The 69,770-nt window shown below is 51.8% G+C and overlaps 2 protein-coding genes and 1 pseudogene across 3 annotated transcripts; 1 reads left to right on the top strand and 2 right to left on the bottom strand.

Moving 5' to 3' along the window:
* Positions 1–16,219: 16,219 nt before the first annotated feature.
* On the top strand, positions 16,220–35,703 carry LPIN3 (lipin 3). 2 transcript variants are annotated; one of them, XM_032142670.2, is made up of 20 exons: positions 16,220–16,398; positions 21,093–21,292; positions 22,845–22,940; positions 23,912–24,180; positions 24,385–24,465; positions 25,077–25,197; positions 25,365–25,707; positions 27,134–27,233; positions 27,373–27,533; positions 27,921–28,014; positions 28,113–28,182; positions 29,957–30,049; positions 30,132–30,175; positions 31,216–31,378; positions 32,702–32,850; positions 33,023–33,109; positions 33,549–33,701; positions 33,904–34,018; positions 34,106–34,209; positions 34,386–35,703. In XM_032142670.2, the coding sequence occupies exons 2-20, from the start codon at positions 21,101–21,103 to the stop codon at positions 34,528–34,530; spliced, it is 2,580 nt and encodes an 859-aa protein (XP_031998561.1). In that variant the 5' UTR covers positions 16,220–16,398; positions 21,093–21,100; the 3' UTR covers positions 34,531–35,703. The 2 variants fall into 2 exon arrangements, with proteins under 2 accessions (XP_031998561.1, XP_031998560.1); XM_032142669.2 differs by having other exon boundaries at positions 24,382–24,465.
* On the bottom strand, positions 35,619–42,482 carry EMILIN3 (elastin microfibril interfacer 3). The gene is made up of 4 exons (XM_032142671.2): positions 42,131–42,482; positions 40,700–40,822; positions 39,293–39,516; positions 35,619–38,709 (listed from the first exon to the last, which is right to left on the bottom strand). The coding sequence occupies exons 1-4, from the start codon at positions 42,295–42,297 to the stop codon at positions 36,923–36,925; spliced, it is 2,301 nt and encodes a 766-aa protein (XP_031998562.1). The 5' UTR covers positions 42,298–42,482; the 3' UTR covers positions 35,619–36,922.
* Positions 42,483–45,383: 2,901 nt separating this feature from the next.
* Positions 45,384–45,491, bottom strand: LOC116461584 (small nucleolar RNA U3; annotated as a pseudogene).
* Positions 45,492–69,770: the final 24,279 nt, after the last annotated feature.

The following is a 69,770-nucleotide window of genomic DNA, read 5'->3' as shown; positions in this document are numbered from 1 at the left end:
AAAAAAAAAAAAAAAAAGTTAATATGTAGATTTATGTAGATTTTACTGCAGTTTAAAAAATAAAATTCAAATTGGCCAGGCGGCTCACGCCTGTAATCCCAGAACTTTAGGAGGCCGAGGTGGGCAGATCATGGGGTCAGGAGATCAAGACCATCCTGGCCAAAATGGTGAAACCCCATCTCTACTAAAATACAAAAACTTAGCTGGGCATGGTGGCACGCACCTGTAGTCCCAGCTACTCGGGAGGCTGAGGCAGGGGAATCACTTCAACCTAGGAGGCGGAGGTTGCAGTGAGCTGAGATCGCACCACTGCACTCCAGCCTGGCGACAGAACAAGACTCCATCTCAGAAAGAAAGAAAAAAAATCAAATGGAGATAATAAAATGGAATAAAAAATACTTGGCTACTCCAGAAGAAGGACAAAAAAATTAAACAGGGACAAAGGCCAGGTAGGACAAATAGATTTTTTTAAATAGCCAGGTTATATACTTAAATGGTTTGAAATCATATCTGTAATTATATTAAATGGGAATGGACTAAATATTCTAGCAAAAGGGGAAAACTGACAAACTGAAATTAAAACAAACAAATAAGACTCAACTATTTGATGCTGGCCAGGTCTGGTAGCTCACTCCTGTAATCCCAGCACTTTGGGAGGCTAAGGCAGGTGGATTGCTTATGACATAAATACACAAAATAAAACTATAATCATGGCCTGACATACAAAAAGATACTCAATAAATACATCTTGAATGAATGGGTGCATATATGTGATATGGTGCTCCAACTTAACTTCACTTATTCAATGAACAGCCAAACCAATTTTTGTTGGATATGGACTTAAATATGAAAGGTAAAACAATAAAGCTTTAGAAGATAACATACAATAATATCTTCATAACCTCAAGGTAGAAAAAGTTTTCTTGGCTGGGCATGGTGGCTCAAGCCTGTAATCCCAGCACTTTGGGAGGCTGAGGTGGGCAGATCACGAGGTCAGGAGATTGAGACCATCCTGGCTAACATGGTGAAACCCCATCTCTACTAAAAATACAAAAAAAATTAGCCGGGCATGGTAGCGGGCGCCTGTAGTCCCAGCTACTTGGGAGGCTGAGGCAGGAGAATGGTGTGAACCCAGGAGGCGGAGCTTGCAGTGAACCGAGATCGTGCCACTGCACTCCAGCCTGGGCGAGAGCGAGACTCCGCCTCAAAAAAAAAAAAAAAGTTTTCTTAAACAGAACAGAAAAAGCACTAGCCATAGGAAAGATCGATAAATTGCACTTTTGTTTTTTTTTTACAGTTAAGAACTGTTCAACAAGAGACATCACTAAGAGAGTGAAGAAGCAAGCCACAGAAGATTTGCAATGTACATAACAAAAGTTTTATATCCAAAATATACAAAAAACTAGTATAAAGATAGACCAATTGAAAAATGGGCAAAAACAGGCTCTTCACACACACACACACACACAAATCCAAATAGCAAATAAACATGTAGCAAGTGCTTAGCCTCATTAATGAAGAAAATGAAATACAGTGAACAACTACTACAGATCCAGGTGGCTAAATATTCCAAGTCTGATAGTAACAACTGTTGGTGAGAACTGTTGGTGAATGTATAAGGGAAGCTCTTATACATTGCTGAAGGGAGTGCACTTGTATAAACATTTTGGAAAACACTTTGGTATTATTATTTTTTTTGAGACAGATTCTCGCTCTGTCACCCAGGCTGGAGTGCAGTGGTGCCATCTTGGCTCACTGCAGCCTCCGCCTCCCAGCTTCAAGCAATTCTCCTGCCTCAGCCTCCCAAATAGCTGGGACTACAGGTGTGGGCTGCCACGCCCTGCTAATTTTTTGTATTTTTAGTAGAGACAGGGTTTCACCCTGTTGGCCAGGATGGTCTTGATCTCCTGACCTCGTGATCCACCCACCTCAGTCTCCCAAAGTGCTGGGATTACAGGCGTAAGCCACCGCACCGAGTAGCATTATTTTAAGTTAAGCATAGGCATAGCTCATAACCCAGAAATTCTGCTCCAAAATACATACCCATGAGAAACACGTGCCCAGATACAGCAGTAGACATGTACAAGAATGTTCACAGCAGCATTATTTATAATAACCCCAAGTTGGAAACAACCCAAATGCCCATCAGTAGCAGACGGAATTAATTGTGATATATTCACTCAGCAGAACACTACAGACGACACTGAAAATGAGTGAAGTATAGCTGTGCACAGTACCATAGAAGAATCTGATAACGAATGTGAAGCCAGGGAAGTCAGACACACATCTTAAGACTGCCTTTCTATAAAACCCATAGCCACACAAAACCAAACATGTCCCTCCCCCACAATTCCCCACCACTCCTCTACTTATGAGACACAGAAAGAGCGGTAATAGAGACAGATTTCATGGTAACTAGTTAGGGAATCACCATTTTATACCCAGGCACAGAAAACCAACCCCCTACTGGAATATCTTCTGCGTGCAGGGATGAGGAGAGAAACTGGCCTTGGAGGTGAGGGAATTCAAGGAAGTGACTGACAGCTCTCTGTTGTGGGGATAGAGAATATTATTATGGTCAGGCCACCCTTCTGTTGGAATCCATTGTGATGTCTTCAGTGTTACTTTTTTTTTTTTTTTGAGACAGGGGCTGTCACCCAGGCTGGAGTACACTGTACTATCATGGCTCACTGCAGCCTCGACCTCCCGGGTTCAAGTGATCCCCCTGAGTAGCTGGGACTAATGCACCACCATGCCCAACTAATTTTTCTATTTTCTTTTGTAGAGACAGGGTTTCACTACGTTGCCCAGGCTGGTCTCAAACTCCTGGCCCAAGTGATCCACCTGCTTCAGCCTCCCAAAGTGGTATGATTACAAGTGTCAGCCACCGTACCCAGCTACAGGGTTATTTTAATAAAATCACTGAAAGTTAGGGGGTCATAATGACCCATTTATAGCATGCTAAACCTTCATCAGGCAGTGGAGGCCACGATATGGGACGACAAGCAATTCCTGAGGTGCACTGCACATTAGCAAAAGGCGGCCATGCAGCTCTGGAAAGATTCTCAACAATAAACATAATTACGTTTGTTGTATGTTCCTCCAGATTTTTTCAGGGTATCTAAACATTTTTTATTATAAATATGGTATTGTATTACATGTATTATTTACTTTTTTAATCTTAACAGTAGCTGCTAAACATCTGTTAAACATATTTTAATACATAGAGACCTACTTCATAATTTAGGGGGTGATGGAAACTTCATAATTTTGGGTGTGATGAATATATTTATTACCTTGTGATCATTTCACAGGTACACACATCAAAACTCAAGGTGTACACTTTAGATATGTGGTTTTTTTTGTTTTTTGAGATGGAGTCTCACTCTGTCACCCAGGCTGGAGTGCGGTGGCGCCATCTCAGCTCACCGCAAGCTCCGCCTCCCAGGTTCACGCCATTCTCCTGCCTCAGCCTCCCGAGTAGCTGGGACTACAGGCGCCCACCACCACGCCCAGCTAATTTTTTGTATTTTTTAGTAGAGACGGGGTTTCACCGTGTTAGCCAGAATGGTCTTGATCTCCTGACCTCGTGATCCGCCCACCTCGGCCTCCCAAAGTGCTGGGATTACAGGCGTGAGCCACTGCGCCTGGCCTAGATATGTGTTTTATTATACATCAATTATACCTCAGTAAAACTGAAAAAAGGTTGTGTTTTAAATCTCTCACTTTTTTTTTTTTTTTTTTTGCGTGACAGGGTCTCACTCCTCTGCCCAGACTGGAGCACAGTAGTGTGATCATAGCTCACTGCAGCTTCCAACTCTTGGGCTCAAGCAATCCTCTTGCCTCAGCCTCCAGAGTAGCTAGGACTACAGGCACACACCACCATACCCAGATAATTAAAATTTTTTTTTGTACAGACAACCTCTTGCTTTGTTTCCCAGGTTGATCTCAAAATCCCGGCTTCAAGCAGCCCCCACTCCTTGACCTCCCAAAGTGTTGGGATTACAGGCATGAGCCACCATGCTTGGCCTTGTGCTTTAAATCTTTTACTGTTTTCTTCCACTTAACACTATAAATTCCATCCATGCTGTTTTATGTCTATTTCCTGTAGAATTCCAAGGTATGTATCCACAACATTTTACTAACTCATCCCCTAGTTCCTTTGCCTCTAGTTCCTGTATGCCATTAACACTGTAACAAATAACCTCCTGCTTGTCTTCTTGTGGATCTGAGCAAACTTTCTTCAAAATGTATTTCCAGGCATGAGACTGCTACACTACTGAGCCCTATGCATACTTAATTTTACTCAGAACTACTGGCTTATTTTATAGAAGGGCTAAGCAAGTTTATATTCCCACTAGTCCAATCTCTTCACAATCCCTTCGTGTTGCAGTAACACTGAGAGGATGGATGTTGATTCCTGGTGCCCCGATTCAATTTGAAATTCACTTCATGGTCACTGACAAATTCTTCTTCAGGTTGTGGCAGGGCTGAGGCCATTTCCTAGTGACTTAACAGATGGAATTTCTTCTCTATTTTCACTTGTTTTTAAAATGTTTTCGGGGAGGGGTGCCTGTTAGAGACAGGAGCACTACAGACTATCTTCCCTAGGCACTCCCTGGCAGCCTTTTAAGTCCCCAACTACATGGAGAAACTGCCTTGGGTCAGTGTTTTAAGCTGCAAGGAATGTTGTGACTCAGCTAGTCGTTCAGGGACACCTCGATGAACAAGGCCACGGGAAGGAAGTCATTACACAGAGAGCTGGACTGTAAAAACCAAAAATACTCTACACACCAAACTCTAGAGCAGTGCAGCAGTACATCCCATGACTCAACGGGACAGCTTCTGCCACGTGGCACACAGCTCTGGATATGTGGTGCTCAGCCCTCACTCACGGCTCTGCTGCTGCTCTGAGCTGCTTGGAAAGTTGATTGGGTGGGGAAATCTGTGACTGTATTCTCTCTCCACCCCCTCCACTCTGACCATTGCTCCTCTCATCAGCTCCCCCTCTTCCTACTCCTTCTTTAACCCTCTTGCCCTACAAAAACAAAAACAGCTGGAATTTAGTATTTCACACATGCTGGCAATTTGGTGGGGACACATGAAGGTCAAAACACTGGCACCCTAGGAAGACCCTACTGATCAGGCAGACACTGGGCAATAGGTCATTTCACCTGGGGCAGGGTCAAGAGTACTGGGCAAAGAGGCAGCCCCAAGGAATGGAGACTTCAAGGTACAGGCAAAACCTTCAAAGATGTGGACATTCACTCACTAATCTTTATCAGAGGCCTACTATGTGCCAGATGCTTTTTGATGTTTTTTTTTTGAGACGGAGTCTCATTCACTGGAATGCAGTAGTGCCATCTCAGCACACTGCAACTTCCACCTCTGGTTCAAGCAGTTCTCCCACCTCAGCTTCCCCAGTAGCTGGGATTACATGCATGCACCACCACACCTGGCTAATTTTGTATTTTTGGTACAGACAGGGTTTCACCATCTTGGCCTGGCTGGCCTTGAACTCCTAGCCTCAAGTGATCCACCCGCGTCGGCCTCCCAAACTGTTGAGATTAGAGGCGTGAGCCACCATGCCTGGCCCCAGACTGTTCTTAGGAACTGTCGGTGAAGACAGATCAGATGTCTTATCCTCACGGGGCCTGCATTCTTTCGGAGGGAGACACACACATACCAGATATCCTCAAGAAGTAAATTAGCACTCAAGGAAGTTGTTAGGGCTGCTGGAAAAGATTAGAGCACGGAGAGGTGTCTGGGCATGGTCAGGGTAGACTACATGGACATTGGTGTGGTCTTGAGGGAGCCAGCCAGGTAGGCATCTAGGGAAAGAAACTTCTGGGCAGAGGAAGCAGCCAGTGTGCTTTTTTTTTTTTTTTTTTTAAAGAGATAGAGTCTTACACTGTCACTCAGGCTGGTGTGCAGTGGTGTAATCACAGCCCTGCAACCTTGAAATCCTGGGCTCAAGTGATCCTCCCTTCTCAGACTCCCAAAGTGTTGGGATTAAAGACATGAGCCACTGCATCTGACCAAGTATACTTTTAAGTGTACTCAATAATTGGTTTCCTTTTCCTCATCTATAACAACAGTTTCCACCTTTTGTGCAGCTCCTGAGAGCCTTGAGTTCTAACCACAACAGCCCCTCACTCCCAGTGGCAGCCCTTCCATGCAGCCTCCCCTCTCTAGCCCCACTCTGCCTGTTGGCATCTGCAGCCATGGTGCAGACCTAGTACATGGATGAGTTCCCAGACTGCTGGAGGCAGCCCCACCACCCCAAGCCCCTGGCCACCCAGTGGGCCAGAAACAGCCATGTTGGCTCAGGGTGCACTACTAAAGCTGGACACTGACAAGAGAATGATCCAGAGTTAGAAAAGACTCAAACAGAGAGAAGCTACTCCTGGATAGACATAAGAACCATAGGTAAAGATAAATTACCAAATTATGAAGAAAAGATTAAGGTGTTTTATGAGGAGCATTTACACTTGGATGATCAGATCTGTTACATCCCAGGTGGCAGTGGATACTTTTGATATGACAGATAAAGAGGACCAGTGAATCCACATCTTCATGGAGAAAGGAGACATAACTCTCCCCGCAGGAATTCATCACCACCTCATGCTGGATGAAAAGAAGTACGTGAAGGCCATATGGCAGTTCAGGGAGACCCAGTGTGGACAGCATACAATGGGCCAGCTGACCATTTCAACGTCCAGGGACAATACATGAAATTTCTGGCACAGACAGCATAGCAGGGCTCCCTGAGAACATGTGCTTTGTGAAGGTCCTAAACATAACAGAGCACAAAATCATTTTTCTCTTTGCTTTTATATGGTAAACTTGTCTTTCCTTTGCAAGATTATTTGATCAGAATGTTTATCTTATTTTTATTTTTTGAGACAGAGTCTCACTCTGCTGCCCAGGCTGGAGTGCAGTGGCGTGATTCCAGCTCGCTGCAGTCTCCACCTCCCAGGCTCAAGAGGTTCTCATGCCTCAGCCTCCTGAGTAGCTTGTATACAGGTGCACGTCATCATGCCCGGCTAATAGAGATAGGGTTTCAACATGTTGGCCAGGCTGGTCTCAAACACCTGGCCTCAAGTGAGCTGCCTGACTCGGCCTCTCAAAGTGTTGGGATTATAGGCATGAGCCACCGTGCCTGGCTCAGAATATTTTTTAATGAAAGGAGCTATAAAACTGATTTTTACATGGAAGCAACTGTGGAAATGAAGACAAGTCACCTTCGTTTTGTCTAATGCAATCAAGACTAGTGGTTCAGTAGCCCTGTGTTAGTACATGCACTCATCTTTAGTCCAAATGAGAGTTTCATCTCCCAAAATGTATCTCCTTAGATGTTCTATCTGGACATGATAACGTGCCTGCCTTGTAACAAGGTGCAATAGTAGATAACTAACCAGATAGAAGACACTTTTTTCTCCCAAAATTATACATTGAGGTGGGGAGTGGTAGAGGGAAGAGCTCTTATGTTAGGGGACACATTCTGAGTTGCTTATGCCACTTCCTTGTTCAAAATAAAGTCATTGCTGGGTGCGGTGGCTCACGCATGTAGTCCCAGCACTTTGGGAGGCCGACACAGGCAGATCACGAGGTCAGGAGATCGAGACCATCCTGGCTAACACGGTGAAACCCCATCTCTACTAAAAATACAAAAAATTAGCCGGGCTTGGTAGTGGGCACCTGTAGTCCCAGCTACTCAGGAGGCTGAGGCAGGAGAATGGCGTGAACCCGGGAGGTGGAGCTTGCGGTGAGCTGAGATCGCTCTACTGCACTCTGTCTAGCCTGGGCTACAGAGCGAGACTCCGTCTCAATAAATAAATAAATAAATAAATAAATAAATAAATAAATAAATAAAGTCACTGCCTTAATTTTATGCTCATGGCTTGGCATTATCTTATATTCAAGTATATATGGTATTTTGCCTAGCTTGTTAAAATCACCAGTTTAGATTCTTTGTGTGATTGTGTATGTATGTGATTAATGTGTATATTATCTGTGTTGGTATTTTTTTCAGTGCGAGATATCTAGGTTCTTTCACAATCAAGATTTTAACAGAATTAGTATTTTAAAATTTATCAAGAGAATTCGTATGTTATTTTTCTACTCAATTCTAAGACACAATTATGCCTACTTCATTATAGTCATAGAAAAACCCCAAATAAATTTCATGTTTTAGAAGGTCAGGTTGTTTTCTAAGTATTTTTCTAAAACTGGATGAAAATTTTTCATGTTAATATTAATTTTTCATTACTTTCACACTGGTCTTGGGGGTCTGTTTCTCACTGCACAGAGGAAAGTCGAGCCTTACATGTTATTATCATGGTGGCTGTGTACATTTTAATCCCGAAATTATTAATTTTAGGATTAAGGCCGGGTGCAGTGGCTATCTGTAATCCCAGCACTTTGGGAGGCTGAGGCGGGTGCATCACATGAGGCCAGGAGTTTGAGACCAGCCTGGCCAATATGGTGAAACCCTGTCTCCACTAAAAACACAAAAAATTAGCCAGGCATGTGGCACAAGCTTGTAAACCCAGTTTATCGGGAGGCTGAGGCAGGAGAATCACTTCAACCCAGGAGGCGAAGGTTACAGTGAGCTGAGATTGCACTACTGCACTCCAGTCTGGGCAACAGAGTCTCTATTTTTAAAAATAAATAAATAAAAATTTTTAAAAAGGATTAAAATGTAGTCAGGAACCATGATAATATAAATATCACAGGGCTTTCTTCTGTCAAATTTTACTCTGATAAAGTGCTGATCTGATTTTTTTTTTTATGGATTCATTTCTAAATGGTCATTATAAAATGCAACTTCCTTCTTTTTGGAGACAGGGTCTTGCTCAGTTGCCCAAGGCTGGAGTACAGTGGCATGACCACAGATTCACAGCTCACTGCAGCCTCAACCTCCTGCTCTCAAGCAATCCTCCCACCTCAGTCCCCCAAGTAGCTGAGACTACAGGCACATGCCACCACACTCAGCTTTTTTTTTTTTTATAGAGTCAGGGTCTCACTATGTTGCCCAGGCTGGTCTCAATCTCCTGGGCTCAAGCAATCCTCCTGCCTCAGCCTCCCAAAGTGCTAGGATTATAGGCTTGAGCCACCACACCTGGCCAAAGCAGACTATTATAAAATGTAACATAATCACAGGAGTGATATTCCATTACCTATTTAACCAATAGTGGTATTCTATTGGTTAAAAGAAAGTCACAGGTCCTACCCACACTTCATTGAAAGGGATGACACAAAGGCATGAACACCAGGAGGCAGAAATGCAGGGTCCACCTTAGAGTCTGCCACTGAAGACAGTAACAATGGATCTGGAATCTGAAAAATGAGTTGGCATCAACAATGTGGACAGAGGGAGGGAAGAACTGTCCAGGCAGAGAAGGGGCAGGATAGTGAAAGCAGATGGTGTGTACAACTTATACAAAGGGTCTAGTCTAGTGACTAGCAATATCGTATCACTCTCCTGCTCAATGATCATTGATGGCTCCCCAGTGCTCATGGTTTTGCCCCATATTCAAGGTTATGTCCTTGCATTAGTTTTGTCTTTAATACCCGTGCCTTCACTCACCACTTCACCCACTTAGACTGCCTATTGCCTCCTATATTTACCCCATCTATATATTGTTCAAGGCCCAGCATAAACTGATATTCTGTAAACAGTATTTCTGAATATCTAAGTGGAGGGCACTGTGCCAGATCCTCTTCAAGTTGCAAAGCTTAAGACATGGTCCACATGCCACATGGAGGGGGGGTGGGGGCAGAAGGTACACCCCAAGAAGACAAAGAATAGGAGGTCCCTTTGTTGAGGATCAAGCCCATGGGGCAGTCGGGAAATCTTGAAGGGATTTTTAGGCCACAGAAAGCTCCACTTCCTACATTGGTTAATGATCTTTCAGGATTCCTCTCCAGGCTAGAAATTACAAACAAATTCCAAAAAGGCTGCTAAACTGACGTCTTTCCGGGAGTCGGGAACTGCACAGCTGCAATCTAGCCAAGCCGGGTCACTCCTCATCTGGCACGAAAGGTACCTTTGGCAGGAGTTGGGGATGGCAACAGAAGTCTCCTGCCTTCCAGCCTGAGGTCCTTGATAACATCCAGGACCTGTTCCCATTGGCTGGGAGGAGAGGCCCCCAGTGGCTGTGCACAGTTCTGGCCACATCCTCAGGAGAAGGAAACAAGGAAGGCAAAAGCAACCCAGCCAGGGACACAAAGCAGGAACCTCTCCAGCTGGGGGCAGAGGGGGCTGCTCCCCTAGCTACATCTCTCACCTAGCCCAGGAAGGAGCTGCGCTTAGACCCGGCAGCCCCGACCTCGCAACCACGTACCTGCCCACTGCTCACTGACATGGCTGGGGGTTGAGCAGATGTCTTGAGAGCAAAAGCTCCTGGATTGAAGGAAGTGGGGAGGTCTGGCACCTCCTGGGTCTCTCTTCACACCCCAGTTTCCATCTTCCCCAGCGTTTACTCCACCTGGAAGGCAGAAGCTTTACCCTCAACATCTTCCTTCGCTCTGAGGGCAGGGATTTTACACCCCTCCCACCTCCCAACCTAAACGATCCCCAGGTGGCTCAGCCTGGCCTTTGAACAAATGAGTCCCTGCACCTGGAACGCTGTGCTCACCTGTCTTCACCTAATTCCAACTTACTTTTCTACTCTCTGGAAAGCATTCTCTGACCCTTCCGACCCCACTATAGGCTCCTGGGCTTGCCCCACCTCAGATTTCATCATCTTATATTGCAATTCCCTGGTTGCTGGTCTGTTCTTCCCCTCCCCTCCCCATCCTCTAAGACTATGGGGCTCCTGCAGCACCTCCAGTGCCTGGCCCGGGCATGGCGCTCAGGAAGAACACAATCACCCTGTTGTCCTCTGTTCCTCTGCCGGGATGGGAGAGTCTGGTAGTCACTTTATCTTTTACAGCAGCAGGTCTCAGACTAGAGTGAGCATCAGAATCCACTTGGTGGTGCAGGCAGGGAGGGACTTATTAAAATACAGATTCTGGGCCCTACCCCCAGAGCTTCTGATTCAATAGGTCTGGGGTAGGGCCTGAAAACTGGTATTTCTAACAAGTTCCCAAGTGCTGCTGCTGGTCCAGGGACCACAATTTAAGAATCACTGTTGGGGCCGGCCGCTGTGGCTCACGCCTGTGATCCCAGCACTTTGGGAAGCCGAGGTGGGTGGATCACTTGAGGTCAGGAGTTCGAGACCAGCTTGGCCAACATGGTGAAACTCCCTCTCTACTCAAAATACAAAAATTAGCCGGGCGTGGTGGCACGAACCTGTAAACCTGTAATCCCAGCTACTCAGGAGGCTGAGGCAGGAGAATCACTTGAACCTGGCAGGCAGAGGTTGCAGTGAGCCAAGATTGCGTCACTGCACTCCAGCCTGATTGAAAGAACGAGACTCCATCTCAAAAAAAAAAAAATAATAACCACTGTTAGCCTGGCACGGTGGCTCACGCCTGTAATCCCAGCACCTTTGGGAGGCCAAGGTCGGTGGATCACATGAGGTCAGGAGTTTGAGACCAGCCTGCCCAACACGGTGAAACCCCGTCTCTACTAAAAATACAAAAATTAGCCAGGTATGGTGGTGGGCGCCTGTAATCCCAGCTACTTGGGAGGCTGAGTCAGGAGAATTGCTTGAACCTGGGAGGCAGAGGTTGCAGTGAGCCAAGATCACACAAATCCCCATCTCAAGGTGTCAGTTTCTTCAGTGGTAAAATGGGATAACTACTGTCCCCACTGTCCTGGGTTTTGTGAAAATCCAATGAGATAATGCAAATAAAGAACTCATGCACCCAGTAGGTGCTCAATAAATGTTAGCGATCCCTCCTGGGAGTAGGCAGGATACATGGCAGGCAGGGAAAGCATGAACAGCAGCAGAGATGGGAAAGGGCCCAAGCAGGTCAGCTGGGCTGGCAGAAGAGCCAAGGCCCAGAGAAGCAGCCAGGGAGTGTCCTATAGAAGCAACTGGGAGCCACGCACAGTTCTGGAGCTGGGCAGTGACAGGTGGAAGCTGAATGTGGCAACATGGGGCAGGAGGCCATTGCCGGCAGCAAGTCCCACGTGCTGGAGACTTGGCTATTTGGCTAGACATAGGGTTGCCAGATTTAGCAAAGAAGATAAAGTATGCCCAGTTAAATTTGAATCTCAGATGAATAATGAATACTTTCTTTTAGTATAAGTATGTCCCAAATATTGCTTGGGTATACTTATACTAAAAAGCAGTTGCTGTGTATCTGAAATTCAGATTTACATAAGTGTCCTTTATTTTTATTTGCTAAATCTGGAAATCCCAGCCAGACACCAGTTGCCTGCCCCCCAGCCCTTAGTCCTGCATGCAGTTGGAGACCCAGCCCCAGGGTCCACTGCCTCCCTTCCCACCTCCAACAAAGCCACCAGGAGTGATTGATGAGCTGCTCCCAGAAGCCAGTCTTGTTGCTCTGAGTGATCACAGCTACAGGCCTGGGTAAGGGGGCCCTCTCATCTCATGCCAGGTTCACCCAGCAAGAAAGTAGAGGGGCACAGTCACTAACTACTGAGTCTGTGAATTAACAAAGCACATAGGGTGAATGCAATGACTCATGCCTGTAATCCCAGGACTTTCAGAGGCAGGGACAAGAGGATTGCTTGAACCCAGGAGTTCAGGACCAGCCTGGGTGACAGAGTGAGACACCCATCCCTACAAAAAATTTTTAAAAATTAGCTAGGTGTGGCTGGGCACCGTGGCTCATGCCTGTAATTCCAGCACTTTGGGAGGCCCAGGCGGGTGGATCACGAGGTCAAGAGTTCAAGACCAGCCTGGCTAAGATGGCAAAACTCCGTCTCTCCCAAAAATACAAAAATTAGCCGGGCATGGTGGCAGGCACCTGTAATCCCAGCTACTTGTGAGGCTGAGGCAAATAATCGCTTGAACCTGGGAGGCAGAGGTTGCAGTAAGCCGAGATTATGCCACTACACTCCAGCCTGGGCAACAGAGCGAGACTCTGTCTCTAAAAAAAAAAAAAAATTAGCCAGGTGTGATCATGCACACCTGTGGTCCCAGCTCCTCGAGAGGCTGAAGTAGGAGAATTGCTTGAGCCCAGGAGGTCAAGGATGCAGTGAGCCGTGACTGTGCCACTGCACTCCATCATGGGTGACAGAGCCAGACCCTGTCTAAAACAAAACAAAACAAAAAAACAATAAAACACATAAGCTACCAAATTCTGTAAAGAAGGAAGTACCACCTGCATTCTTGAATTAATGAAGAAACAAACAGCTGCCAGTGATATAGGCTCATCTGATGAGTATACCCAAGCAGAGGAAAAAATGGCCTCCACCTTCAACCCCAGAAATGGGCAAACACAAGTGTCCATGCTGCTTGCACCCTCGGAGAAAGCCCTGGAGATGGTGATGTTGACCACAAGCTAGAGTGGGACAGTCTCTGCCTTATTCAGTTCCATTCGGTGTTAGAACAAGTCATACTAGCAGAGGCTGCTCTATTCCCCTTTCTTCTCCTACCCTCATCACCAAATCCCAGATGATTCAGAGTTCCAGAAATGAGCATGTCAGAAATGCAATTTCTTTTCTTTTTTTTTTTTTTTTTGAGACAGAGTCTTGCTCTGTCACCCAGGGTGGACTACAGAGGTGCCATCTCAGCTCACTGCAACCTCCACCTCCTCGGTTCAAGCGATTATCCTGCCTCAGCCTCCTAAGTAGCTGACACTACAGGTGTGCACCACCACACCTGGCTAATTTTTTTTTTTTTTTTTGTATTTTTAATAGAGACGGGGGACCGAGTGCAGTGGCTCACGCCTGTAATCCCAACACTTTGGGAGGCCGAGGCGGGCAAATCACGAGGTCAGGAGATCGAGACCATCCTGGCTAACACAGTGAAACCCTGTCTCTGCTAAAAATATAAAAAATTAGCTGGGCATGGGGGTGGGCGCCTGTAGTCCTAGCTACTCAGGAGGCTGGGGCAGGAGAATGGCATGAACCCGGGAGGCGGAGCTTGCAGTGAGCCGAGATAGCGCCACTGCACTCCAGCCTGGGTGACAGAGCGAGACTTCGTTTCAAAACAAAAACAAAAACAAAAACAAAAAAACAGAGACGGGGTTTCACCATGTTGGCCAGGCTGGTCTCCAACTCCTGACCTCAGACGATCCGCCCACCTCTGCCTCCCAAAGTGCTGGGATTACAGGTGTAAGCCACCGCACCCCAGGCATAAGCCACCGCACCCCAGCCAGAAATGCAATTTCTGCAACAACCTTTTTTTCCTTTAACAATGAACAATGAAAACAATTTGTGCTCCATCTTTAAAAATGTGTGATACAAAAATTTTTTAAATAAAAATAAATATGTGATAAATATTCCTGAATGCCTAGTGTGTGCCCTGGCGCTGTGCTCTGCATTTAATTTGGCTCAGCAGTTCTCAGCCTTGTTTGTACATGACAACCAACTGGAGAGGTTTTTAAACTCCCAGTATCCGGGGCATCAGTATTCGTCTAGGGCATAGTGATTCTAACACACTGTCGAGGTTGAGAACCACTTATTTAATTCATCCTGTAAATCCTCACAATATAATCCTGCAAAGTAGCTTTTATCACCACCTTTGCAGATGAAATTGAGGCTCAAAGAGGTAAATTGATTTCAGCATCTGTAGCCCCAACCTGTGACCTCTCCTTCCTTCCTTCTCGGGCTCCCTTCAGGGATTTCCTGATGTTACAGAAAATGGTATGTATGACGCTGCCCTCCTGGCCACCTGGACATAGCTCTGCTCCCAAGAGGGCTCTTCTGAGATGGCAGCCAGGCACTACCTGGGATCAGGACTGATGCTAAATGACTTCTGCCAAAATGAGGACAACTGAGGCCAGTCACTTCCAAGAGGTTCTGTCACCCTGAGTCAGAATAATGGCAGCTACCTCTCCTCCTCGCCGCCCAGTCGTTTCTAAGCCTGGCTCGTCGCCGTTGCTGCTCCGCCAAGCCTTTCCTCGGTGCCCTCTCTCTTTTTTTTTTTTTTTTGAGACGGAGTCTCGCTCTGTCACCCAGGCTGGAGTGCAGTGGCGCGATCTCGGCTCACTGCAAGCACCACCTCCCGGGTTCACGCCATTCTCCTGCCTCAGCCTCTCTGAGTAGCTGGGACTACAGGCGCCCGCCACTACGCCCGGCTAATTTTTTTGTATTTTTAGTAGAGACGGGGTTTCACCATGGTCTCGATCTCCTGACCTCGTGATCCGCCCGCCTCGGCCTCCCAAAGTGCTGGGATTACAAGCGTGAGCCACCGCGCCCGGCCGCCCTCTCTCTTTTAGAACAAATTACTTCATCTCCAGGTCCTTCTCAGAACAGCTTCTTTGCGGGGGCCATAGGGTGTCGGAAAGGTCTTTGGTCCAGGAAAGCCGCGAGCCACAGATCCAAGAGGAAAAAGCCGTTCCTGGCCCGGGCCTTGCCCAGGGCACGAGAGTAAATGGACCTTCCGCGTGCCTCGGCGCACCTGGGCGCACCTGTCCCCTCCCGCGGTGCCTGCAGACAGGGAGGGAGCGCGGCTGGGCGAGAAGGCTGATCACCGCCTGCCCCCTGCTGGCCAGTGGCAGTATTGAGCCCACTACCGCTGGACGAGAATGTCCCAGGGATGGAATGAAGGAGCGGGCATTTATGGAGCGCCTGCTGTTTGTCAGGCGATGTACTGATAAGCGCTGGAGTGTAAGGATGTACATGACCGGCTCTCAGAGTTCAAATTTAAATGAAGAGATATACATTAATCAAGTAGTCATTCAAGCAAATATGAAATTACAACTGTTGGCTATGCGAACAGATGACGCGAGGGGCCTGTCCAGTCTGGGAGACACGGGTGGGTTCAGGAAAAGCTGCCCGCAGGAGGGGACGTTTGAGCGCCAGGAGCCGCGCAAAGTCATTTCATGTCATCTCTCAAATCCTGCAAGGCGGCTTTCCCCCCTTGACAAAACAGGAAATGGGATCAAATTGAGGAAGGAATTCATCCAAGATCACACAGCAAGCTGGAAGCAAATCTGGGAGGAACTAGGTCCGCCCCGTTCCGAAATCCACACTTTTCTGGAGGTGGGACAGGCGGTGGCACAGGGACTTGGGGCGGGGTCTTGTGGGCGGGGCATGAAGTCTGGCCCCGCCCCCGCCTTAGAGGCCAAAGGGCGCCTTGGGCGTGGTTCTGAGCGGGGGCGGGGTCTTTTCAGGGAGTGGAGCCTGGGCAGATTGGGGCCTGTGGAGGCTGCACTAGGATCGTAGGAGTGGAGCCGTGATCTCACCCTGTCTTAGCGGACCCGGAAGCGCCAAGTGAGTGAGGGCCGAAGACACTCACCTGTGGAGCCTGTGCACGCAGGTAGAGGCAGCAGCTCTGAGTCCAGGAGCTCCAGTGGGCAGCTCCCCAGGTAGGGCCCAACTCGGGGGAGGGGGAAGAGATGACCCTCTCCCCTCCCGCCCTGCCCATCTTTCCTGCCATCCTACATTCCTTCCTTCCTGTCCGCGGGCCTGGGTCCACCTCTAGCTATAACATGGGGATGCAGGGGTGGAGGGGCTGGCCTCATTTTGTCCCTCTCTCCCTGGCCCAGCGGCTGCAGGCCCACTGGACACCCAAAACGTAGAGTCTGGAGAGGAGACATCGAAACCTCCCAGGGGAGGCTGGCCCAGCTTTACCCCAGCCTGACTGTGTGACCTTGAGGAGGACAGCCACTTTCTCTGGTACCCAGTGTCCTCAGTTGCAAAACAGTGTCTGGCCCTTGCCCTGCTTGCCCTGAGACTGGGCAGGTCAGATGCTGTAGCTGCTGGGGGCTGGGGTGGCGCTTTCTCTCTACTGGGGCACTAGGAGTGCTTACTCTCCTGCTCCCTCTGGTCCTCAGTGGAGAGCCACACCCTTCATCCACCCAAGTCTGGGAGCCCCGAGGGCTGAGAGCCCAGTCCTAGGGCAGCTTGCTCTGGCTTCCCTGTGCTAGAGTTGTAGTCTAGCCTGGAAGGCCTGTGAACGTCCCCAAGGTGGGGTGTAAGGCCTACGTGGAGCACACATGCAAGTTTTGCAAATAGTGGCGCCACCATTGTGCACGGCCTTGAATGTCAAGTTAAGAAGTCCAAACTCCACTGGGCGCCGTGGCTCACGCCTGTAATCCCAGCACTTTGGAGGCTGAGGTGGGTGGATCATGAGGTCAGGAGATCGAGACCATCCTAACACAGTGAAACCCCATCTCCACTAAAAATAGAAAAAATTAGTCGGGCGTGGTGGCACACGCCTGTAGTCCCAGCTACTCGGGAGGCTGAAGCAGGAGAATTGCTTGAACCCGGGAGGTGGAGCTTGCAGTGAGCCAAAATCGCGCCACCGCACTCCAGCCTGGGCGACAGGGCGAGAATCCATCTCAAAAAAATAAATAAATAAAAGAAGTCCAAACTCTCAACTGCTGGCAGGGGCAGTTCATCAGAGTATGACCTGCAGTGCCCACAGGACCAGCCTGCATGAGTGGGGCTGTCATGATGCTGCTGCTGATAGGTGTCACATACAGACTTTTATTGCATTCCAGGGCTTTACACAAAGTCATTAGTTACACGCGCCTGATGTTATTCCCATTTTGGAGGCTGAGACTGAGGGTCAGAGAGATGAAGTCACTTGCCCACGGTCACAGCTAGCAAATGGCAGAGTGGGGATCAGCACCCAGATAATCTGGTGCCTTTTCTCCTAATGTCCTGTGGCCACCCGTGATCTGGGCATCTGGTTATAAAGTCTTAACCTAGGACAGCTGGAGAAAGGAGGGGCTGGATGAGCAGGAAATTGGGGGAGAAGATTCAGAGGGCTCGAGAGGGAGGGAGGGGTAGTGACTAGTCCTAAGGGGTATTCGGCTTCCTGGGAAGGTGTGAGGAGTGAAGTGGCTGATTTTAGACATGTTAGTTTATGGGTGGAGGGTGATAGAGGGGAGCCAAGCAGAGCTCTCCTCTGTCTGGAAAAGAACAAGGAAGTAGAGCTGGGTCCTGGGAAAAGGGGGTGCCTAAGGGATAGGTGAAGACAGAGGCGGGCTCACAGGAGGCCCCCAAAATGCTGAGCAGGCAGATGTGGGGGACATCCATTGGTGAAGTGGGGGGAACAGAGAGAGGAGAGAATTCTGGACTCCCATGACATTAGAGCTGAAATGGGTCTAAAAAGCTGAGGCCTTGGTTCACAGAAGGGGAAACTGAGGCTGGCCAGTTACTTGCCTGAAAATACTCCAGGGCTGGATCCGAGTAGGACCCTGGGTGCCATCTCTGCTATTCAGCCCTTTCTACTGGATCAGTGGTTCTCAGCTGGGGGCAATTTTGTCCCCCAGGAGACTTTTAAAAATGTCTGGAGACAATTTGGCTGTCACAACCTGGAGCTGCGGGGGATGAAGTGCTACTGGCATCTAATGGGCAGAGGCCAGGGATGCTGCTAAATATCCTACAGTGCACCCACCCATCCCCCAGCAAAGAATTATCTGGCCCCAAAGGGCAGTAATGCCGAAGCTGACAAACTGCACTTGGCCTTAATAGGGCAGAAAGCTCAGGCTTGGGCCTCCAGCTGGATGGACCTTTGCCCCAACCCTGGCTCTGCCCCTCCCCATGCTTGCTCCTTAATTCCTGGAAGCCTCTGGAGTCCTCTCTGCTTTTCCTGGGCACAGTGGTTTAGAGGTATGCCCACTAAGAGTCACCACTCTGTCTCCCCAGACCTATATTCAGAGTTTGGCATTAGGTAGGGAGAAACCAAAGTGGAAATGTCCCATTGAGCACATGGCAGGTGCCTTGCAGATAAACTTGATTTGAGTGACATGTTAGGGGTCCAAAGAGTTTCATTTTATCCCATTTTCACTTTGGCAATTCTAATTGTGTCTTATGTTTGTGATGCTCTGACATAGACTGAAAGAACCCACTGCTTCATCCGATGTCCCAGGATGGGCAGGATGTGGCATTATCTGAGAACTGCTGTAGAGGTGGGGGTCTTGTCGTTTAGGCTCTTCTAAGAGTAGGCTGTGGACTGGGAACACAAAAGCAGTTCCTTTCAAACGCATGAAAGGCTGCAGGAATCACCTGGGGATCCTGTTAAAATGCAGATGCTAGGCCAGGTGCAATGGCTCACGCCTGTAGTCCCAGCACTTTGGTAGGCCAAGGTGGGAGGATCACTTGAGTCCAGGAGTTTGAGACCAACGTGGGCAACGTAGCGAGACCCTGTCACTACAAAAGAAATTTAAAAATTAGCCAGGTATGGTGGTACATGCCTGTAGTCCTAGCTACTCAGGAGGCTGAGGCAGGAGGATCACTTGAGCCTGGGAGGTTGAGGCCGCAGTGAGTCATTTTGGTGCCACTGCACAACAGCCTGGGTGACAGAATGAGACCCTGTCTCAAAAAAAAAAAAAAAAAAAAAGGAAAAATATGCAGATGCTGATTCAGTAGGGCTGAGTTGGGCCTAAGTTTCTGTTTCTAACAAGCATCAGGTGATGCTGATGCTGATGCTTGTTGCTGGTGCATACCACATTTTGAGTGCAGGGTATTGCAGGGCTGTGCAGAAGTGGCCATGGGCCATGCAGCCAACTCTTGGGTGGTTTGGAAGCATGGAGTGGAAGGAGACCATGTTCTAGAGTCAGGAGGGCTGGATATGAGTCTTTACTCCCTCTCTCCCCTCCCTATACCCATGGCCTGTCGGCTTAGAAGGGCTTGAATAGTTTCCACACCTATAAAGTCACTTAACCTTGGGTAAGTCACTTAGCTTCTTTGCTAAGTGGTCTTGCATGGCAGGCTGTCCTCCAGGGGTTCTGACCCAGGGTCTGAGAGAAGAAAGTGCCCTGTAGAGGTGGGACAGTCTGGATCTTGGCAGGCAGAGGGGAAGCGGGCCACTGGCCTGGCCAGGAGGGCAGAGGTGATCACCTGAAGCTGCTGGGGCAGGCACTGTGCCAGCTTGGAGGAGGCTCTCATCATAGCCCTGTTTTTTCTCTGAGGCCACCTCAGCCTCCTGCTTCGGGCTTACCCAGCCCTGTCTGGTGTGGGAAAGCTGGAGAGACCGGTCTGACTGGGGGAGGGAGCAGCTTCAGTGGGCTGAGGCCAGCCGAAGGCTTGACTGTGGGTCTGAGCGCCTAGCCAGCTGAGCCCTGGTCTGAGGAGCTGGGGTTAGGGTTGAAATTGGAGTCTGAGAACTATAGCCTGGACACCGTTGGGGTCACACTGCACATGGACAGGCTTCCCACCAGGGAAACTGGGAAGGAATTTGTAGTTTGGGGCCTTAAGCCCCCAGCTATAGGGGATGCTCTGCCTTGAGCATCTGACCCCAGGAATGGGGCTGAACAGAGCCTTGAGTACCTGGGGTGCTCCCACCCTTGGTCCCCCATAAGTCAGCTACAATCGCCCAGCAAGACACCTTCCAACTCACAGGACCAGGAGATAGCAAGACAGCTGAGCCCATTTCTCAGATGGAAAAGTGGAGGCTCCTTCCTTCCCACTTCTTGGGAAAAGAAGAGCACTCATTAGCACAGTCACCCATTATCCAGCAGGGCCCTGAGCCTGCTATCTAATGATAATGAGGCTGCCCCCTCTTCCCACCCCCTCCTGTTTTCACAGTTGGACCATCCCAGTGGAACCACACAAACCTGGGTTCAGATCTCAGGTTCCCTCCTTCATAGTTATGAGGCTCTGGGCAGGTCACTCCACCTCTCTGAGCCTCTGCTGGCTCATCTGTAAACAGGAAATAATGACACCTGCTCAGCCAGCCCCACAGGGTTGTTGTGAAGATGAAATGAGCTGTACCCACGGAACACTGTGGTCATTATCATCAGTCATGGCATTTAGAGGCACGAGGCAACTGGATATTGTTTTACCTTGTGCCCTATTTTACAGTTGTGGAGATCGGCACTTGGAGAAGGAGGCGGCTGCCCAAGGGTCCCTTAGCAGGGCAGTGGGCAAGCTGGGGTTAGACCCACATCTACAGGTGTACCTCCCATCGCACGGCTGCTGCCATCTGTGCGAAGGCACTCCAAGGTGTGACACAAATGTAAACTTGGGGGTCTGGGTGGTCAGGCTGCAGGAGCTTCTTGTGGAGGAGCTGGAGCAGACCTCTGTGCAAGCCACTGCCTTTCTTTGCCAGCACCAGCCATGAACTACGTGGGGCAGCTGGCAGAGACGGTGTTTGGGACGGTGAAGGAGCTGTACCGGGGCCTGAACCCAGCCACGCTGAGCGGCGGCATTGACGTGCTGGTGGTGAAGCAGGTGGACGGCTCATTCCGGTGCTCACCCTTCCACGTGCGTTTTGGCAAGCTGGGCGTCCTGCGGTCACGGGAGAAGGTGGTGAGTGCTCAGGCTGGCTGAGGTGGCCACTGTAGAGTGGACTTTTTAAGCTGGGACAGCCACTACAGTCCCAGGACAGGACCTGGGGCCTCCCTTAGGTGGGGATCTGTCCTCTGGACAGGCTTCCCTTCGTTTGTACTTTCTTTGAAGGTTTTTGGGTTGATTTGGGGGTTTTGGTCTGGGAGGATTCACAGTTAGTTTCTCATGGAAACAGACCAGTAGGGCTCATCCCAGTGCTGGGGCCATCAGACCTAGCTCAGCTTACTAAGACCTTACCTGTGTGTTGTTGGTAAGTCACTTCATGCCTCTGAGCCCAGTTACTTCACCTGCACAAATGGATATGATTTTATCTGCCTAATGATGCTGGTGGGACAAGTCAATAGCAACTGATAATACTGTCCCAGGGCCAGCTATGTGGGAAACACTCAAATGTTACTTTCTCTCTCTTAATAAATCCACTTCAGGCTCGGCATGGTGGCTCACGCCTGTAATCCCAGCACTTTGGGAGGCCGACACCGGTGGATCACCTGAGGTCAGGAGTTTGAGACCAGCCTGGCCCACATGGTGAAACCCAGTCTCTACTAAAAATACAAAAGTTAGCCGGGTGTGGTGGTGGGCACCTGTAATCCCAGTCACTCCAGAGGCTGAGGCAGGAGAATCGCTTGAATCCAGGAGGCAGAGATTGCAGTGAGCCAAGATTGTGCCATTGCACTCTAGCCTGGGCGACAAGAGCGAAATTCCGTCTCAAAAAATAAATAAATAAAAATAAATAAATAAATAAATCCATTCCACCTTCACCGGGCTCAGGCAAGCACAGCAGAGATTTTTATTAGCAGCAAGGTCTAGGGTGTGAATCAAGATTCACACTGAGGCAACTGTGACGTTTCCAGGATCCTAATAGAAAAGGGTAGCCGATGAGAAACAGTATATCTGAGAGGCTAGTAGCTTGGGTTTTAGACTCAGCCTTTTTGGCTTCTTAGGCTCACTTGCTGTGAGGCTGCCTCCTAACCAATTACTCAAACCCCCAAAGCCTCAGTTTCCTCATCTATAAAGTGGAGGTAATGATAGGAGCTACTGCAAGGGGTTGCAAAGATTAAATGAGATAATCTATAGAAAACACTCCACAAAGGGCCAGTACACCGAAATTCCCACCACTGTTCATGCAGTCAATAACCTGGGGGCTGGGGACACAGCGATCAGAAGAGAGATCATGTCCCTATTCTTGTGGATGTGAGAGAGGGAAGAGCTGGGAAACCAGGCAATACACAGGAAGACCAAGACGGTGACAAGTGCAATGAGGCTCAGACAGTGGGGCAGTGTGAGTGAGGGAGAGATGGGTAGGGAGCTCAGCGAAGGCCTCTCTGAGGAAGGGGAGATGCAGCAGAGCCCCCCTTCATGGGGAGCAGCCAGGCATTTGAGGTCTGGAGGGAGGGAACTCCAGCAAGTACGGTGTTTGGGGTGGCAAGGAGCCACTGGAGGACCAGCCAGGAGGCCTGTGGTTGGAAGCATGCGCGTGAGGGCCCATGTCCCTGCCACCGCTCTCCATTTGCAGGTAGACATTGAGATCAATGGGGAGCCTGTGGACTTGCACATGAAGCTTGGAGACAGCGGGGAGGCCTTCTTTGTTCAGGAGCTGGAGAGCGATGAGGTGAGTGCTGCCCTCTTAACAGCACCTGCCCCGCCCACCCCTTTCCTGTGCCTCCTCTGAGCAGAGCCTTGGGATTTGTCACCATCCTCGCCCTTCCCTGGGAGCATCCTACCAGCAGAGGTCTGAGGCAGGGGTATCAGTTGGGGCTGGCCTCTGGCATACATGGTATGCTGTGGGGGCCCAGAGGAAGGGGCCAGGGTACCAGCTGACTCTACTTACTGAGAAGTTGGGGAAGGTTTCTCAGAAGACTGGACCCCTGAGCTGGGCCCCTGTGGGATGAAAAGGAGGCCTTCCCCAGGCAGCTTGGAGAGGAGGCGGGCGCTGAAGAAGGGGCTGGGAAGTATAACATCTGGCTTGTCCCGGGTCTGGTGCCAGCTCCGTGCGGCTGGAACCTAGAAGTGTGTAAGTGGTGGGTGTTCTCACAGGGGAGGCAGGGCCTGGCAGAAGCCAGCAGAGGAGTTGAAACAGAACTTGAAAAACTTTGAGTCCCTACTGTATGCCAGACACTGTGCAATAGACTCAGATGACAGGTGACCCCTGCCTTCAAAGAAAGTTCCAGACTGATCTGGGAGCTAGACACGTAAACAATGGATGATGAACTGTTTGGTCATTGCAGCGAGGGATGTTGGAATTGGGAGAGGGATAGCCAAGGCTCCTTCCTGGAGGAGGAGACATCTGGCTGAATCTTAAAGCAGAAGTAGATGTCTACTGTCATAGACTTGGGTAGCAGAGGAGATCGGAGGCTGATGCCAAGATCTCTGCCTGGCCTGCCAGGGTAGCAGGTGCCTCTGTTGGGGAGCTCTGAGGCCAGCAGTGGCTACAGGGCCAGGCTGGTGCCTCCACACCTGTTTTCCTGACCCTAAATGAGCTCACTCCAGGGCTGGGACCCAGGCAAGGCTCAAGATGACTGTGTGGTGAGCACAGTCCCACTAGGGTCAGCCCCCCACCTCAGTTCTTGGTCTGTTTCACAGGAATATGTGCCTCCCGGCCTGTGCACCTCACCCATCCCTTGGGGGGGTCTGTCTGGCTTCCCCTCGGACTCCCAGCTGGGCACTGCCAGTGAGCCTGAGGGCCTCGTCATGGCAGGCACGGCCTCCACTGGGCGGAGGAAGAGGCGTCGCAGGAGGAAACCCAAGCAGAAGGAGGATACAGTGGCAACTGATTCTAGTCCGGAGGAACTGGAGGCAGGCACTGAGAGTGAGCTGTCCCTGCCGGAAAAGCTGAGGCCAGAGCCCCCAGGGTGTGTAAGGACCAAGGGACTTGAACCCCAGTTTGGGGGTTCAAGTGCTGTTTCCTCTGCTCATGCTATGTGACTTTGGGCAAGGGCCTTGACCTCTCTGAGCAGTAGTTGCTTCACCTTACCAAGCCCCCGATGTCCAGGCTCTCATGCCTGCCTGGGGCATCCTGCCCGATCAGTGACCATTTCCTTGTGGCCCCTCAGCAGTGTCCAGTTGGAAGAGAAGTCTTCACCGCAGCCCAAAGACATCTACCCCTACTCGGATGGCGAGTGGCCCCCCCAGGCCAGGTGAGAGTCCAGGTGGGCTGCAGGGCCGGGACTCCAGATCAAGGTCTGAGGTTTCCATTTGCATTTTTCCTGATGACTAATGACACGGAACCCATTTAATGTGTTTACCAGCCATTCGTATTTTTCCTTTGTAAAGAGTTCAAGTCTTCTATTGATTTTTTAAATTGCGGTAGAATATACATAACATAAATTTACCGTTTTAACTATTTCAAAGTGTATACAATTCAGTGGCATTAAGTACATTCAGTGTTGAATGACCATCACCACTATCTAGTTCCAGAACGTTCCATCCCTCAAATGGAAACCCTATGCCCCATTAGGCAATCCAGCTACAACTTTGCCATCTTCTTTTTTTTTCCTTCCTTTCCCTCCCTCCCTCCCTCCCTCGCTCCCTCCCTCCCATCCTTCTACTTAGTGGATTGTCTTCTTCTTGTTGATTAGTATAAGTTATTCATATTTTTATATACTCTTTAGATCTTTACATATTCCTTATATATTATGGATTCAACACAGGCATAAATATAGGTTGCACATATTTTTTTCCCTGGCTGGGGTAGGCAGCAGCGCAGATGGGTAGGCAGGCTCAAGGCCTCTGAATATGTCTCCTGCAGCCTCTCAGCAGGTGAGCTAACATCCCCTAAGAGCGACTCGGAGCTGGAGGTGCGGACCCCGGAGCCCAGTCCCCTGAGAGCTGAATCCCACATGCAGTGGGCCTGGGGGAGGCTGCCTAAGGTAAGTCCCTCTGTATCAACCCCAGGCCCTGCCTTTCAGGGGCTCTGTGGCCCCCATGGGTCGGGGTTGGAGGGACTAAAACTCGGGCCACCGCCCTCAAAGCTTTGTGGGGCATGGGCGGCAGGCCTTGCCCTGGCCCACATCTTCCTCCATTTGTTCCACTGAAGGTGGCCAGAGCTGAGCGGCCCGAGTCCTCAGTGGTCCTTGAAGGCAGAGTTGGGGCAACCTCTCCTCCTCGGGGAGGACCCAGCACTCCCTCTACTTCTGTGGCTGGCGGCGTGGACCCTTTGGGACTCCCAATCCAGCAAACAGAGGCTGGTGCTGACCTTCAGCCTGACACAGAGGATCCCACTCTAGTGGGTCCCCCTCTCCACACCCCAGAGACAGAGGAAACCAAGACTCAGAGCTCTGGGGACATGGGCCTCCCTCCTGCCTCCAAGTCATGGAGCTGGGCCACTCTGGAGGGTCCAGTTCTCACCGGGCAGCCAGAGAGGGTCTCCAGGGGGAAAGGTGAGTGACGCTGGGTCTCTCCCACTGCCTCCCTGGCCTCTCTCTGTCCCCTGGGTGGGTGCTGGGACTTCAAGTACATTTTGAGCACCTGCTGTGTGCCAGGTGCTGTTCTTGGCACCAGCCTCATGAGGCTCACAGTGCAGTGTGGGAGACAGATGCTGCGTGTGTGGAAGGGCGTGCCACAGGCATAGCCATTGGTTGGAATGGGAGCTGTTTAAACCAGGTGGTTAGAGAAGGCCCCTCTGAGAAGGTGATGTTGGAGCTGAGACATTGAAGATTCAGCCAAGTGAGGAGCAGGGGAAGGGAATTCTAGGCAGAGGAAACAGTATGTGCCAGGGATGTAAGGCTGGAGAGAAGTTTCATGTCCAGAAATTGAAAGCAGCTGGCATGCCTTCAGCAAGAAATGGAAGACGGCCGGAATAGGAAGTCGGGCAGATGAGCAGACTCAGATGGCTCCAGCTCACAAGCTCAGCTTTATCTAAAAGCACTAGGAAAGCACGAGACCTGTGCCGTCCAAATCGGTAGCCACTGGCTATATGTGGCTATTTAAAATCAAATTAGGGACAGCATGGTGGCTCATGCCTGTAATCCCAGCACTTTGGGAGGCTGAGGTGGGAAGATTGCTTGAGGAGTTCAAGATCAAGCCTGGGCAATGTAGTGAGAACCCATCTTTACAAAAAAAAAAAAAAAAATGTTTTTTAACTAGCCAGGCACGGTGGCATGTGCCTATAGTCCCAACTACTGAGGAGGCTGAGGCAGGAGGGTCACTTAAGCCCAGAAGTTCGAGGCTGCAGTGAGCTATGATCACACCACTGTACTCCAGCCTGGGTGACAGATAAATAAAAATTAAAAATTAAAATTAAATTAAATTAATTGCAATTAAAATATAAAATTCCATTTCTTTTTTTTTTTTTTTTTTTGAGACGGAGTCTCGCTCTGTTGCCCAGGCTGGAGTGCAGTGGTGTGACCTCGGCTCACTGTGACCTCCGCCTCCTGGGTTCAAGCGATTCTCCTTCCTCAGCCTCCTGAGTAGCTGGGACTACAGGCATATGCCACCACGCCCAGCTAATTTTTGTATTTTTAGTAGAGACAGGGTTTCACCATGTTGGCCAGGATGGTCTCGATCCCCTGACTTTGTGATCCACCCGCCTCAGCCTCCCAAAGTGCTGGGATTACAGGCGTGAGCCACCACGCCCGGCCTGGAATTCCATTTCTCTGTCACACTGTGATCACATTTTAAGTGTGCCCAATAGCCACATGAGGCTAGCAGCTAATATATCAGACAGTGCAGACATGGGACATTTGTATCACTGCAGAAGGTTCTGCTGGGCAGCACTGCCTTAGAGAATTCAGAGTCAGAGGGCACTTACTGTCCACACTGCTGAGCACATGTCAGCTCTACAGATATCCTCTCTTCAACCCTCAGGCTCCGCAAAGAGAAGCCAGCACCTGGGCCCCAGTGACATCTACCTGGACGACTTGCCCTCCCTGGACTCTGAGAATGCAGCGCTTTACTTCCCCCAAAGGTGCCTGGGTTCTGGATGCCAAGGTGTCTTGGGTCTGGGCTCCTGGGGCCAAGGGTCCACTATCAAGGGCCTGGGAGGAGGGAGGACCCATCTCCCACCCTCCTCGTATTCTTGTCATTGTTGGCCCCTTTGCCTGCAGTGACTCCGGGCTGGGGGCCAGAAGATGGAGTGAACCCAGCAGTCAGAAGTCCCTGAGGGACCCCAACCCTGAACATGAATCTGAACCCACTCTGGACACAGTGGATACAATAGCACTGTCCCTCTGTGGTGGACTGGCTGACAGCCGGGACATCTCCCTAGGTATGTTTGACTATGGCCAAGCCCTTTTGAGGACTGGTGCTGAGCCTAGAGGATGGGTAGGGCAGGGAAGACCGTGAGGGTGGGGCAGTAGAGGTGGGAGGCTGGGCTTCCCTGCAGCTCTCTGCTTTGTGCAGCCCACACTCCGCCAGCAGGGGCTGGACCTTCCCAAGTCCCCGTGAAGCAAAATGCTTGATGCTAAGTTGTGAGTTATCCTGTGAATCCTGGGGTGGGAACAGGTGTAAAAACCACAGGTAGGGAGGAACACTGCCAGGTTACAGAGCCAACCGACAGGAGGTGAGCAGCAGAGTGGGGAGCACCAGGGGGCTGGGGCGGCGGGTCACATGGGATGTGCCAGCCTCACCCCTCACTCTCTGCCTCTGTGCCCAGAGAAATTCAACCAGCACAGCGTCTCTTACCAGGACCTCACCAAAAACCCCGGACTTTTGGATGACCCAAACCTAGTGGTGAAAATCAATGGAAAGTAAGTCCCAGAGCTGGGGCTGCTGGTGGCCGGAGAGTCATTTCCCTCTTCACAACCCTGCAGCTGCTGCAGCCTGATGCCCTGTTCTGTCTCTCTAGGCATTATAACTGGGCTGTGGCTGCCCCCATGATCCTCTCCCTGCAAGCCTTCCAGAAAAACTTGCCCAAGGTAATGGTTAGAGTACCATTGCCCCTGCTGGGGAAGGTAGCCATAGACTCAGGGCAGGGAGACCCTTGGCAAGGACGTGAAGGGTGAGCAGAGATGGGCCTGGGGGCCAGGGGCTGGCTGGCTGCAGGATTCACTCTGGGAGAGGCGACACAGGTCCCTGAAGCCTTGCCCCACCCTTCCCTGGTTTCCTGGCCCTGGCCGAATCCTGTTGTATTTAAACTTGACTTCACAGGAGCTCAGGACAAACCAGAGGGGAAGAAAAATCCAACAGATGCTTAAACAAGGACAAGTCTTTAGCAGGAAGCCTTTGCATCTGAAATATGGGGAAGCCTTTGGATCTGAAATACAGGGTTTGGCAAATGGAAGTTGCACCCTTCACCTTGCCTGAAGACTATTCCTCCAGGCTGGGCTGAAGGGTGCTTACTTTCTCTATCTGCACACATTTCTTGAGTACCTACTATGTCCCAGGCCTAGGCTGGGGACAGTCATGAATAAACGAAACAAAATTATCCCTGCTCTCGAAGGAAGACGAAGTTAACCAAAGACTCACTCAGATGAATATAATTCAGCCCTGAGTGCTGGGAAGGACAGGTGTGCAGTGCTTGCAGAGCCTACGGCAAGGGGGTTTGATAAGCAAGTGCCTGCTGCGCAGAGATTGAAGGATGGGTGGGCCTTGAGCTGGCCAGGGGTGGGGAACAGCATGTATGATGCCCAGAGGGGGAAAGGAATGAGGGTATGCATAGCCTCTTTACTCTTCCCAGAACCTCTTCCCTGGTCTTCCCAGCCACCTTCCCCTACTCATGGAGGATGGTGCCCTCCTGGGCAGTGCCAGCCTGTGCCAACCTGCACCGGCCCCTCTGGGAGCGATCCAAGGCACCACACTGACCTGGCGTGGCCTGTTGTTCTTGGCTTGCCCACAGGGCATCACTAACAGATGTTGACAGCTGTCACTGCCATTGGGTGACAGCTTCGTCGTCTGGCTGGTACAGGGTCTGAGCTAGGACCCAGAGTCTGTGGGAAGGAAGAGGGTCCCTTCCCTGCTTGGATCTCCTCACCTTACCCAGACAGACCCACCGCTTGAGGACCCTGAGAGACCCCTGCCCAACCAGCCTGTTCCCAGCTCAAGGGGGCCCCCTGGCTGTTCCCAGCCCAAGCCCACATCCTCCTGACTTGGGTCTGTAGGATGCTGGTGTGTCCCCCAGATGGGCCTTGGCCTGGGCTCTGCCTGGGGTTATCTATAATAGCATAGATCTAATCAGCATTTTTTCACAAGGTCAACTTGCCCCAACCAGACAGTTATGGTAACACGGAAAAGGGGGCTGTTCGTGGAATAGGATCACCGACCTTAGGAGGTTGCCTGGGGCAGTCTTGGAGGTTGAGGGGAGTACCGGCTAAAGATTGTTCTCCCTGCTGCCACTTGGTCACAGCATAGGGAGTACCAGATCTTGAGAAACTCCCAAAGCATTGCTTTTAACTACTCTAGTAGAGGAATGGATCCACAAGATTTGGAGGCCAGGCTGAGGCTGGGTTACAGCTAGGGATCGGGGCTGGGGGCAGGAATAGCCCTTGGTCTTTTGAGCAGAGCTCACCCAAGTCATTGCTTGGAATCCCAGGATGGAGGTGAGCACACTTCCTTGGCTTCCAGATGTTGACAGCACCTTGCCCTAGGGTTGGCCCAGACTCTGGGCTCATGCGTGGAGGGTCCCAAGAACAACGTAAGGTAGGTTGTTTATGTGGTGCAGGAAACACTGCCATGGCTTTCATCTGCCCACAGAGCACCATGGACAAGCTGGAGAGGGAGAAGATGCCCCGGAAGGGTGGGCGATGGTGGTTTTCCTGGCGACGCAGGGACTTCCTGGCCGAGGAGGTGGGTGGTCCCAGTCGAGGGGCAGGGCCAGGGCCAGCACAGGGCAGGAGGTGGGATTCACTAATGGATGTTCTTTCCACAGCGCAGTGCCCAGAGGGAGAAGACTGCAGCCAAGGAGCAGGAGGGGTGAGTGAGACACCCTATACGGGGCTCTGCAGTGGGCGCCTGGGAAAGATGGCCCTGGGTGCAGGGGGGCAGCAGGGAGGAGCCAGCACCCTGTCTCCAGCTGTGGGTTTTTTTTTTTTTTGTCATTCCCCAAGCACCAAGCACTTCTTTTTTTGTTTGTTTTTGTTTGTTTTTGAGACAGAGTCTGGCTCTGTTACCCAGGCTGGAGTGCAGTGGTACGATCTTGGCTCACTGCAACCTCCACCTCCCGGGTTCAAGCGATTTTCCTGCCTCAGCCTCCTGAGTAGCTGGGATTACAGGCGCCTGCCACCGCACCTGGCTAATTTTGTATTTTTAGTGAGACGGGGTTTCACCCTGTTGGTCAGGCTGGTCTTGAACTCCTGACCTCGGGTGATCCACCCATCTTGGCACCCCAAAGTGTTGGGATTACAGGCGTGAGCCACCGCAAGCACTTCTATACCTTTTCTTTCTCCTGAGAAATGGCCCCATTTTACAGGTGGGAAAAATGAGGCCTAGAGACACATTTCCTGGCCCACAACGAGGAAATGGCAGAGCTGGCACAGGTCCTCAGGCTCCTGCTGCAGACAAGGGGATCCCTATTAAGGAGGGGCAGGGCCTCTCCCAGCCCAAATAAGCCAACTGACTTTGTTTCCTTTTTCCACATCTGAAGTGACCCAGCTGCCTAAGGCTGGGTGGAGAGTAGCTAAGGATGGCCTGACTGAAACCAAAGCAGGTGGGGTTGGGAGCAAGCCCAGAGATACACTTTAGGTATTTCAGGTAAATTATCTCCAAGGCAGGCACTGAGGGCTAGCAGCCCTGGGTCTCGACACCCTCTGCTGTCACTTGGCTGGGTGGAGACTGCCAGCCTGCACCCCTGTGTCTGCCACCACTCCAAATGGGTTGCACCTAGAGGGAGGGATCACCGATACCCTGGGTAGTCCCTGGCATGGCGGGGACAGATCCAGCCTCTTCTTGGCATCTCCTGGGAGTGAAGGCCCTTTGGTTGGAGGAGATGGCCTGAGAGCCAGCACGGTCCACAGGGAGAAGACAGAAGTCCTGAGCAGTGATGACGATGCCCCAGACAGCCCTGTGATCCTCGAGATCCCCTCCTTGCCACCCTCCACGCCACCCTCCACGCCACCCTCCACTCCACCCTCCACTCCTACCTACAAGAAGTCCCTCCGCCTCTCCTCTGATCAGATCGTAAGTGTGGGTTGTCTGTGTGGAGGTTGGGGAGGGGCTGAGCTAATTCTGTCTTAGAGTCCCTCAGGACCCGGCTGAGAATTGGCTCCAGGGAGCCACATGTTCACCAAAGGCCAGAATCTATCCCCTTGGGAGCCTCCCTGATGGCCTCCACTTGAATACCTCCAAGGGCAGGGTGCTCACTTCTTCTCATGCCAGCCCATTTGTCTGTCAGACACTGGGAAAGCTGTCTCTTAGGTCCTCCTAAGATATCAACCTGTAGTGAGCCAGCAGGCTCTAGGTCAGCCCTTGGAAGCAACACTAAAAAGAATCAAATGCTGATGACAGCCCCTCAGATTCTGGCAACCCTTGGCCCCAAGTCACGTCTTCTCTAAGCTCAGTAACTGGTGGCTTCTGGAATAAGAACATATTTTCTTTTTTTTTTTTTTTTTTTTTTTTTTGAGACGGAGTCTCGCTCTGTCACCCAGGCTGGAGTGCAGTGGCGCAATCTCGGCTCACTGCAAGCTCCGCCTCCCGGGTTCACGCCATTCTCCCACCTCAGCCTCTCCGAGCAGCTGGGACTACAGGCGCCCGCCACCACACCCGGCTAATTTTTTTATATTTTTAGTAGAGACGGGGTTTCACCATGGTCTCGATCTCCTGACCTCGTGATCCGCCCGCCTCGGCCTCCCAAAGTGCTGGGATTACAAGCGTGAGCCACCACGCCCGGCCAAGAACATATTTTCTTCATGGTTGTGGCTCCATGGTCAGGGAGGTGTCCAGGAGGGGCTGACCAGCCAGTACAAAGCAGCTGCCATCTGTCTGGTACCCTGGAGCTCACACTCAACTCAGGGCTTTGGTGGGAAGTGGCCCTGATCCTTCCCTATGGACCAAGTACAGGGTTAGGCCTCTCCTTAGGACAGTGTTGACTCAGGTACCCTGGCCCCAAGGAGGGGCTTCCTATGGAGATCCCCACAGGACCCCCATCTATGGAGGGGGGTGTCTCCCTGCCAACAGCAGCCCCGGCCTTGGGGCTGGCCTGGGAATCCCGGGCAGGGAGTCATGGATGCGGCTTTGTCTGTGAGTTACATCTCAAAGGGGAGTGAAGGGAGGCTAGGGCTCCTGTGGCCTGCACTGGACAGGGCCCTGATCAGCATGGCCACCCTCTGCCCACATGGATATGTCTGCGCGTGGCTATCTCTGATGAATCCAAGAAGGGTCTCTGAGCTAGGAGGAAGAGGGGAATGAGAGGCCCGAGGGGATTGGAGGCCACAGCGTAAGGGGAGAGGTAGGCAGTGCCTGGCTGTCATCGATCACAACGCACCCCCCTTTGTCTGGCCTCAGCGGCGCCTGAACCTGCAAGAAGGTGCCAATGATGTGGTGTTCAGTGTGACAACTCAGTACCAGGGCACCTGCCGCTGCAAGGCCACCATCTACCTATGGAAATGGGACGACAAGGTGGTCATCTCTGACATCGACGGCACCATCACCAAGTGAGGCCCACCTGGCTGTGGGAAGGGGAGGGAGAGGGGTTGTGGACTCGCCTCCCTCTGTGCTGGGTGTGGTGGGGAGTGAGAGGAGCCCTCCCTTCCTGGTGGGCCATCTTGGGGCTGGAGCAGGGCCACATGGAGCTGCCTTGGAATAACCCTTCTTCTCTCACTCTAGGTCGGATGCTCTGGGCCATATCCTGCCCCAGCTGGGGAAAGACTGGACACACCAGGGCATCACCAGTCTCTATCACAAAATCCACCTGTGAGTGCCTGGGCTGGTGCTGGGGCTGAGGCAAGGCCCCCAGCTCTAGAGAGGGAGTGACAGGACAGGACAGGACATCTTGGGGACCAGCAGGGCCCACAAGGGAGGCCGCCAGTGCAGGTGCCTGTAGTGCTGAGACCTCTCTGTTGGCCCGCAGTTCTGCGAAAGGCTCATTCCCTGGGGCTGTGTTCTAGGATCAGGGCCCATCTACTGGCCTGAGGCCGGAGGGGAGGCCCTCTCCATCCTGGTCCACCCAGGCCTCAGGACTCTGTGCACCGTCCAGCTGAGTCCACTGCCTGGCCATTCTCTTCAAGTCCCTTCCCTGCAAAGGTTGGAACATCAGAGTCCCACAGTTGGGCTGGGCAGGCTAAAGCCAGGGAAACAAATGGGGGCTGGCTGGTCTCTGATGGCTCTATGCCACCCTGTCCCCCACTCTCAGAAATGGGTACAAGTTCCTGTACTGCTCGGCGAGGGCCATTGGCATGGCGGACCTCACCAAGGGGTACCTGCAGTGGGTGAGCGAAGGGGGCTGTAGCCTCCCCAAGGGCCCCATCCTTCTGTCTCCCAGCAGCCTCTTCTCTGCCCTCCACAGGTAACCACCCCTACACATACAAGCCCATGGCCCCCTGGTGGGGAGAGGCAGGCCCACTGCCAGGCCAGCCTTAGCAGGCTGGCATTAAGCTCTCAGGTGGCAAGGAGGGTGGGGTCAGATCCCCCGTCACCTGAGCCTGCCATCCCCTCTGCCTTCTTCCCTACTTTGGCCCCCTTCCCTGCTGTGGTTCTGGCCCCCCCAGAGAGGTGATTGAGAAGAAACCAGAGGTGTTCAAGGTCGCCTGCCTGAGTGACATCCAGCAGCTGTTTCTGCCCCACGCACAGCCCTTCTATGCTGCCTTTGGGAACAGGCCCAACGTGAGTGTGTCCCCTCCACTCTGCTGAGCCACCTCTCCCCAGCTGCCTGCAGGCCTCTGTTCCATGGGCCGCTCCTGTCTCCCACAGGACGTCTTTGCCTACCGGCAGGTGGGCCTGCCTGAGTCACGCATCTTCACGGTCAACCCCCGGGGAGAGCTCATCCAGGAGCTCATAAAGAACCACAAATCCACGTGAGGCTAAACCCTGCCACGTTCCCCATACCCTGCCACGTCCCCCTGCCCCAGCTTCTCCCCGGGCCCCAATTTCACCTCTTACCGGGGAGCCTGTCCCTTCCTCTGGGTTCCCATGGCTGAGGCTGTGGTTTGGTGGCAGCTCAGGCTCAGTGCTGGCCCCCTCCTGCCTGTAGGTATGAGCGGCTTGGTGAGGTGGTCGAGCTCCTCTTCCCACCTGTGGCCCGTGGCCCCAGCACAGACCTGGCCAACCCTGAATACAGTAACTTCTGCTACTGGCGGGAGCCATTGCCTGCTGTGGACCTTGATACCCTGGACTGAACCTGCCCTGGCTGGCTTCTCCCTGGCCCGGCCCAGGACTGACTAGGTGTCCTGGGGTATAGGATGGTGGGAATTGGAGTGTCATGGGGCAAACCCACTGAAGGGGAAGGAGGGGGCTGCAGGTTGGTTGGTTGCCAGCTAGAGAGATTCCCCCATCTTCCCCGTCCTATTTTTGCCAGCTAAGCTGCAGCTGCTCCAGGCATCAGTGTGGCACTGGCCTGGGGCAATTAGTTTGTCATCTGGGCCCTTGCAGGTTTTTTTTTTTTTCTTGAGACAGGGTCTTGCTCTGTTGCCCAGGCTGGAGTGCAGTGGCATGATCTTGGCTCACTGCAACCTCTGCCTCCCGGGTTCAAGCGATTCACCTGCCTCAGCCTCCCCAGTAGCTGGTATTACAGGCATGTACCACCACGCCTGGTTAATTTTCGTGTTTTTAGTAGAGATGGGTTTTCACCACATTGGCCAGGCTGGTCTCGAACTCCTGACCTCAAGTGATTTGCCCACCTCGGCCTCCCAAAGTGCTGGGATTACAGGCATGAGCTACCATGCCGGGCCTCCTTGCAGGGTTTTCTATGCCCTTGATACCTGTCTCCCTGTCAACCTGGGACCTTGCTGTAACTCTTGATAGGACAGGGAGAAGAGGGAGGCCCTACCGAGGCTTGAGGCTTCAGTGAAGGCTTAGTGGCAGCAGTGGGAGTGTGGTACAGCCTCTGGAAGGACACAGTGTTCTCCCTGCCCCTTGTCTGGAAGCCAGGACTGTACCCTCTGAAGCCAGACATCACTGCCAACACATCTCCCTTGCTGGTGTCCTGGCGTTTCAGCATATGACACACACCCACACCTGCAGGCTGACAGTGTGGCTCCGGCTTGGCCTGCTCCCCGTCCGGCTGCTGCTGCTACCTCTCTCCAGACCTCCCTTAAGGACAGTCCCAAACTCAGCTGGGGCAGGTGTTGGCCTGACAGTCCTCCCTCAGCCTCTGCTGGCCAGCTTGGTGCTTACAGCTGCTGGGTAAGCTCTTGCCTAAGGAGCTGTGGGAAGCAGGGCTGATGTCCCAGCAACCTCTCCTCCCACTGTCTTTGAAGAAAGTAGCTTTGGACTGGCTAAAAGCTTTAATCCAGAGCCTGCCCTACTCCGATAGTACCAGAGTGGAGGGCAGAATACCAAATGTCCAGGAACCAAAGGCAGGGCTGTGGGGACCTGAAGAGCAGCACAGTGGGGCCCGTGCTGCTGTGGGGGAAACTGAGGAGCCTCAGCAGAGACCGGTGTCAGAGACTCTGGGAACTACATAGGCCTGAGGAACATGCATTTTCAAGTTGTCCATTGATGATGGTTTCGTACCTGAATTTCTCACCTTTTGTGAACATCCTGGGAGGGTGGGGGTTTTGCAGGGGTGTTAAAAGCAAGGCTTGGAGCCCCTTTCCTCCAGCTGGGGGCTCCTTCTCCGGGCCTGGCCTCATTCAGGCCGCTTTGTAGAGAAATGCCCTGACCTCGCAGGAAGGATTTCCCCACCCCCAAGTGGAAGGAAGAGGACAGTGTGGGCACCAGAGGTCCCTGGAAACATCTTAGGGGAAGGAAAGGAAAAGGATAAATTTGGAGTGGGGGGGTCTCTAAACAGATTGCCTGGATTCCGTTCTTTCCTGGGGTTCTACAGCTGCCTAAGCCCTCACCTTGGGGGAGGATCAAAGGGAATAAAGAGAACTCTTGGCTGAGTCTTTGTGCTTCTGTTCTGTCCTGAAGGACATGTGAAGAGCCAGAAACATCTGGCAGCCTCTGGTCCTTAGTTCAGATACAGCATCCGTGAAGCTGCCAGGTGTGAGGAGAGTTCCAGTGGGCATCAACTTCCTGCACAAACCTAGTCCTGATGGCTGCAAAGAGAAGCCGAGGGGACAAGGAACAGAAGCCACCAAGGGCTGTGGACTGTTGCTTGTGGGCACAGGGCAATGTGGACAGGCCACTGGCTGTGGGCCTGTAGGTCTCTGCACAGTTGCTGAGGCTGGTACTGACTGCCTGCGGGGTCCTCTGAAGGCCTTACATATGGGCACTGATCAAGGCCAGTTGGCCACAGCAGCTGCCCCTGCCAGCCACGCTCAGGCCCTGCAGCTGGCTGCCCAGACACTGATTTGCAGACAGTGGAATGTGAAATCTCTCGAGTCCACCCTGGTCTTCAAGCACGACATCCTTGCCTTGACCACTGTCCGGAACTGTCCAGTTTGTGCAGCACTGCGCATGGGTTTTGGTGGCTGGGATAGCCACATGGAGGATTCCCTCAGTGGCCTCCTTAGTGCCATTTGGGCTAGCCAGGGAAGGCTGGAAGGCACTGCTGGATAAGACTGGGCTCTGGGGTGATGTTCCCCGAGTTGGTGGGATCTAGGGGTTGGGTCCTGGCCAGCCTGTCTAGTTGGCTTGCCCTGGCCGCGCCTGCTCAGCCAGCTGGGCCTGGCAGTCCAGTAGGTCATCCCGGAGGCGGGCAATGTCCTGTGTGTGCTGGGCCAGCGTACGATTCAGCTGGTCCACATGGCTCCACAGGCCCTCTGTGGGCCTCAGTGGCTCAGTGGGCAAGCTGTCCAGGCCCGCAGCCAGCAGGCCCAGCCTCCTGCACGCACCCTCCACTTGTGCCACCCGCTGGTCAAAGTGTCCCACTGTGTGCTGAAGTTTCTGGGCTGTGTCCTGGCAGCGGCTCAGCCCACTGGCCACCTTGGCCACACCAGCCTTGAGTTGCTCCAGCTCCCCACGCAGGTTCAGGACCTGCCTGTGGCCAGCCTGAAGCCTGGAGCCTTGGCTGCTGACCTGCTCCTGGATGGCCTGGACTTCGGCTTCCACCTTGCGTTCCCGCTCATCCAGGGACGTGTTGGCAGCCAAGAAGGCATCAGAGTACTGGCTGACAGAGTCACTGAGGCCTGTGAGCGACTTGCTCACTGAGTTCAGATTGACCTTGAGCAGAGTGATCTCGCCTTGGAGTGAGCTGCCTGTCCCTTCTGCCAGCTGACCCTGGACCTCGGCCACAGTGCCATTGAGCTGCTGGAGCAGTGCTGCGTGGCTGGCCACCTGGCGTAGGAGGGCCTCACTCCGGCTCTGCCAGGCCTTCACCTCTGCCACCAGGTTGTCCAGGATGGCTGAGGTGGTGCTCGGGATGCACGAAGTCTCCAGTGAGACCAACCGTTGCTCTAGCACGGCCAGCTCTGTCTGCACGAGGGGCCGAGCTGGCCTGCCCGGAGAGGCGCTGTCATGGCTTAGCTCCCCAGCCAATGTTGCTAGGCGCTCCTCGAGGCTCTGCACGCGCTCTTCCAGCATGGTCCCAAAGCCGCCCACTCCCCACCCCCCCATCTCCAACCTCAGACAGCATCCCCTTGCTCCACCCTCTGTCCCATTGAGCGTCTCCAGACCCTCAAGCAGCCCGTCCACACCTCCCTCAAGCATGGCAGCAGAGAGCCTCGTAAGCTCATCCCCGGCCGGGGCACCGGGGCCCCTTTGGGTCTCGGTGACTGCCTGCAGGGCCCTCTCAAGACCATCCATACGGGCACTGATCAAGGCTAGTTGGCCACAGCAGCTGCCCCTGCCAGCCATGCTCAGGCCCTGCAGCTGGCTGCCCAGCTGTGACAGCTCCTGGCGCAGGGCCAGCTCCCGGCCATCAAGGCTCTGGTGCAGCCTCCGGCTGGCGGCCTGACCCTCCTCACATTGCCGCCGTACCTCCTGCACTCGCAGGTCACACTCACTCTGGACGCCTTGCAGCTTCTGCTCGAAGCCATCCAGCAGGCTCCCCCAGAGTCGGTGTAGCCGTCGGTCCACGTACTCCTCCAGCAGGGCCAGGGAGGTGAGCGGGGATGGTGGGGCTTCCCGCAGCCGCTGCAGGTGGGCCTCATGGCCGAGTGCCAGCCCATGCACCTTGTCTAGAAGCTGCACCTTGGTCCGAAGAGTGTTGCTCACCTCTGTCACCTTGCTTAGGATCTCGTCCAAGGGAGGTGTTAGTGGCCCTCTGGCTCTGTCTCCTGGGCCCACAAGCCCCTCAGGGATGACCCCAAAGCCCACAGGGACAGCAGGAGCCCTGGGGCCACCAGTCATCCTGTTGGGATCCTCGTGGCTGGCCACCAGGCCACTGAGGGTACCATATGTTTGAGCTAGGCGCTGGACGTCACCCTCCAGGCGTTCCAGCCGCTCACCAAACAGCCCTGGGCCTTTCCTTCCTGGGAAAGAGAAGAGAGCCCCAGGGGCATCACTGGCCTCACCCTCTCAGCTTGTCACAATGCCAGGCCACCCAAGAGGCTTTCTGTTCTTTTTTTGTTTGTTTGAGACAGAGTCTTGCTCAGTCGCCCAGGCTGGAGTGCAATGGTGCGATCTTGGCTCACTGCAAGCTCCGCCTCCCGGGTTCATGCCATTCTCCTGCCTCAGCCTCCCGAGCAGCTGGGACTACGGGCGCCCGCCACCACGCCCGGCTAATTTTTTTGTATTTTTAGTAGAGATGGGGTTTCACCATGTTAGCCAGGATGGTCTCGATCTCCTGACCTCGTGATCCACTGGCCTCGGCCTCCCAAAGTGCTGGGATTATAGGCGTGAGCCACCGCGCCCAGCCGAGACTTTCTGTTCTAAGCCTACCTTCTCACTGGGCATAACCCCCTCAGCTTTATGGTGGGGTGAAGGTGGGGCTTGGGGCTTGCCCCTCCCCATCCATGCCGGAGCTCAGCCAGCCTGGGATCAGTCCCCTCCCTGCCCCTGCCACTGAGCCCAAGAAACCCAATCACCTTGGAGGGTCTCCTTGGGCAGACTCACCGTGAGGGCTGGGGGCTGCTCTGCTGTAGGAAGGGGGCCTGGGGCCTGGGTCCAGCTGCCCCGAAGGAATCTGAGGCTCAGGCTCCAGCTGGGGTGGGGCAGCCCCATGGTCCGTGAGGTGCTCAGGGCAGCGTTCCCCAGTGAAGCCGGGACAGCAACGCCAGGCGAGGTCTGTCACTGTCTTGTAGCCAACCTTGTATTTGGGTCTGAGTACTGTGTGGTACCTGGGCCAGGGAGGGCAAGAGAGCGGGATCCTGCACCTGAGGGCTGTGCTCCTCCCCCTAGCTGGCACTCAGGGCCGCCCTCAGACACTTGCATAAGGCTGGGTATCTCCCCACCTCCATACCACCCCCAGGGCTTTACTTTTTCTGTGTTTAAGGTGACAGGGGTGGGTCTTCCTGAAGCTCACAGTCATGTTAGGGAAGGATGCAGGTAGAAGTCCCACCCATCCTGGTAGCTTGGAGAGAAGCAGGAATTTTGCCCCATCACTTCCAAGACCACTTGGACCCCCTCTAGCTCCTGCTGCCATGAGAAATTCCACTCAGGCTGCAGTAGCACCTGGGAGAATTCAGACACAGCCCCAGCCCTCCCTGTGGGTAGGGAGGGGCACTGCCCTGGAGCTGGCGCTGGCAGCCCCCTCACTGCCCTGGGGGCCACTCTTGGCTCCCACCTGCTCCCCTTAGTTCTTTCCACTCCTCTCTAGCCTGCTCCGGGACCTCGGCTCTGGTCAGAGAGGCAGATGGATGGGTACCTCTGATTGTGAGCAGGGAAGGGAAGGTCCGGGGTACAGGCAGGCTCGCGAGGGTCCATGCCCTCACGTGTTCAGCCACGTACCTGTTCACCCACTGACACACCAGAGACAACAGGTTTGTTTCCACACACACACGAACCTCTCCAGGTACAGAGCTGTGCATCCCGTGTGCATGCAGCCCCAGAGGCCCTCATGTGCAGCCCTGCTGCTCTGGCTTCCTCTCCCTGCCCCATGGCCTGCCTCCTTGTGGTCACCACAGTCCTCCCTGGGCCTGCCAGGCCCCCCTGTGGCATCACCCATTGCCTAAGGGGCCCTCTGCTCCCTCCTCTCCCCTCACCTTCTGCCTCTGTTACTTCCTCCTAGCCTTGTGCTGCCTCTGCCCACAGAACCTTCCCCTTGTCCCTCTGTGGTTCCTGGGCTTCAACCCAAGCTTGCCCGTCTGTGTGGGTGATGCTCTGCTGCAAGCCCAAATCCCTGGGGTCCTCCTTGGCACCCTCTTTTCTGGGGCCGCCTTCTACTCTGGCCTGTATGGGGGCTCAGGTGGGCTCTCTGGAGTCCAAGAAGCCCCTTGTGGAGTTGGCAGCTGCTCTCAGCTGAAGGCAGGACTGGCGCTTGTGCCAGGAGATTCCAAGTGTGTAGGTGAGGAGTGCACTTACGTGACTGTCCCGGGGCACTTGGGCCCCCATCCACACTGCCGGTATTCAGCCTTTACATAGCTCTCCGCTCCCTCCTGTAGGATGCAGGTCACATTCCTGTGCACCACATAGGCACAGAGGGCCCTACAGGAGAAAATGGCACCCCTGGAATATCTGGCTGAGTGAGGCCCACAGAGGCGCCTACCCTCCCACCTCCATCTGTGGGCCTCAGCAGGGCTCCAAACCCCTATGTCTCTTCTGTCTGTTCTCCGTGTCCCCGGGAGCCAACGCCCTTGGTCTGGGGTCCAGCCCCCCTGCTGGTCTCTGATTCCAGCCTCCTTGATGGGTGGCCCTTGGGCTAAGCACTATTTGGAACCAGGAGCCTGATGTGGCTGCCCGTCGCTGCGTGGGGAAGAGGCTAGCCCGGATTCTCCCTCAAGTGCCCTGCCACACCCCCCATCCTTCGCTGATTCCAAACTCCTTATCTTGGCATTCAAGGCTTCTGAGTCCCCACTCAGTGACTCCTTTGAGAGCACCACGTCTTGTCCTTCCTCCCTGCCTGGCTCCCGGGGAAATCCACCTCTCCTCGTAGTTTTGCAGCCCCTGCCTTTGGTCCTGTTCCCTTACTCTCAGAGCAGTTCTTGTACCACCTCCTCCAGGAGGCTCGCTGTGATGTACCCAGGCCCACTGAGTGTCGGTACTCTCCCTCCTACAACAGCTCTCAAATTCAGCTAGAATTCAAGTTCAGCCAGCACCCCAGGCAGAGCCTCCAGCCCACTTAACTGAGGCCAGTTCGCAAGCCACTGCCCACGAAACACCAGAAGCTGAGGCGGGGGCAGCAGGCTCCTTGATGAGCCACAAGGGCTGAGGAGGTGGCTGCCTGGCATAAGCTGACCACTGTGGACGGCTGTGCCACAGCACAGGCCCGGAGCCAGGAGCCTGCACTGGCTCTGCAGCCCGGCCACGCTGGGGCTCCCATGGGTTGCTGGGGCCAGGCTGACTGCGAGAGGGGAGCGGCCGCCCCGATGCGCAGCTCCATCTCCTACCTGGCCGGGCCAGGGGAGAGAGGGGAGGCCCGGGGCGGGGGAGCCCCGCGTGCTCAGCGCGCGGACCGCCCTTCCTCCTCTCCCTCCACCTGGTCCGCTCGCCCGGAGTCTGCACACAGCGCAGCTGGAAAATGTTACTTCGCTGGAAAGGTTTCCGCGGGCACTGCCAGGATCCCAAGCCGCCGCGCCAGGCCCCCTCGGTTCCTTTTTCCTCGCCAGCCCCGCAACCTCCCGGAGCGTGGGGCGCCCGCCTGGGCAGGGGCTCGGCCCCGGGCGCCGCCCCCTCTGTGCAGCGGCCTCGGGGTGCCCGGGGCCTCAACGCCCCCCGCGGGTGCGGGCAGGTGGGAGCGGCGGCGCGCGCGGGCCCATCCCTCCCTCTTCCCGCCTGCCGCCTGCCCGCGCTTACTTGTGCGGCCCCGGGCGCAGCCGCGGGCGCCATCCCGTCGTGTAGAGACTGTAGCGGGAGGCACCGGGCGGCGCGGGCCGCGCCAGGAGCGGGGTGCCCCTGGCCTGCGCCCCCGAGAGCAGCGCTGCGACGGCGCACAGCCAGACGAGCAGGCGGTGGCGGCCCATCGCGGCCCCCGCGCCTCTGCCCGGCCCCGCGCGGTGCCCCCCGCCGGGTGTCCGCCTGCAGCGCCGCGCCGCCCCCGCCGCTGGTCGGCCCGGGTCCCGCCCCGAGGGTCCCGGGGTCTCCTTCGGCCCCCCGAGGTCGCTGACCCGGCCGCCTGGCGCTTCGCGGCGGCTGCGTCCCCCGGAGTGGCCGGCGCTGCTCGCGGCTGGGGCCGCGGAGGGGAGGCGGGAGGCGGGCTCTTTGCGTATTAGCATAAACTTGGGGCCGCGCCGCTCGCCGCCGCCAGCCCCCTCCGCCGCCGCCAGCCCCACGCCCCAGCTCCGAGCGGACGGCCGAGGGGCCGCCTGCGAACAGGAGGTTCCGAAGGGAGCAGCCCCAGGTGGCAGGGGTGCAGGCCGCCGCGCCCTGGGAGGCCCCCCGAGCACACCACCCACTCTGTCGCCTGCGGGCACGGGGCGAGAAGCAGAGAAGCGGACCCCTGAGGCCAGCCTGGGCGTGGGCTCTCCAGGAGTCGCCCGCCCGCAGGATACGCTTGTCTTCAGAGTCCGTGTGAACCCAGGAACTGCTCTCCAGGGCTCTGGAGCCGAGATGGCTGTGTTTGGGGGCACACCATCACCACCTCCCCCGCCACCTCTTTGGAATAGGCCCCAGATCATCCCCGTTTGCTCGCTCTGCCTCCTGGCGCCATCATTGCCCGGGAACCTTAGTTTGATAACTCCGCTCACCTCTCCCCAGGCATCCTACTTCCCCCTTACCCAGCAACCTCTGCCACCTAGCCTGGTGGCCCGGTTGCACCTCTGGTTCTCTGGAGGCGCCTGTGTTGCTTCTCTGTCTTGGGTATGGGCTGCACCGAGCTCGAAAGGCCTATCACCGCCCCAGCCCAGCCAAAAGTGCTGTGCTTTTTGTGCAACTGAAGCTCTAAGCTGGCTGGTCAAAGAAAATCCTCAGGTCTTTCTCACAAGGCACTGCCGCCGTGAAGCCAGGCGTCGTCCACATTTTGCTTGTGAAGTTGACTCTTGGAACCCAAGACTTGGGTTTTATCGTCGTCCTCATTCAATATCACCTTGCTAACTCTCTAACCTGCACAGAGCCCTTCTGATTCTGTCATCAGAGCGGTACTTTCCTGGCCTTGTCTCATCCACACGGGTGGCTACAGCCTTCTGTGTCTTTGCCCCAGGAGCTGATAGGTGTGCAGAACGCACAGAACTCTGGGGCTTGCCTGGAGAGACCTCCCTCTAAATTGACCTTGAGATATGAATTAATGCCTTTTGGATAGGGCGATGGTTATCAAGGATACTGGAAGGGGCAGCTCTGAAACCCACATCTATTCCCTGCCCTTAGCTTTAGTGGCTTGTGGGTTCTGTGGGGCAGACACCTGACCCCAGCTAGGCCCATCCTGCTTTCTCCCAGGCTTTGGAATCAGAACACAGAAGCTGAAGGAATCCAGCTTCCAGGTGTAGGTTGTGTGAGTTTCTCAGGGCTGTGGTAACAGCCACAGACTCAGTGGCTTAATACACAGAAATGTATTCTTGCACAATTCTGGAGGCTAACTCCAAAATCCATGGGCCAGCAGGGCAATGCCCCCTCCAATGGCTCTGGGGAGAAGCCTTCCTTGCCTCTTCCAGCCACTGGTGGTTCCTGGCAATCTCTGGTGTTCTTTGGTCAAGAATTCGTTGTAGCAGCATCACTCCAGCCTCTGCTTTCCCTCCATGTATCCCTCTTCACGTGACCTTTTTTCTCTGTGATTGTGGTCTGTGTCCTTTCCTCTTCTTTCTGTTTTTGTTTTTTGAGCCAGAGTCTCGCTCTGTTGCCCAGGCTGGAGTGCAGTGGTGCGATCTCGGCTCACTGCAAGCTCCGCCTCCCGGGTTCACGCCATTCTCCTGCCTCAGCCTCCCAAGTGGCTGGGACTACAGGCGTCCGCCACGACGCCCAGCTAATTTTTTTTTTGTTTTTTGTTTCTTTGTTTTTTGTTTTTTTTTTTTTGGTAGAGACATGGTTTCACCATGTTAGCCAGGATGGTCTCGATCTCCTGACCTCGTGATCTGTCCGCCTCGGCCTCCCAAAGTGCTGGGATTACAGGCGTGAGCCACCGCGCCCAGCCTTTCTGGTTTTGTTTTTAAATTTGAGACAGGGCTGGGCGGGATGGCCCATGCCTGTAATCCCAGCACTCTGGGAGGCCGAGGTGGGTGGATCACCTGAGGTCAGGAGTTTGAGACCAGCCTGGCCAATATGGTGAAACCCCATCTCTACTAAAAATAAAAAAATTAGCCGGGCATGGTGGCGGGTGCCTGTAATCTCAGCTATCTGGGAGGCTGAGGCAAGAGAATCGCTTGAACCCTGGAGGTGGAGGTTGCAATGAGCTGAGATCATGCCATTGCACTCCAGCCTGGGTGACAAGAGCGAAACTCCGTCTCAATAAATAAATAGAAAGAGAGAGAGAGAAGAAAGAAAGAAAGAAAGAAAGAAAGAAAGAAAGAAAGAAGGAAGAAAGAAAGAAAGAAAGACAAGGTCTAGCTCCATCACCCAGGCTGGAATGCAGCCTCGACCTCCCGAGCTCAAATGATCCTCCTGCCCCCGCCTCCTCTGTAGCTGGGACCACCGTTATGCACCACCATGCACAGCTCATTTTTAAAATTTCTGTAGAGATGGGCTCTCACTTTGTTGCCCAGGCTGGTCACAAACTCCTGAGCTCAAGTGATGCTCTCACCTCAGTCTCCCAAATTGCTGGGATTCTAGGCGTGAGCCACTGCACCCAGCCCAGCCTCCTCTTCTTATAAGGACACCAGTCATTGGATGTACATCCCAACATAATCTCATCTCAAATGATTACATCTGCAAAGACCCTATTTCCAAATAAGGTCACATCCTGAGGTTCCAAATGTTCATGAATTTTGGGAGGGGCACAATTCAATCCACTACAGGGGCACTTGGCTGGTAATGATAGGAAAGATCACGAGAGCTCTGGGGGAATCATGGGAAATGGAGAAAGAGGGTGGTCAGGGGAGAGAGGGGCAGAGCCAGGGGCTGTGTGGTGAGTAACCATCTGGGGACAAGCTGTGACTTCCCTATCTTCTTCCAATAGTCCACCACTGGAGCAGGCTTGAATGGGTTTCTGATCCCAGCAACCAAATGTGTTCTACAGAGAGAAACTTCTCTAGTCATGAACTGTAGAAATGATCCCTGAAAGTATAGTCTTACAGCACCCACATGGTGCCTAAGACAGCCTTTCACTCTCCCTATAAAAGCACTGAATGTGCTATTATATTCTCCAACCTCTAAGAGAGATGTTATGAAACGTTTTGCTGAGGGCAAGATACACCATATCCACAACACGCTCTTGATCTTGTAACCACTGACTTTGAGCTTTTTAGGAAGTGAGAAACATCTGAGCCAGCTCCTCATCCTAGGCTGGGTGCTGACTGCTTGGCAGCATTGCCCAGCCTGGCTCTGGGGGGAACTCCCCCACCCCAGAGGCTGTGATCTTTGTCCAAGTGGTCCCATCCCTTCCTCTCACTCCCTTCCCCAGCCCCAGATGTGGGGCCCAAAACTCACAGGGAAGAGGCTGGACCCTGTTTGAGCTTGGAAATGTCCACGTCACAGGGTCTAAAAAGATAGCTGGACCCCACTTCCCCCTTTCCCAGGTGGCTGACATCAAACACCATGCTCCCTCTTTCACTGCAACAGTTTTGGGATCCAGGATCTGGGCCCCATTCTAGTGGGGGCGGAGGACCTCAGTACAGGGAGATGCTCGGGGTCTTGGCTGGATCAGGCCAGAGCAGGGGTCCCCCCATAGATGATGAGGCCACTTTGCATCTGCCAGACAGGAAGCCTAGGGAGGCCAGAAGCAGAGGAGGAAAGGAGGCAGTCATGTTCCTCTGACTCAGACTGGAGTTTCTACACCTGGATGGAAACGGGCCACACACGGGAGTGGGAGTGCAGTTTCTGTTCACAGGGACATGCACAACCACACCCAACCCATCTCCCATACCACTATCATGCATGTGCATGAGTTTTTCCTTTTGTACAGATGGGATCTCACTATGCTGCCTAGGCTAGTCTCAGACTCCTGGCCTCAAGTGATCCTCCTGCCTTGGCCTCCCAAAGTATTGGGATTACAGGGGTGAGCCCTAAGCATCCTGCCTTTCTTTTCTGTTCTTTTTCTTTTTTTTTTTTTTTTTAGAGATGGGGTTTCGCCATGTTGGCCAGGCTGGTCTCGAATGATCTGCCCACCTTGGCCTCCTAAAGTGCTGGGATTACAGGCATGAGCCACCACATCCGGCCTTTCCTTTTCTTATTGAGGGCCCAGCACATAAGAGTATTAAAAACCACACAAAGTTGTATGGGATGCAGTTCCCCTAAAAGAGACAGAAATAGAAAGCACTGAAGCTGCTGGCTTTCTGGTACAAGCTCTTCCTGCTGCAGGTGGACCCCTCCTGCACAGGGACCACAGCCGTTGAAGGCACCAGCCCTAAGGTGCAGCCCTTTGTCCCTGCCCATCTCCCCTACCCTCTTTTTTTTCTTTTTTGAGAGTGCACAGCTAGGCCTCCCTGCACACAGAACCACATTTGGAAGTTCTGTGCAGCAAGGCTCTTTGCCCAGGCTCACTTTTTTCTCCACATCATCACCATCAGCATTTTGATTATACCTGCACCATCATAAAAGGTTATACCAAATGCACATGAGCTTCTGGGGCAGGGGTTTGCACTGACCCCATCCAGCTAGGCAGAAGCAGGGCTCGTCCAGAGTCCTAGGGGGGATAGATGTGTAGCCTGGAGGTGAGGTCCTGGAAGAGTCCAGAAATCGTGGAAACTGGGCTCTGTAAAGCCTGGACGGACTTCGATTGAGTGAGAGTAGCTTGGGAACAGCTTAGAAATTGTGCAATGCTGATGGACTCTCAACATGGACATATGCAAACCAGATGCAACATTATGCAAATTATATACAAAATACATGCACAGGTCTCCCAACTATTGCAAATGCCAGATATGATCCTTGAGGACCCTAAGTTTAGCTGAGACCTATTGTGGGGCAGAGAGATCACCCTGGACTTGCCAGTTTTTTTTTTTTTTTGAGACTGAGTCTCACTCTGTTGCCCAGGCTGGAGTACAGTGGTGTGATCTTGGCTCACTGCAACCTCCGCCTCCCAGGTTCAAGCCATTCTTGTGCCTCAGCCTCCGGAGTAGCTGGGACTACAAGTGTGAGCCACCACGCCCAGCTAATTTTTGTATTTTCAGTAGAGACGGGGTTTCACCATGTTGTCCAGGCTGGTCTTGAACTCTTGACCTCAAGTGATCCACCTGCCTCGGCCTCCCAAAGTGCTGGGATTACAGGCGTGAGCCACTGCGCCTGGCTAGGACTTGCCAGTTTTCTTATGGTGGGCAGGAAGGGCTTTGCTCCAAGGTGGTTCACACACTGTGGGGAAGAAATCAGGCAAGGAGTCAGTTACACTCGGGTTTGAATCCCAGCTCTTCCACTCACAAGTTGCATGACCTCCCTTGAGTCACTTCACCCCTCTGAGCCTCTGCTTTCCTATAATAAAATGATTATTATAAGGAATAGATGAGAACTTTGGCCAAGGCTCCCATGTGCACAGTCGTGCACATAACAGATGCCCAGCGAGTATGGCAGGGCTCTGCACAGAGTCCTTTCTCGGGGGTTGGATATCTGGGGCTCCTTTCTAGTCACTGCAGTAGCAACTGTGCCCCCTCAGGCCGTGGGCAGGACCTTCTTGCAAAGCAGCACATGCAGCTCTGGGGTTGGAAGATGTCAGTGCTTGGATGGACCAGGAATCCATGTACCTCTCACTCGTCAAGAAATCTGGCAGAGGTCACACTCAACAGGGGTGCTGTGGGTACCCCACCCGGACTCCCTTTCCCTGGTCAGTGTACCCACAAATTCCCTGGCTGCAGGTGTAATGACTGGGAATGCTCCCAGCTGCCCCTTCTGCGAATTGCCGTTGGCTGAGGAGTGACTGGCTGATAGGGTGATATGGTTTGGCTGTGTCCCCACCCAAATCTCATCTTGAATTTTAATTCTCACAATTCCTGTGTGTCATGGGAGGAACCTGGTGGGAGGTGATTCAATTATGGGGGCAGGTCTTTCCTGCACTGTTCTCACGATGGTGAATCAGTCTCACAAGATCTGATGGTTTTAAAAAGGGGAGTTTCCCTGCACAAGCTCTCTTTTCTTGTCTGCCACCATGTGAGACGTGCCTTTCACCTTCCTCCATGATTGTGAGGCCTCCCCCGCCACGTAACTAAGTCCAATAAACCTCTTTCTTTTGTAAATTGCCCAGTCTAGAATATGTCTTTATCAACAGCATGAAAACAGACTAATACACAGGGGGACATAAAAGGCAGCCTCCTCACCTCATGGTGGACAGCCCAGTGTTAGTTTATGTTGCAGAGCCCCCTTGGTCAGGCCCCTCTAGACTCTACCTGGGATCCATTCTTGCTCTATTTCCATCCTCTCCTGTTTTCCTACCTCCCTTATGTATCTCTCCCAGGAGCCCCCTTGATAAATGACTTATAACTAGATCCCTGTCTCAGGATCTGCTTTTGTGGAACCCAACCCAAGAGAGGGGGACAGACCTGCAAGCAGAGGGGGACATGAACTTGTATAGTCAGGAACCGTAGGGTAGCGTGGGCTCACAGAGGAAGAAGTGCCTGGGTGCCTGAGCTTGGGGGAAGGGATCAGAGGGTGTTTCACAAAACAGGCAACACTTGAGTTCACCAAACGGGGAGAAAGCATCCTGGGTGGTGGGTGCGGCATGTGCATGGCCTGGAGGCAGGAGAGAGCCTGGTATGTATGGGGAACCCGGCAGAGCTCTGGGTAGCCCAGGCTCTGAGAGAGGTTGGCAGGGGCCAGACAACAGGGGCCTTGAATACCCCAGTGAAAAGTCTGGACTTTAAACAGCTGGGAAATGATGCATACAGAACTGTCAGGAAAAACATCCTGTGGCTGCAGCTGTGTGGAGCAGACATAGGAGGTGGGGTGCCAGTAGGGTGGCCCTGGCAGCTGTCAGCCACCAGGCTAACAGGGACCAAGGGATGGGGAACAGGGCTAGATTCTAAAGGCTTTCAGGACAAAGGACTGAAAGGCTTTAGTGGCTAATCTGGGGGCTCTGGGTGTGGGAAGGAGTCTAGAAGGTATCACAAAGAGAGGAGACAAAATGTCAGGGCTGAGGCAGGGTTGAATGAGCTGTACAGGGCAGGGGTCTGCATTCCCTGTGCCCACCATAGCTAGAGCCAGGCTGAGCCTCCAGTTGGAAGGTCCAGACACTGACCAGAGTATGTGGCACAGCTGGGCTGACCCCAGTAAGGACCTGGGGCTGTCCCTCACTGGAGGGGCTGGTCTCCAGGCCTGATTAGGACAGGGATGGGGAGAGGCTGGGGGCGGGGGAGTGGAGTGCAGAGCTGCTCAGGCATCGATGCGGGGATGTGGTTGCAAGGCCCTGGGAAGGGCTCACCGTCAGCTCTCCTCTAACTCTTCTATTCATGGGCACCAGAGTAAAAACTACACAAGATTACCCGCTGGTAATGGGGGAGGCAGGCTTGCAATGCAGGGTGTGTGCAGAGAAGCCAAAACGAGCAGGGGAGGGGGCTACCCTCCATGGGGGGAAGGAAGGGGAGGGTGTTGCCATGGAAGACTCATGCTTGGACAGGCAGAACCTGACCTTCACCCAGACACTGTCCTTATCTCAGACCTGCTCTGCCTTAATTCCTTAATTTGCTGGGACATTTGCTGGGCACCCGGTGCTGGAAGCACAGACAGGTCGGCTCCAGGCTCTGTGCTCAAGGCATCCAGAGGGGCAGAGGTGGATGAGAGTTAGAGAAGCCCCAGGAGGGGCCAGAAAGGGGCCTGGGGAGGTGAGAGGGGAAAGAGCATCCGTGGTGGGAGGCACATGCTTCAATCAGAGGGAGGGGACTGGGACTTAGGAGGGGACATGGCTGGAGGGGAGAGGGCTGCATGCAGGCGGAGGACTTGAGGAGGCTGGGGGGTGGTGCATTTTGACGCTTGGCCTTCAGCCCCTTGAATCCACTCCAGACCACTTCCTACTGCCACTGCCATTGTCTATTTCTGAGTCGAGCTCCAATCCAGACTGGCAGTCCTGGATGCGGGGGGCCATCTCCTGCCCAAGTTTGCCGAATGAAAGCACTGTGGGTGTTAGATGGGTCATTCTGTAGCCATGAGAAGATGGCACTAGGCAGGCTGGCACTGGCATCCAGGCAAGAGATGCTGGAGAGAGGGTGGGCATTTTGGAGAGAGAGTCACCAGCCTACAATGAGATGGCTGGAGAAGGGTCAGGGCTAAGGTCAGGGTCATGGGCCCCACCCTGGTGGGGCCCCAGGATTCTGTCTTATGCTTGGGGCTAGATGATATATCTGGCATCTATTCAAAAGGGGTCCCTGCCAGGGCCTGACCCTCTGACACCCCTTTCCCCTCCAGAGCAGCCCAGCCTTCTCCTTTTGCCCGGGTCCCACCCACCTGTCCTTGCCATGTGACCTTTGAGGCCTTCCCCAGGTTGAGTCTTTGCAGCCAGGGCTCCCACATTCCTGGCTATGCTGGTGTTGGCCAGCAGTCCCAGTTCCTTTGGGAAAGAGCGGACAGGAGGCTCCCACGGGGGGGACTGTATCCTTTCCTTCCCTCCCTTGCCCCAGGGGCTGCACTGGGATGAGGGTATCTTCCTCCCTGGCCATATCACCATAGTCCCACCTCCAGTCACAGTCTCCCCTCCCCTCCCTCTCCCTCCTTCTCTCCGTCCTCCTCCTGTGTCTCTGGCCTCATGAAGAGCCCCATCGTCCCCCCAGCTGCCCACCATGGAGTAGGTGCTTGGTAGTGCCAGTTAGGTGGCAGTGCTGGTGCCTGAGCCAGGGTGAAGGCTGGAACCGTGTTGGTGAGGATGGAAGGGAGCAGCTGAAAGTATCCAGGCGATGAGGCCTTTTGACTTTTGAGGGGCTCCAGGATGACTACAGGTTTCTGGCGTGGGGGGGCCTCTTTTGCTGAGACAAGAACAGAGGGGCACACCAGTTTGAAGGGAAGCCATACCGAATTGGAGGTGCCTTCAGGTACCCCGGGGGAGAAGGCTGTCTGGAGGGCAGCAGGATACGCACACTGTTAAGGTGTCCCATTTGTTGGCTGCCCCTTTGAAGCTGGGGGCAGGGCAGGGAGCCAAGGCATGCTGTAGTGCAAGGTCAGAGGCCCACCCTACCCCACTGCTGTCCAGGGCTCCTGTTAGAGCCACGGGGAAGTGGCTGACTGGCTGTCCTTGTGCCCCCTCCTCCCAGATAGCTGATGAAGGCACTTGGTCAGAAGGCACGGCTGGCTGAGGCCACAGCCCCTCTGCTGCCCCGAGGCCATCCTTCCCTGTTCCACGGGCCTGGCACTTCCCAGGTGGCTGCTGCACCACCGACCACCCTTCCAGCTTTGGGTCCCTCGTGTGTTTTTCATCCTTCCCCCCATCCCTAGCCTCTCTTCTCACCATCTCCTTCCCAGGGACCCTCCCTTTCTCCTCCCGCAAACCTCATTCTTCTCCTTTTCCCATAATCAGGAAGAGCTTTGATTGCCCATTATACCCAGAGCCCAAATTGTCAGCAGGAGAGAAACTGGTTTCCCCCACCTTGAGGGCCTGACCTTAGACACTCAAGTGTGCCAGTCAGGGCAGCACTCCTGGGAAGAGAGGGGAGAAGTCTAGGTTCCAACCAGGTGAGGGTCACCCTCCCCAGAAGAATGGGCCAAATGACTCCTAATACAAGGAAAATAGAGACAACCCCCCAAAAAACGTTTTACAACAAAACCAGCTGAATGTTCAAAACCTGCCCCATCTCATTTCTTTGAAATTGGAGAGAATTTAACTCATCAGCAAAAATAAAGGCTATGGGAATGAAGAGATCTCCAAAGGAGTTTGTAGGCCAGGCACAGTGGCTCACACCTGTAATCCCAGCACTTTGGGAGGCCGAGGCAGGCGAATCATTTATACAAAAATTAGCCAGGCATGATGGAGCGCACCTGTAATCCCAGCTACTCAGGAGGCTGAGGTAGGAGAATCGCTTGAACCTGGGAGGCAGAGGTTGCCGTGAGCCGAGATCGTTCCATTGCACCCTAGCCTGGGCAACAGAGTGAGACTCTGTCTCAAAAAACAAACAAGCAAAGGAGTTTGTGTGGTGTAAGAAGAAAACTGGGAACATTTAAGGCGAAAACTAAAGAAAATGAGTCAGTGAAGGAGATCAGAAAGATATGGTCAGAGGAGCTGGAGGAGGGGTGGGAGAGGAGGGGAGAGAGAAAGATTGGGGGGAGACAGAGACAGAGAGAGAGACACCAGCCAAGATAAGACAGCAAGAGAGGGAGGAGTTTCCAAGAGACTCAGAGAAGCTGTAGGTGAAGAGTTGGAGTTCACAACCCAGAGGGAAGGTGGTGGTGCCCTCTGCCTGGACCAAGTTGGGTGGAAGCAGGGTGGAGGTGAGGGAGTCATGGAGTGGAGGCAGTGACTGTGGGGAGGGGGCAGGAAGAAGTCAAAGGCAGCTGAAGGAGAATGAGTGAGTCCGGGGAAGGGTAGGGTGCTGAGCTGGAAGAGCTGAGATGTTTCTAGGCAAAGGGGAGGGAGCCAGAGAGAGGAAAGCAAGGCCCCTGGCGGGCAGGACCGTGGCCGGAGGGAAGAGGGGCAGGAGGAGGAGGAGGCGGCAGACAAGCTGGGAGGCAGAGTACCTACAGGTGTGGCGGGGGCTGACGGGGTGGCAGGAAGCTGAAATGACCTCTGCTTATTGGTCTGAATGGGAAGTGAGGTTTTCTCCTGAGATCTGGAGAGAGGATGGAGGGATATTTAGATGAGGCTGAGGAGAAGTGAAGGTTTGAGGGCAGGCTAGACCATAGCCTCTGCAGTGGCTGCAAGGCTCTGGTGACTGCCCCTTGGCCACAGCCCCCAGCAGTTTGAGGGTGGGGCCAAAACGTTGCCTACAGGGGCCTGTCCAGGGCTGTAAGTGTGGATCTAGGGAGGGAGAGGGAACCTGGTGGGAGTAAGGATTGCTGCTCCCCAACCAGTTTCCTAGGGAAAACCAAATTTAGAATCAACAGAAACATGACTGGGCTTGGTGGCTCATGCCTGTAATCCCAGCACTTTGGGAGGCTGAGGCAAGTAGATCACTTGAGGCCAGGAGTTCAAGACCAGCCTGGCCAACATGGCGAAACCTCGTCTCTACCAATAAAATACAAAAAATTAGCCAGGCATGGTGGCACGTGTCTGTAATCCCAGCTACTCAGGAGGCAGAGGCATGATAATTGCTTGAACCTGGGAGGCAGAGGTTGCGGTGAGCCGAGATCACACCACTGCACTCCAGCCTGGGTGACAGAGCGAGAGACTGTCTCGAAAAAACAAACAAAAAAATCAACAGAAACCTGGCAGGGGCTTCAGAGTTGTAAAATGTGACTATTTGCTTTGTGGCAATGTAAAAAAAAATTTTTTTTTTTCACTGAGAAAGAAGAACAAAGGAAGAAAACTGAATGTCTGGGAACAAATTGATGCTGACATTTCTCTACCTTGCTAGTGTCCACCTACCCACGTGCCTGGCTTGTTTGTCGCTGTGCTTACAAATATTTCCTGCTCTTTACTTCTTGACATCTTGACCAAGGTAACTGTGATGAGTTAAGACACAGTCTGTTGTCATTTTCCAGCAAGAACTCACCCAAAGGAGTTAAGTGATGGCCCAGAGTTTTCCAGAATCATTAGCACCTGGCACTAAAATAGGGGCAGAGAGTGAATGATACTGTTTCAAGACAGGTGTCTCTTACCGTGTGAAGATAAATGCTGGTTGATATCGCCCATTAGGCTGGGCGTGGTGGCTCACGCCTGTAATCCTAGCACTTTGGGAGGCCGAGGCAGGTGGATCACCTGAGGTCAGGAGTTTGATTGGGAGGCCGAGGCAGGTGGATCACCTGAGGTCAGGGGTTTGAGACCTGCCTTGCCAACATGGTGAAACCCCGCCTCTATTAAAAATACAAAAATTAGTTGGGCGTGGTGGTGCACACCTGTAGTCCCAGCTACTCAGGAGGCTGAGGCAGGAGAATTGCTTAACCCGGGAGGCGGAGGTTGCAGTGAGCCGATATCGCACCACTGCACTCCAGCCTAGGAGACAGAGCAAGACTCCATCTCAAAAAAAAATTATAGGGAAAGAAACCTTTTGATCAATGAAGATGAGTGGTGATCTTTGCGAAAGTGTACAAATTCTAAATGGAATTGCTGGGAAAAATAAAAACTGAAACATTACAGGGTTTTGTATCTAACAATGTATCCCCAGCTTAAAAAAAAGGAGTCATTGGACCCTAGTGTTAGGTCCACAGAGATTCAATATGTTATGGCTCCCCTTTTGTGTGGTGTGTGTTCAGAAGTTTCCATAATTGGCCAGCCTGTAATCCCAGCACTTTGGGAGACTGAGGCAGGCCGCTCACTTGAGGTCAGGAGTTCAAGACCAGCCTGGCCAACATGGTGAAAACCTCTCTCTCTCTCTATATATATATATCTATATCTATAGATATAGATATAGATATAGATATAGATATAGATATAGATAGATAACATATATAATGGTTCTGTAATAAAGTCTTAATTTTTTTTTTTAAAGATGGAACAATTGACAATAGATACCTGTCATTCTTCTTTTTCCCTTCTTATTTTGGAAACTCTGCTAGATGCTGCTGTCTGCAAGTACTGACCTTGCCTTTTCTGATTTTCATTAAAAAGAAACTCATAGCAACTAGGTACCAGTTAATTCCTCTCACTGGAGAGCTCTTGTCCCTGTTTCTCCTCCCCCAGGCAATAGGAGATATGTAAAATGCCTTTTCAGGCTCCATTTCCCCTCCTGAACGCCTACATTTTGCCATCATTCAGCACTTTCCCTTTAGGTTAGCAATACATCTTATTGCATCTCTCTTCTGTTTAAAAGAATATACTTATTTAGCCCTTACATTACAAATTCCATCCTATCATTATTTATTCGGAGGTAATTGTACATGATTTGGTTGGCTCACGGCTCACCACGGGTTCCTCTTTTCTTCGTCTCCTTTTCTCCAATCTGCTTCATCTATTTCCTGATTAGATTCCTTTCTATGGTATTTTCCCCATATGGGAAAATTACGTGGACCTTTGCATTTCTTACATCCTAGGAAGGTGAATGGCAACCTGGTTGGTTTAGGAGGCTTTTCTCTCAGTGGTCTGTGGAGGTGATTCATATTGGTTTCTAGCTTGCAAATAAGATGTATGATTTCAGTCTGATTCTCTTCTTTCTATGCAACTTATTTTCTCTTTAGGGAAGCTTGTCTGTTTTCTCTTTAATCATGGAATTCGGGAACCTTACCAGGCTATGCCTAGATGTGTGTCTTTTTTCCATCATTCCTGCCTGGAACTCAATGAGCCTTTAAATCTGCAAACCCAAGGCGTTCTTCAAACCACGGAAAATTTTCTTTCTCATTTAAAAATGATTGCTTCTCCTCTATTTCTTCTTTTTTTCTTTCTGAGATTTTTATTCTTATTTTCATTATTCACCTGTTACAACTCCTGGATCTCTCTCCTCTGAGGCGCTTTTAGATTTTTACTTTGGGTTTTGCATTATGTCTTCCACATGGTTTCCCAGGTCTCCATCCTCTCCTCCAAGTCATTTTAAATTGAAAACGATGTTTCTTCGTTCAGGAAAGTATTTGATTTCACCTTTGACTGTTTTATTTTTGAGATGGAGTTTCACTCTTTCACCCAGGTTGGAGTGCAGTGGCGTGATCTCGGCTCACTGCAAGCTCCGCGTTCCGGTTTCAAGCGATTCTCCTGCCTCAGCCTCCTGAGTAGCTGGGATTACAGGCACCTGCCACCACCCCTGGCTAATTTTTTTATTTTTACTAGAGACGGGGTTTCACTACGTTGGCCAGGTTGGTCTCGAACTCCTCATGATCCGCCCGCCTCGGCCACCCAATGCCTTTGATTTTTTAAAATGTGAGCTTATGGTTTTGTGTGCTTTTCCTGTTGTGCAGATTGTGGTTGGTCTCCTCTTGCAGTGCTGAGAGAATTGCAGGCTCTTCCTTCCTGGCTGCTGGATTCCTTCAGGTGCCGACTGTCTTTCTGCCTTCTTGCAGCCCTAATCATCTCCAAGGCTCAGATCCAGCTGACAAATTGGCTGCACCTCTCTGTATCCCAGGAGAGAGCGCTCTGCTCATTCTGCTGCTCTGCATCCCCGTCTCCCAGCCTCGGGGCAGGGAGGGATTCTGCAGGGCCTCCCAGGACCACCCAAAGCTGCTGGCTCTGCTCTCCTCTTGTGCATCCCTGTGCCAAGTTCTCTCTCGGAGCCTTGGAGATCCCATTCTTACCCAGGGCTCTCTCTGCTGCGGGTCCCTACTGTCTGCCCCAGAGGGAGACTAAGTCCTAAGCCAGCCCTATCAAGACAAAGGCCCTGTCCAACCCACCAGACCTGGCTGCTGGCTGACCCAGGAGCTCTGCTGCAGGAGCCCACTGGAGATTGGAAAGGAGGGCAGCAGGGCGGTCAGGCTGCCTTCACCCTGGAGGTTTAATTAAAGTGAATTTCTTGGGTTTCATGATATTGAAGGGATGACTGAGATCAATCACCTTGCAAAAGTTTACTTATACTTGCAAAAGTATATCAGAAAAAATAAAAAGCAAAATGGAATTGATTTGAATAAAATCAGTTTTTTTTTAATTTACTAGGTGTATGACGATGTATCTAGCATGCATAGAAAATGGAGTGACATTGAAGGAGTTCTGAGGAATTCTGCACATCTTTTGGTTCTGGTAATTATAGCATTTTGTGAGGAAAAGAATGAACCTCGACTGGGTGCGGTGGCTCACACCTGTAATCCCAGCACTTTGGGAGGCCGAGGCGGGCGGATCATCTGAGGTCAGGAGTTCAAGACCAGCGTCAACATGGAGAAACCCCATCTCTACCAAAAATACAAAATTAGCTGGGTGTGATGGTGCATGCCTGTAATTCCAGCTACTTGGGAGGCTGAGGCAGGAGAACTGCTTGAACGTGGGGGGTGGAGGTTGGGGTGAGCCAAGATTGCGCCATTGCACTCCAGCCTGGGCAACAAGAGTGAAACTCTGTCTCAAAAACCAAAACAAAACAAAACAAAACAAAAAACCTTAAATGCTCTCAGTTCTCTCCTTGGCACAACACCACGTACCCACCAAAAGAGTTTTCCAAACCTTTGGACGTGGGTGAAGATGAAATGTGCAGGGAACAGGGTGATTTCTTTTTTTTTTCTTTGAGACGGAGTCTTGCTCTGTCACCCAGGCTGGAGTGCAGTGGCGCAATCTCGGCTCACTGCAAGCTCCGCCTCCCAGGTTCACGCCATTCTCCTGCCTCAGCCTCCCGAGTGGCTGGGACTACAAGCGCCCGCCACCACGCCCGGCTAATTTTTTGTATTCTTAGTAGAGACGGGCTTTCACCATGTTAGCCAGGATGGTCTCGATCTCCTGACCTCGTGATCCACCCGCCTCGGCCGCCCACAGTGCTGGGATTACAGGCGTGAGCCACGGTGCCCGGCCAATTTCTTGAAAACACATTGGACTGGGCCTCATGGTCCATCTTCAGCTACGGCTGAAGAACTTTCAGATACCAGTAGACCACAGGAAGTTGTAACAAATGACTCTTCAGCTCTTGCAGGTGACTGAAGTATACAATTGCTATCGATTCCAAATTTGATTTTATCTTTTGTTTTACTTTTTTTTAACCACATGATAAATGTCCCAGGATTTTTTTTCTAAAGAGCTTCAAAGTGAAACTGTAGACATTTTCTTTGCCTTTAAAAGCCAAAAAAGATCATCATCTGAGAGAAATTATGAGCCTTTCAAGGCCACTTGGGACAGAGTGGATAAATTATGCCAAAAACCAGTTCCTAAGGACTTCAAAGTTGAAAAATATTTCCTTCAGAAGAAAAGAACTTCTGAGATAAAACAAATGATGGCGATTCCAATTACGCATTTTTCCTACTTTCTCATAAGAAAAGTATTAAATTAATGTCTCTTATGAAGGATGGGTTCCTAGATTACATTTAAATTTACAGTTTCATAGAAATAATCATATTGAAGTGAAGCAAATTTCTGAGCAGTCCCATTCAGTTGAAATAAAATAATACACAGAAATAGTCAAACACGTGCAAAATTTGTGCAGCCTGGAAGCACTCTGAATCCCACAATTCACAGTGTGTTTTATGAAACTCCAAAAGGATCACTTCTGCTATGATTATATCAACTTAATTGATCTTGGCAGCCTGATGATTTGACACTGTCTTCACTACCCTGCTCCTTAGTCTCAGCAATTACAATAGCAGTGCAGAAAGCTCATTTTCTACTCTTAGTGGCTTAGAAACCCAATTTTGCTGCTCTGTCCAGTGAGAGGCTCTGGCCCCGACAGCTGCAGAGTGAGACAAATCACATCAAATGTTTCCTGAGTCTTTCCTTTTCCACTCTGTTATGGTTTGGCTGTGTCTCCACCCAAATCTCATCTTGAATTTTAGCTCCCGGGAGGGACGGGGTTGGGAGGTACCGGGTAGGAGACAATTGAAACATGGGGGTGGGTTCCCCCATACTGTTCTTGTGGTAGTGAATAAGTCTCACGAGATCTGATGGTTTTTTGTTTTTTGTTTTTTTGAGACAGAGTCCACTCTATTGCCCAGGCTGGAGTGCAATGGCGCGATCTCGGCTCACTACAACCTCTGCCTCCCAGGTTCAAGCGATTCTGGGGCCTCAGCTTCCCAAGTAGCTGGAACCATAGGCACGGACCACCATGCCCGGCTAATTTTTGTGTTTTTAATAGAGATGGGGTATCACCATGTTGGCCAGGCTAGTCTTGAACTCCTGGCCTCGTGATCTGCCCACCTTGGCCTCCCAAAGTGCTGAGATTACAGACATGAGCCACTGTACCCAGCCGAGATCTGATGGTTTTATAAGGGGAAACCCCTTTCTCTTGGTTCTCATTCTCTCTCTTGCTTGCCACCATATAAGACATGCCTTTTGCCTTCTGCCATGATTATGAGGCCTCCCCAGCCACATGGAACTGTGAGTCCATTAAACCTCTTTTTCTTATTACCTAGTCTCAGGTATGCCTTTATCAGCAGTGTGAAAAGGGACTAATACACACCCTGAACTCATTAGTTCATTCAGTCTTCAAGCAACGCTGCAGGAAGAAATCACTAGTCCCATTTGCTGTAGGAGGAAAGTGGGGGTCAGAGATGTTAAGTGACCTGCCCATGGTTGCAAAGCAAGTAAGAGTCAAACCTAGCCTGATTCCCAAGCCAGTGTAATCACTGTGTTCAGTTTGCAGCCAAAGGGATGAAGATCTGAGGCTCCTGTGATATCATGGATCATCTATATTTGCTGAGATAAAAATGACGTGCTACTAATTTAATCTCATCTGTAAGAACTTTTCATTCCCGGAGTTATGATGTCTTTTATCAGGATGGTTAGACATCCACGTATGGTTCTGAAGCTCCTGCTGAATAGGACGGGCCATGGAATGTCTGGTTTGTTGTTGGGATGGCATAAAGGGCATACACTGAAGTGAAATGCTGCCAAACCATTCCTCTGTTCTTAAAAAAATAAAAAATTTGCCTGGCTAAACAAACTGTGGAATATTAATATAATGGAATACTACTCAGTGATAAAAAGGAACGAGGTACTGATTCTTGTAGCAAAAGTCTTACACTGGGCAAAAAAAAAACCTGACACAAAAGGGCACAGAGCAAATGACTTTATATGAAATTCTAGAAAAGACAAACTTAGTGTATTATTGTGCTAGGGCTACCATGACAAAGTACCAAAGATAGGGTGGCTTAAACAGCAGAAATGTGTTTCCTCACAGTTCTGGAGGCCAGAAGCCTCGATCAAGGTGTTGGCAGGGGTGGTTTCTTCTTAGGCCCCTCTCCTTGGCTTGTAAATGGCAGTTTTCTCCCAGTGTTTTCATGTGGTTGTCCCTCTGTGTGTATCTGTGCCCTAATTTCCTCTTCTTATAAAGACACCAGGCATATTGGATTAGGTTCCACCCTAAGGATCTCATTTTAAGGTAATCACCTCTTTAAAGACCCAACCTCCAAATACAGTCACATTTTGCAGTACTAGGGATTAGGACTTTAACATATGGATTTTGGAAGAACACAATTAGCCCACAACACCTAGACTATGGTGAAAATAACCAGAATAGTGGTTGCCTCTGGGAGGAGTGTGGGTTAGGGATATACTAGGAAGGCGTTGGGAGACTTTCTGGGGTTGATGGAAAATTGGATTTGGTGTTAGGGTCTGGGTTATGAAAGTATCTACATTTGTTGCCTGGGTGTGATGGCTCATGCCTGTAATCCCAGCCCTTTGGGAGGCCGAGGTGGGTGGATGACAAGGTCAAGAGATCGAGACCATCCTGGCCAACATGGTGAAACCCTGTCCCTACTAAAAATACAAAAATTAGGGGCGTGGTGGCACACGCCTGTAGTCCCAGCTACTCGGGAGGCTGAGGCAGGAGAATTGCTTGAACCCAGGAGACAGAGGTTGCAGTGAGCCGAGATTGCACCACTGCACTCCAGCCTGGTGACAGAGCAAGACTCCATCTCAAAAAAAAAAAAAAAAGTATCTACATTTGTCAAACTCACTGGAATAAAACATGTAGTCCACATGGTACATGGAATAATACAATTTGTGCATTTGTCTGTTAATTTTGCCTCAGAGCAAACCAGAAACAAATATTGAACTCTAGTTAATAATATGCATGCCTACTGTTAAGGGATAAAGTGTACTGCTGTCTGCAAATAGCTTTTGAATTGATGGCTGGGTCTACAGATGGATAGATATTTGAAAATGCAAATATAGCAACCTACCAACAATTGCAGAATTTAGATGGTGGATTCCCTGTATAATTATAATTATAATTATTATTATTATTATTATTGAGATGGAGTCTTGCTCTGTCACCCAGGCTGGAGTGCAGTTGCATGATCTAGGCTCACTACAGCCTCTGCCTCCCCAGTTCAAGTGATTCTTCTGCCTCAGGCTCCTGAGTAGCTGAGATTACAGGTTCCCACCACCACGCCCAGCTAATTTTTGTATTTTTTAAGTAGAGATGGGGTTTTGCCATGCTGGCCAGGCTGGTCTCAAACTCCTGGCCTCAAGTGATCCATCTGCCTTGGCCTCCCAAAGTGTTGGGATTACAGGCGTGAGCCACTGCACCCAGCCCTTTCTTTTCTTTTCTTTCTTTTTCTTTTCTCTCTTTTTTTTTTTTTTAAGACAGGGTCTTGGTGTGTTGCCCAGACTGGAGGGTAGTGTTGTGATCTCAGCTCACTGCAACCTCCGTCTCCTGGGCTCAAGCGATCCTCCCACCTCAGCCTCAAGAGTAGCTGGGACTATAGGTGTGTGCCACCACACCCAGCTCATTTTTATATTGGTTTTATAAGAATTGGTTCTCACCATGTTGCAGAGGCTGGTCTCGAACTCCTGGACTCAAGCGATTGGCCTGCCTCAGCCTCCCAAAGTGCTGGGATTACAGGCATGAGCCACTGTGCCTGGCCTCATTGCATAATTCTTTCAACTTTTCTGTATGTTTGAAATTTTTCATCATAAACCGTTGGGGGGGGGATAAAGTTTCCATTTGAAAATATTAGCTAGACGTTTCTCATAAAATCTTTCTTCATTGCTAGATCAAGGTTGCCACGAGCCTATGCCCAAGTCATTTGTCCTTGTGTCCCCCACCAATGTGCCCAGGAAGAAACGGTAGGGAGACAATTCCAAAAGAGGCCTTGAGGGTGCTAGGGAGTTCTAGGGACTAGCTAAGGCGTTTGGGCTCTGTGTTTGAGGAAACTGAGGCTCAGGCTGTTTCGCATTGCTGTTTAGAATCCAGGGAAGTCCAGGATGTTTTTTCTTAAGCCATGTTGGGGTGCTTGGCTCAGTGGAGAAGCCGGGCATGGCCATATGAACGATATGCAGTTGGTGGCACATCGTAGGCACACAAGTGTTTGCTGAATGAATATTTACATGAAATTGGAAAGGAGCCTTCTGAAGATGGAGCCAGCAGGAGACAGTGAAGTTGCCTGTGAGGGCCGGAGGGAGTCTGTCTCTGTCTCCGCCCCAGCCCACCTCTGGCCTGGCCTGAGTACCTTGAGAAGTGGGCCCAGGAGAGGCCCCTGGATCCCTGGGTTCCTGGACAGCCAGGGTGAGGGCGCTTTGCCACATTCTTAGGAGAGAGCACATCCAAAACAATTTCTTTTTCTAAAAACTCAGTGCTAACGGATTCCAGATGTCCGTTTGTTATATAATGGGGTTTGTTTTAATAGCGTCAACTTCCAGATGTGCAGCCTGGAATCAAGAAGCCCATTGGCCCCTTGAGGACACTGTGAGCCAAGCTGAGAGCTGCCCGGGGGAGAGACATGGACATGCAGAACCAGGGGTGGGAGAGGAGCCAGGGTGCCTTCTTGCTGCCCACTGGGCTGCTCACCTGCCCTGCAGCTGTCCCCGGACTGAAAGGCAGGGAGGGTGTTCCCGCTTCCTCTTTTTTCAGCCCTGATTCTGAGCAGGGGCCTCCAGGGGGCAATCATAGACAGGCAGCTTGGGGAGGGTCTGCTTTGGAATCCGGTTCAAGCAGGCCTAGCTGGGTGAGCCTGGAGAAGTCCCTTGGCCTCCCTGTCTTTGAATGGAAAATAGAATAATGGCATTCTACCCAGAGAGGTCATTGTGCAAAATGAAATGAAGTAAGCAGCACAGCACAGGGCTCAGAAAGCCTTGGCTTTCCCTTTGAGCAGAGTAGAGAGAACAGGGGCCCAAGTCACCAAGCATCCTCCCCTACGCCTCTCAGCAACACGGACGCCCCTGGGCAGCACGGGCTGCATTTTCCCTGGAACACTGGAAAAGAGCCAAGGTGGGGAGCTCACCACCTCCCCCAGTGGCTCGTTCCATGGCCCTGCAGCTCCAACGGATAGAACATTCTTCCGTTCACTAAGCCAAAGGCGGCCTCTGTGTGACCCCCAACTGGTCTGAGTTCTGCTCTCTGGAGCTCTGCTGAGCAGGCCACACCCTCTTTCACCTGATACCCTGGAGTATGGGAAGACAGAGACCAAGTCTCCCAACCCTTTTCCTAGTAGGCAGCTGCAGTTATGACATCAGATGGACGAAGATTAAGATGCTCTAAGGAGAGATGTTCAAAATCCCAAACACGAAAAGTCACGTCTGGGGGAATGACTCTGTGGTTCTCCCTGTGTACACGTTAATAAAATCTGTATGCCTTCACTCCAATTCAAAGAGAAAAGGGCCAGGCTCACGTCTGTAATCCCCACACTGGGAAGCCGAGGAGAGTCACTTGAGCCCAGGAGTTTGAGATCAGCCTGAGCAACATAGAGAGACCCTGTCTCTACTAAAATTAAAAAAATTAACCAGGGGTGGTGGCATGCATCTGTGGTCCCAGCAAATTGGGAGGCTGAGGTGGGAGGATCACTTGAGCTCGGGAGGTCGAGGCTGCAGTAAGCCATGATTGTGCCACTGCACTCCACTCTGGATGAAAGAGCAAGACCTTGTCTCAAAAGGAAAAAAAGAAAAGTCACAAAATCTGAATGCAGTCACAGGGGCGAGATGTCCACAAAGAGATAAAGTCACCATCTTCTCCAAATGAATCTATACAAACAATGCCCTTCCAACAAATTTCCAATCAAATTGGTGGGGGTAGGGAGAGGGTGTGATATAAAGTTGAACATAAATGTAGAATACTCACCTTATCTCCGCAGATGAAAAACATTAAGGCAGGACTTACCCTCTGTTAAAACACAGGTAACATTAGAATACATTCAACATTATGGTACTTGTGCCGGCACAGCAGAGAGGGAAATGACACAGAAAATGGAAACACAAGCGGTAGACCCATCTCCAGATGAGAATGTGGAATGTGGCAAAGAAATGCATGTCACACTAAAGCAAATAGGAAATTTCAACAGTGGTTACCTTTGGGGAGAGGGACTTGGCGTGGGACAGTAGTGAGTGAGAGGGAAGTGTTTACTTTTCATTTTGTATCTTTTAGAGTTGTTTTATTTTCCAACCTTATATATGTTTTTTTGTTTGTTTGTTTTTATTTTTGAGACGGAGTCTTGCTTTGTTGCCCAAGCTGGAGTGCAGTGGTGCAATCTTGGCTCACTGCAACCTCTGCCTCCTGGGTTCAAGCGATTCTCCTGCCTCAGCCTCCTGAGTAGCTGGGACTACAGATGCACGCCACCATGCCTGGCTAATTTTTTGTATTTTTAGTAGAGACGGGGTTTCACCGTGTTAACCAGGATGGTCTCGATCTCATGACCTTGTGATCCGCCTGCCTCGGCCTCCCAAAGTGCTGGGATTACAGGTGTGAATCACGTGCCCTGCCATATGTATTCTTTTTTTTTAAAAAAGCCAACATATATATATACACACACACACACATATATACACACATATACATATATATATGCATATATATATATATATATTTTTTTTTTTTTTTTGAGACAGGGTCTCACTCTGTTGCCCAGGCTGGAGTGCAGTGGCGTGATCTCAGCTCACTGCAACCTCCTTCACCTGAGAAGCCAACATGTTTTTATGCCAAAATATGTTCCAGAGGTTTTGATCCCTTTTGGGTTTTCTCTTTTGAACATCTCTGCACCTAGGAGAAACCTAGTAAGTGTTATAACACGAATAATAATAGGATCTATAACAAATGATGAACAGTTATTGCCTCTACCTCAGGGAGGTGAAAGGGGAGGGCTTTTACTTCCTAAGCCATACATTTCCACACTTCTCATCCCCCTCCTGCTCATTCCTCTTCTTTTTCTGGATAGCATGTATAAGTTTAAAAATCGAGGAGAGGGGGGAATTGAAAATTTGAAAAAAAGAAAAACAGGGCAGAAATGATGGATTACTTAAGAAGTGGACTGGACAACTGGCTAACAATTTGGAAAGAAGTTAGATTTCTACCTTAAACCCAAATATACTGCAGATGGCTTAAAGATTTAAATGTTAGAAGGTAAACCATAAAAGAATCTGAATACTTACACAATTTTAGGATAGGGGACAACTTCCTAAGAAGACCTCATATGAACAGACTGATAGATTTCATGACATAATAATGGGAGGCTTCTTTCCATCAAAACATAATAAAATAAGGTCAAACTGTGAAAAAAAAGACAGACAATATTTAACAGAGGATCAAGCATTTTAATATAGAAAAAGCTCTTACAAGAATTCCTGCCTCATAATTGTTTTCCCTAAGCCAAGGATGGAGGGGAATTTGACCACAGTGAAATCAGGGTTTCTAAGGGCAGCAGGAAGGTAGGAGGGGAGGGGCTGAACAGAGTTTTCAGGATGGGGGTGGACAGCTCAGGGGGACAGCTCCAGGGCCAGGGTTGGGTGACCTCCATGTGGCAGGGGTTCCCCACTCTCCCTGGCATTCACAGTCTTATCTGGTGCCAGTCTCTTCCTCAGCCAGCCTGACCTCCCTGCCTGGGACATTTAACATTTTGCCATCTTCCTCACACGTCAGGCATTTCCCTGTTTCCATGACTTTTGCAAATGCTGGTCCTTCTGCTTGGCTCACTGTCTTTCATCTCTACCTGAAAAAAATCCAACTGCTCCTTCAAGGCGCAGCTCAAGTATTCCCCATTCTGCGAAACTGTCTTTAATCCATCTGCCCCCACTGCCCCCAAAGAACTCCCCTTGGGCTCCTAGGGCAACTGCCCATCAGTCTATTCAGCACTTACTACACAGCATTGTCATTTTCGGCTCACTGGCTCACTCTAGACAGGGAGCTGCAGGGACCCCTTTCCCCCTCTCCAGTTCTGGCAAAGAGCAAGTGTTCAATTAATATTTCATGAACAAATGCATCGTACTGTGAGTGACAGAGCAGGGCAACTGAACTGACACTAGTTGAGCTTCAGGTTCAGTCCATTTCTTTTACATTTTTTGAGACAGAGTCTCGCTCAGTCACTCAGGCTGGAGTGCGGTGGCATGATCATGGCTCACTACAGCCTTGAACTCCCGGGCTCAAGCAATCTTACCACCTCAGCCACCTAAGTAGCTGAGACTACAGGTGTGTGCCACCGTGCCTGGCTAACTTTTTATTTTTTGTAGAGATAGGGCCTTGCTATGTTGTTAAGGCTGGTCTCAAGCTCCTGGCCTCAAGAGATCCTCCTGCCTCAGCCTCCCAAACTGCTGGGATTATAGGCATGAGCCATTGTGCATGGCTGATTTATTTCCTAAAACAGTATGCTTTTATTTAAAATAAGGGCAAGTTATTTAACTATGATGCAATTAAGATAAATAATTATGTATAATTCAATTATGATGTAATAATTTATCATAATTGCATCATAGTTAAAAGATGCCAAGTTACAGTAAGATCAGAAGACTTACGCTAAGGGACAGCGGCACGTGAATGCACTTGAACTATTGAAAGCTGCTGTCAGACTCCACAATGGCTTTCATTTTTATTTATTTATTTATTTATTTAATTAATTTATTTTTTTGAGACGGAGTCTCGCTCTGTCACCCAGGCTGGAGTGCAGTGGCATGATCTCGGCTCACTGCAAGCTCCGCCTCCCGGGTTTACGCCATTCTCCTGCCTCAGCCTCCCCGGTAGCTGGGACTACAGGCGCCCACCACCCACACCCGGCTAATTTTTTGTATTTTTAGTAGAAACGAGGTTTTACCGTGTTAGCCAGATGGTCTCAATCTCCTGACCTTGTGATCCACCCGCCTCAGCCTCCTGAAGTGCTGGGATTACAGGCGTGAGTCACCACACCCTGCCCATTTTTAAAACATTTATAAACAAAAGAGGTTTAACTGACTCATAGTTCTGCATGACTGGGCAGGCCTTACAATCGTGGTGGAAGGCAAGGAGAAGCAAGGCACATCTTACATGAGGGCAGGAGGTGGTGGCGCAGAGAGAGAGAGAGAGAGAGAGAGCGAGCCACAATGGCTTTCAATAGTTCAAGTGCATTCACACCAGGCTCATTCCTGCCCTTGAGATTCCTAGCATCAGCCAGGAGCGGCTTAGTGGGAGAAAGAGCTGAGACAGTGATGATAGTGACATTCCAAAGTTTTGTGGCAACATGAAGGAGGAGGTGTGTCTGCGCTTGCACAGTGACTGCAGCCCTGGGGCAGATGTGGAGAATGTGGGAGGCTAAAGGCTCCCAACGCAGCATGGGGCATGGGGAGCCTGAATGTAAGCCCCAGGGCAGGAAGTTTTGCCTATTTGCTCACCGTGCAATCTCCAGCATCTAGAATAGCATAGTAGGCCTTTGGTAAATATCTGTTGAATGGAAGGACCGAAATTAGTTCTGGAAGTGTCTGGGGATGGGGCTTAAGTTACCTCTGAAGGGTCTCCAAGGCTAAATCCTTTTCCTGAGTTAGAAAAACAGGGCTGTTCTCACTGAAGTTTTGGCCTTCAGAGTGTGATGGGGAGTGCAAAGGGGCAAGGAGCAGCTTCAGGGACATGGCCGGGACCACAGGGGGTGAGAAACGCTCTCAAGATGGCAGCCCCTGGAGATCAGGCCTGGGTCTTGCTTTCCTCCCTGGGGCCAGCGCAGCAGGAGAGGGTGCTGGGTAGGGGTGCTGGGGGCTGAGAGGACCAACCCAGCTTCACCAGGCCCAGAAGAGAAGGTGTACACAGGGAGAAGGCAGCCGTATGCAGTGGGCTCAATAAAGAGGATTTGGGCTGGGCGTGGTGGGTCATGCCTATAATCTCATTTCTTTGGGAGGCCAAGCCGGGAGGATGGCTTGAGGCCAGGAGTTCAAGACCAACCTGGGCAACACAGCAAGACCCCATCTCTATGATACATTTAAAAAAAAATTAGCCAGGTGAGTGGTGCACACCTGTAGTTCTAGTTACTTGGGAGGCTCAGGTGAGGAGATCACTTGAGCCCAGGAGTTTAAGGTTGGTTACGGCAAGCACTCCAGCCTGGGTGATGGAACGAGAAATGAAACCCTGTCTACAAATAATAAATAAATAAAAAGATTTGCCTCTGTATAACAGGAGTTTGAATTTAGGGCTCAAAAAGTCAAGTACATTCTCAAAATCACTCAGAGAGTGACAAAATCAGGATTCAATTTCACATCTTTCTAATTCCAGAGCCTGACGTTTTTCACTCCACTAAAAAAAGTGAGGTCACAGGCACATGGCAGGCATGGAGCCCCAGGCAAGCCAAGTCTCAGTCTGGGTCAGTGTAGCACCAGGGCTGGGATCAGAACCACAGTCGTTCTGGAGACAGGGCCAAACTAGGGTTAGAGGTCAGGGAGGCCAGGCCTGAGAACAACAGGCTTTCTGGGCTTTGTGCCACCAGCCAGACACAGTGTCCTGGGATTGGTGGCAGGGCCTGCTGGAGCCCCCAGCTCCCTCTTTCCACCCCCCATCTAGGGCCTGGCCTGACCTTCCTCCCCAGGGCAAGGAACTGGCCTGGCTCTTATCCTGGAGGAGGCTGCAGCTGCTCCTGCAGCCCTGGTCCCAGCAGACAAAGGCGCTTTCTTTCCTAGCACAAGGTCTTGATTGCATGTTGCCCTGAATCCAAAAGTTCCTATGGAGGAAGCGGTTTCCTCCCAGGGTGTGTGTGTGTGTGTGTGCAAGCACGTGTGTGCTGGGTTTCAGGGAGTTGGGTTGTCAGGGAGTGCAAGCCCTCCCCCAGCCTCCTGGGTTTAGCCTGGCATTGCTCAATCTGCATCCTTTGTGTCCATCTCTAAGTGTCTATGCATGTGTGTGTATGTGGTGGTGTGTGATTGTATGTATGAGCATGTTTGTGCATGTCCCTGCAGCTGCAGGTGTGACTACCTAGTATGTACCTGTGCATATTTCTGTACACATCAGCACATGCTTATACACAGTCACAAGCCTATGTATCTGTGTAACTTGTGTCTGTGCCCACATGCGTTTGGGGGTGTATGCATATGTTTCATGTGTGTGTCTACATGAGACAGCTGGTACAAGGTCCCTAACTCTGCTGCCTCTGGCCATGCCTCCCCACACCCTCTGCTGCTGTGTGGGGGCTCTGCAGTATGCAAGTCCTCCTAAAATAGCCCCCTTTCTTCTTCCCAACCCCCGGCCCCGCCTCTGCATTTGTCTGGGAACAACCTGGCCTCTTTCGGCTCTGGGAGGAAGACAGGTTTGTACAGCTTGGCTTGGCCCATACACTTTCCAAAACTCTCTGGCTCCCAAACTCTTTATAAAAAGGCTCATGGGGAATAGCCTAACAGGAAGGTGGGAACTCTGCCTGGGGGGCTCAGGAACCTTGCTGCAAGCCCCAAGATTAAATGGGAGCATCAGTCAGCTGAACTTCAGCCAGAGACGGCCCTGTAGCCTGAAGGTGAACTTGGTCAATGGACCCTTCACCCCCAAAGATGGGGACACAGCATCTCAGGGTCTCATGTCCAGGGTGGCAGAGCTGGGAGGGGTCCCAGGGCTCAGGCAGCTCAACTCCCCATGGGCACACAGGAGGGAGAGGCCCA

The sequence above is a fragment of the Hylobates moloch genome, unplaced genomic scaffold (genome assembly GCF_009828535.3).
Source record: "Hylobates moloch isolate HMO894 unplaced genomic scaffold, HMol_V3 SCAFFOLD_21, whole genome shotgun sequence".
Taxonomy (NCBI): Eukaryota; Metazoa; Chordata; class Mammalia; order Primates; family Hylobatidae; genus Hylobates; species Hylobates moloch.
Note: the sequence above shows the minus strand (reverse complement) of the source record. Positions and strands in the feature narration are given on the sequence as shown.

Coding starts and splice junctions, on each gene's coding strand:
- LPIN3 (XM_032142669.2), top strand. CDS start 21,101: ATGAACTACGTGGGGCAGCTGGCAGAGACGGTGTTTGGGACGGTGAAG. Junction 22,941..23,911: donor AGGAGCTGGAGAGCGATGAG/GTGAGTGCTGCC, acceptor TCTGTTTCACAG/GAATATGTGCCTCCCGGCCT. Junction 25,708..27,133: donor GAGGGTCTCCAGGGGGAAAG/GTGAGTGACGCT, acceptor TTCAACCCTCAG/GCTCCGCAAAGAGAAGCCAG.
- EMILIN3 (XM_032142671.2), bottom strand. CDS start 42,297: ATGGGCCGCCACCGCCTGCTCGTCTGGCTGTGCGCCGTCGCAGCGCTG. Junction 40,823..42,130: donor CTGCGCCCGGGGCCGCACAA/GTAAGCGCGGGC, acceptor TTTCTCCTGTAG/GGCCCTCTGTGCCTATGTGG. Junction 39,517..40,699: donor AAGTGCCCCGGGACAGTCAC/GTAAGTGCACTC, acceptor TCCCTGGCCCAG/GTACCACACAGTACTCAGAC.